This window comes from Procambarus clarkii, chromosome 55, assembly GCF_040958095.1.
Source record: "Procambarus clarkii isolate CNS0578487 chromosome 55, FALCON_Pclarkii_2.0, whole genome shotgun sequence".
Lineage (NCBI taxonomy): Eukaryota > Metazoa > Arthropoda > Malacostraca > Decapoda > Cambaridae > Procambarus > Procambarus clarkii.
This window is the reverse complement of record NC_091204.1, coordinates 14,471,496-14,543,584: the sequence shown is the minus strand read 5'-3', so window position 1 is coordinate 14,543,584 and position 72,089 is coordinate 14,471,496. Positions and strand designations below refer to the sequence as shown.

General features: G+C 44.7%; 2 protein-coding genes across 2 annotated transcripts; both read left to right on the top strand.

Annotated features, from left to right (window-relative positions):
- The first annotated feature begins 20,313 nt into the window (after window positions 1–20,313).
- LOC123755040 (homeobox protein Nkx-3.2-like) lies at window positions 20,314–56,701 on the top strand. The gene is made up of 5 exons (XM_069305495.1): window positions 20,314–21,385; window positions 26,619–27,068; window positions 46,362–46,444; window positions 54,134–54,373; window positions 55,528–56,701. Exons 1-5 carry the CDS (start codon window positions 21,121–21,123, stop codon window positions 55,696–55,698), a joined length of 1,209 nt encoding a protein of 402 aa, XP_069161596.1. The 5' UTR covers window positions 20,314–21,120; the 3' UTR covers window positions 55,699–56,701.
- Window positions 56,702–65,391: 8,690 nt separating this feature from the next.
- On the top strand, window positions 65,392–66,449 carry LOC138352948 (S-antigen protein-like). Its single transcript, XM_069305605.1, has 2 exons — window positions 65,392–65,433; window positions 65,979–66,449. Exons 1-2 carry the CDS (start codon window positions 65,392–65,394, stop codon window positions 66,447–66,449), a joined length of 513 nt encoding a protein of 170 aa, XP_069161706.1.
- The last annotated feature ends 5,640 nt before the right edge of the window (window positions 66,450–72,089 follow it).

The window sequence follows — 72,089 nt, the reverse complement described above, 5'->3', positions numbered from 1 at the left end:
CATAATTTTAAAACCAGGTATGATAGGGAAATAGGACAGGAGTCATTGCTGTAAACAACCGATGCTCGAAAGGCGGGATCCAAGAGTCAATGCTCGATCCTGCAGACACAACTAGGTGAGTACAACTAGGTGAGTACAGCCTGGTAGGGCCTGGTGGATAGCGCGCAGGACTCGTAATTCTGTGGCGCGGGTTCGATTCCCGCACGAGGCAGAAACAAATGGGCAAAGTTTCTTTCACCCTGAATGCCCTTGTTACCTAGCAGTAAATAGGTACCTGGGAGTTAGTCAGCTGTCACGGGCTGCTTCCTGGTGTGTGTGTGTGGTGTGGAAAAAAAAGTAGTTAGTAATCAGTTGATTGACAGTTGGGAGGCGGGCCGAAAGAGCAGAGCTCAACCCCCGCAAACACAACTAGGTGAATACAGCTGAGACTTGCTTAATTGTCTCAAGTGAACAGCTCCTCAAACAAGAAGATTAACATCTGTCAACCCTCAAAATCTTACGTTATCTTGCGGGCGCAAAATGGTGGAATCTTTTAAGAATCTTTTTTTAAGAACAATAACATATCTCCGTGGTGTAGTGGTAAGACACTCGCCTGGCGTTCCGCGAGCGCTATGTCATGGGTTCGTATCCTGGCCGGGGAGGATTTACTGGGCGCAATTCCTTAACTGTAGCCTCTGTTTAATGCAACAGTAAAATGTGTACTTGGATGAAAAAACGATTCTTCGCGGCAGGGGATCGTATTCCAGGGACCATAGGATTAAGGACCTTGCCCGAAACGCTACGCGTACTAGTGGCTGCTACAAGAATGTAACAACTCTTGTATATATCTCAAAAAAAAAAATATAAGTGTAGAATTTGTAACGGACTCACCATAGCTGTCAACTACCTTGTATAGAGACAGTTGTGGGCCACTTCTTGAACCACTTGTGATATAAAAAGATCATTGATGTTTGTGTACATGTATTTGTGTATATGAAAAAGAACATTTTGTAACTTGATTCACAAGACTGTTACTTGCTTAGCTAAATGGACTGTGGGGGTTCAGTTCCTGAACTATTATGTGCCTCTGTAACACTTTCCATCACCCATCACCTTACAATCCTAGTGTCAATTCAGCCCCCTTACAATCCTGGTGTCAATTCAGCCCCCTTACAATCCTGGTGTCAATTCAGCCCCCTTACAATCCTGGTGTCAATTCAGCCCCCTTACAATCCTGGTGTCAATTCAGCCCCCTTACAATCCTGGTGTCAATTCAGCCTCTTTACAATCCTGGTGTCAATTCAGCCCCTTACAATCCTGGTGTCAGTTCAGCCCCTTACAATCCTGCATGGTACCTTACAACAGACTGTCTAGGTACCTAGAGGTGCCTAGAGGTGCCTAGAGGTACCTTGAGGTGATTAGAGGTGCCTAGAGGTACCTAGAGGTACCTAGAGGTACCTAGAGGTACAGCAAAGGGTGTACCCGAGAAGAACAGTTGAATAAACAGTAGAAACGACAGCTGCTGTCTGCCCTGTCCCACTGGCCGGCTGGCGAGAGACGGGTCGATGTTACCGTCAACATTGACATCAATGTCATCAACCCCCTTTACGAAACCTGTACATCTTTTCTCAGTGCAGACGATGAGTCACAACAACATGGCTGAAGATATGATGACCAAACTACTCATCAGAAGATGCTGAGGCGTTTCGGTCCGTCGTGGACCATTAGCAACTCGCGTGTCATGCAGGTCGGCGTTCAATCCCCGACCGTCCAAGTGGCTGGGTGCCATTCCTTCTCTCCGTCCCATCCCAAATCCTTATCCTGACCCCTTCCCAGTGCTATGTAGTCATAATGACTTGGCGCTTTCTCCTGATAGTTCCCTTCCTTCCCCCCCAGGAGGTGGCACGGGCATGAATAACCCGTAAAATGGGTAAAATGGGAGAAGAAGACATGGGCAATAAAGAAGGAGATGAGGAATAGGTAAGAGATGAAGGTAATTCCTAGGCGAAAGGTAAGAATAGGATGAAAGATACGAATGGAAGAATGGTATAGGTAAGAATAAGAGAAGAGGAGGGGGGGGGGCGAAGGATGGGTAGGCTTAAGTCAGGTCACGTTTGTTAAGAAGGTTGGGGCATCTATCTTGAGGTTATCTTGAGATGATTTCGGGGCTTTAGTGTCCCCGCGGCCCGGTCCTCGACCAGGCTTCCACTCCCAGGAAGCAGCCTATGACAGCTGACTAACTCCCAGGTACCTATTTTACTGCTAGGTAACAGGGGCATAGGGTGAAAGAAACTCTGCCCATTGTTTCTCGCCGGCGCCTGGGATCGAACCCGGTTACAGACCCAAGCTAACTACCTTCAAGCATGAGGGGCCCCTAAAACTATGAGGCGTCGTGGGTTACGAAACAGGTACATCTTTTTCCCCCAATCATAGTGGTTTTACATGTATTAAAACTGTTTCACGAGCTTGGGAAATTTCATAACCCAAAGTTATAATTCTTATAAACAACTTTGTAGTGCTTTTGAGCTAAACCTGTTTAATAAATGTAAACGCAGCCGCCATGATGATTGAGAAATGATATACAGGTTTCGTAAGTGCTTGCGTAAAGGCTTCGTGATGATCTGTGCATGAGGCGTCTCCTGCAGCCTTGCTTATGTTAGTTACTCTTAGGGAGAGTTAGGGAGTTAGGTAGGGAGCCGGTCGGCCGAGCGGACAGCACGCTGGTCTTGTGATCCTGTGGTCCTGGGGTCGATCCCAGGCGCCGGCGAGAAACAATGGGCAGAGTTTCTTTCACCCTATGCCCCTGTTACCTAGCAGTAAAATAGGTACCTGGGTGTTAGTCAGCTGTCACGGGCTGCTTCCTGGGGGTGGAGGCCTGGTCGAGGACCGGGCCGCGGGGACACTAAAGCCCCGAAATCATCTCAAGATAACCTCAAGATAACCTCAAGATAACCTCTTGTTGGACTTCGTAGCAGGTCCTGTGCCATGTTGGACTTGCTAGCAGGTCCTGTGCCATGTTGGACTTGCTAGCAGGTCCTGTGACATGTTGGACTTGCTAGCAGGTCCTGTGCCATGTTGGACTTGCTAGCAGGTCCTTTGACATGTGGGACTTGCTAGCAGGTCCTGTGACATGTTGGACTTGCTAGCAGGTCCTGTGCCATGTTGGACTTGCTAGCAGGTCCTGTGCCATGTTGGACTTGCTAGCAGGTCCTGTGCCATGTGGGACTTGCTAGGAGGTCCTGTGCCATGTTGGACTTGCTAGCAGGTACTGTGCCATGTTGGACTTGCTAGCAGGTCCTGTGCCATGTTGGACTTGCTAGCAGGTCCTGTACCATGTTGGACTTTCTAGCAGGTCCTGTGCCATGTTGGACTTGCTAGCAGGTCCTGTGCCATGTTGGACTTGCTAGCAGGTCCTGTAACATGTGTTTCATTGTCACTATCACAATATACACCTGCAGGTATGGTTGTCATATATGGGAAAGCAGCAGGTGTGGACGTCATATATGGAAAAGCAGCAGGTGTGGACGGCATATATGGAAAAGCAGCAGGTGTGGACGTCATATATGGAAAAGCAGCAGGTATGGTTGTCATATATGGGAAAGAAGCAGGTATGGACGTCATATATGGAAAAGCAGCAGGTGTGGACGTCATATATGGAAAAGCAGCAGGTGTGGACGTCATATATGGAAAAGCAGCAAGTATGGTTGTCATATATGGGAAAGAAGCAGGTGTGGACGGCATATATGGAAAAGCAGCAGGTGTGGACGTCATATATGGAAAAGCAGCAGGTGTGGACGTCATATATGGAAAAGCAGCAGGTGTGGACGTCATATATGGAAAAGCAGCAGGTGTGGACGTCATATATGGAAAAGCAGCAGGTATGGAAGAAGTGGAAGAGAATGTAGAGCTGGAGGTAGAGGGGAAATGGGGAATAAGAGAGAATAAGAGAGGAGAGACAGGGAAGAAGAGAGAAATAATGGTAAAGGGAATAGGGAGAAGATGAGTTAGAAGAGGAGAATATAGAAAGGGGAAGAAGGTAGAGGGAAAGGAAGGAGTGGGAGGGAATAGGTGAGGGGAAAGGAGAGGTGAGAGAGAGGACTAAGAGCATTCTCCTAACCTGTATGACTCAGCCTCCGGGACTCTATTCCATCTCCCCCTCCTTAACCACTCCCCCATCCCATCCCCCCCCTCTTGTAACCCACTTCACCCCTCCTCCTCCTCCCCCTATTCTTTTCAGCTCCCCGCCGACCTCAGGAGATGTGGCAAGAGGAGTTCCGGCATCGGCTCCATCTCCACTACCCCCCAACACGATTCCCCACCACTACCCCCAACACCATTCCCCACCACCGTCCCTATCCCCATCAGAGTCACAGTCAAAGAGGAGGCTTCAAGCTGGAGGAATGTAACACGTATAGGGGTCCCACAAGGCTCTATCTTGGCATCCCCTGCTGTTTCTAAATTAAGTAAACCACCTTCCCGAGACAGGGAGGAAGTTATCAAGGGAAACATCAAGCCATTACGACTATATAGCATTTGAAAGCGATCAGGATAATGATTTGGAGTGAGTTCATACATGTCAATGTTTGTAGATGATGCAAAGCTGGCGAGGAATGTAGAAACAGAGGAAGACTGTAGGAAGTTACAGGCTGATCTTGATAAACTGACCTTGCTAATAAGTTGTTTCTGGGTAAGGTAATGAAGATGGGAAGGGAAGAGAGGAGGCCAATAGATAGCTACAACGTCATGGGAAGGCAACTTCAGGAATCTGAGAGATTTGGAAATGGATATAAGTCCAAGACCGGGAGCCGGTCGGCCGAGCGGACAGCACGCTGGACTTGTGATCCTGTGGTCTTGGGTTCGATCCCAGGCGCCGGCGAGAAACAATGGGCAGAGTTTCTTTCACCCTATGCCCCTGTTACCTAGCAGTAAAATAGGTACCTGGGTGTTAGTCAGCTGTCACGGGCTGCTTCCTGGGGGTGGAGGCCTGGTCAAGGACCGGGCCGCGGGGACACTAAAAGCCCCGAAATCAACTCAAGATAACCTCAAGAAGAAGACTCACACCGTAACCACACATAAACTCGGTAACATCAGCAGCATATGAGACGCTGGCAAACATTAGAATATCACAAAGAAACCTAAATCTGCACTTCATCAAGGCACTCTACACGACATTTGTTAAGACAAATGATGGAGTATGCAGCACCGGCTTGGACTCCGTACCCTACTCAAGACACTACCAGTACTATCATCTCCTTCCGTACTGGCATGGCGTACTTTTCATTTACAAAATTAACATTTTTTTGTCTAATAATTCACTCAGTTGTTATTGGGGTAAATATTGTGACACCCTCCACCCCCACACTCTCCCCCACACCCACACCAACCCCCACACTCTCCCACACACTCTCCCCCACACTCTCCCCCACACTCTCCCCCACCACACTCTCCCCCACACTCTCCCCCACACCCACACCAATCCCCCACACTCTCCCACACACTCTCCCCCACACTCTCCCCCACCACACTCTCCCCCACACTCTCCCCCATACTCTCCCCACACACTCTCCCCCACACTCTCCCCCCACACTCTCCCCCACACACTCTCCCCCACACTCTCCCCCACACTCTCCCCCACACACACTCTCCTCCCCCACACTCTCCCCCACACTCTCCCACACACTCTCCCCCACACTCTCCCCCACACTCTCCCCCACACTCTCCCCCACACACTCTCCCCCACACTCTCCCCCACACTCTCCCTCACACACTCCCCCCCCACACTCTCCCCCACACTCTCCCCCACACTCTCCCCACACTCTCCCCCACACTCTCCCCCACACTCTCCCCACACTCTCCCCCACACACCCACCCCAGCAGGAGGGTTGAGAAGGCAAGCCCCGTGCCACGGAAGAGATACAAGAGATAGGTCCCTGACACCCCAGACTGACCTGTCCCCCTGGCATGCCTCACCTCATGCTGCCTGGGGTGTAGGAGCCAGGGGGGAGAGAGAGGGAGGGAGAGAGGGAGGGAGAGAGGGAGAGAGAGGGAGGGAGAGAGTGAGAGAGGGTGTTAGGGGAGGGAGGGAGAGTGAGAGAGGGGGAGAGTGAGGGGTATTAGGGGAGGGAGGGAGAGTGAGTAAGGGGTATTAGGGGAGGGAGGGAGAGTGAGTGAGGGGGTATTAGGGGAGGGAAGAGGTGTTAGGGGGCATCATAGAGGGAGGGAGGAATGTGAGAGAGTAGGAGAGGGAGGGGAAGGAGGCAGAAGGGAACTATGAATCTGGCTTAGAAAGAGGACAGATATAATGGATAACAAGCGCCGAGGAGGTTATCTTAGTGGAGTGGTCGTCTTAGCGACCCCTACCCTATTGTCTGCTCTCTTACCTTAGTGATTTACCTATAACAACACTTACATTCAACACACCTGCCACCAGCTGATACTGCCATCAGCTGACACTCTCTGCCATCCCCTAACACTCTCTGCCATCCCCTGACACTCTCTGCCATCCCCTGACACTCTCTGCCATCCCCTGACACCCTCTGCCATCCCCTGACACTCTCTGCCATCCCCTGACACTCTCTGCCATCCCCTGACACTCTCTGCCATCCCCTGACACTCTCTGCCATCCCCTGACACTCTCTGCCATCCCCTAATACTCTCTGCTATCCCCTGACACTCTCTGCCATCCCCTAATACTCTCTGCTATCCCCTGACACTTTCTGCCATCCCCTGACACTCTCTGCCATCCCCTGACACTCTCTGCCATCCCCTGACACTCTCTGCCATCCCCTGACACTCTCTGCCATCCCCTGACACTCTCTGCCATCCCCTGACACTCTCTGCCATCCCCTAATACTCTCTGCTATCCCCTGACACTCTCTGCCATCCCCTAACACTCTCGCCATCCTCGTAACACTCTTGCCTATCCCTGACACTCTCTGCCATCCCTGAACTCTTGCCATCCCCTAATACTCTCTGCTATCCCCTGACACTCTCTGCTATCCTCTGACATCTCCTGCCATCACCTGACACTCTCTGCTATCCCCTGACACTCTCTGCCTATCCCCTGACACTCTCTGCCATCCCCTGAACACTCTCTGCCTATCCCCTGACACTCTCTGCCATCCCCTAATACTCTCTGCTATCCCCTGACACTCTCTGCCATCCCCTGACACTCTCTGCCATCCCCTAACTACTCTCTGCTATCCCCTGACACTCTCTGCCATCCCCTGACACTCTCTGCCATCCCCTGAACACTCTCTGCTATCCCCTGACACTCTCTGCCATCCCCTGACACTCTCTGCCATCCCCTGACACTCTCTGCTATCCCCTGACACTCTCTGCCATCCCCTGACACTCTCTGCTATCCCCTGACACTCTCTGCCATCCCCTGACACTCTCTGCCATCCCCTGACACTCTCTGCTATCCCCTGACACTCTCTGCTATCCCCTGACACTACTCTGCCATCCCCTGACACTCTCTGCCATCCCCTGACACTCTCTGCTATCCCCTGACACTCTCTGCCATCCCCTGACACTCTCTGCCATCCCCTGACACTCTCTGCCATCCCCTGACACCCTCTGCCATCCCCTGACACACTCTACCATCCCCTGACACTCTCTGCCATCCCCTGACACCCTCTGCCATCCCCTGACACACTCTACCATCCCCTGACACTCTCTGCCATCCCCTGACACTCTCTGCCATCCCCTGACACTCTCTGCTATCCCCTAACACTCTCTGCCATCCCCTGACACTCTCTGCCATCCCCTGACACACTCTGCCATCCCCTGACACTCTCTGCTATCCCCTGACACTCTCTGCCATCCCCTGACACTCTCTGCCATTCCGTGACACTCTCTGCCATCCCCTAACACTCTCTGCTATCCCCTGACACTCTCTGCCATCCCCTTACACTCTCTGCTATCCCCTGACACCCTCTGCCATCCCCTGACACACTCTGCCATCCCCTGACACTCTCTGCTATCCCCTGACACCCTCTGCCATCCCCTGACACACTCTACCATCCCCTGACACTCGCTGCCATCCCCTGACACTCTCTGCCATCCCCTGACACCCTCTGCCATCCCCTGACACACTCTACCATCCCCTGACACTCTCTGCCATCCCCTGACACTCTCTGCCATCCCCTGATATCCTCTGCCATCCTCTGATATCCTCTGCCATCCCCTGACACTCACTGCCATCCCCTGATATCCTCTGCCATCCCCTGACACTCTCTGCCATCCCCTGATATCCTCTGCCATCTCCTGATATCCTCTGCCATCCCCTGATATCCTCTGCCATCCCTTGACACACTCTGCCATCCCCTGACACCCTCTGCCATCCCCTGATATCCTCTGCCATCCCCTGCCACTCTCTGCCATCCCCTGACACTCTCTGCCATCCCCTGACACTCTCTGCCATCCCCTGACACCCTCTGCCATCCCCTGACACTCTCTGCCATCCCCTGACACACTCTGCCATCCACTGACACACTCTGCCATCCCCTGACACCCTCTGCCATCTCCTGACACTCTCTGCCATCCCCTGACACTTTCTGCCATCCCCTGACACCCTCTGCCATCCCCTGACACTCTCTGCCATCCCCTGCCACACTCTGCCATCCCCTGACACTCTCTGCCATCCCCAAACACCCCTCTGCCATCCCCAAACACCCCTCTGCCATCCCCTGACACACTCTGCCATCCCCTGACACTCTCTGCCATCCCCTGACACTTTCTGCCATCCCCAAACACCCCTCTGCCATCCCCTGACACTCTCTGCCATCCCCTGCCACACTCTGCCATCCCCTGACACTCTCTGCCATCCCCAAACACCCCTCTGCCATCCCCAAACACCACTCTGCCATCCCCTGACACACTCTGCCATCCCCTGACACTCTCTGCCATCCCCAAACACCCCTCTGCCATCCCCTGACACTCTCTGCCATCCCCTGACACACTCTGCCATCCCCTGACACTCTCTGCCATCCCCAAACACCCCTCTGCCATCCCCTGACACTCTCTGCCATCCCCTGACACACTCTGCCATCCCCTGACACACTCTGCCATCCCCTGACACACTCTGCCATCCCCTGACACTCTCTGCCATCCCCAAACACCCCTCTGCCATCCCCTGACACTTTCTGCCATCCCCAAACACCCCTCTGCCATCCCCAAACACCCCTCTGCCATCCCCAAACACCCCTCTGCCATCCCCTGACACACTCTGCCATCCCCTGACACACTCTGCCATCCCCTGACACACTCTGCCATCCCCTGCCACACTCTGCCATCCCCTGACACACTCTGCCATCCCCTGCCACACTCTGCCATCCCCTGACACACTCTGCCATCCCCTGCCACACTCTGCCATCCCCTGACACACTCTGCCATCCCCTGACACACTCTGCCATCCCCTGCCACACTCTGCCATCCCCTGACACACTCTGCCATCCCCTGACACACTTACAATTCCAAAAAGGAAATTTCATTTGATGCAAAATAAAAATTTTGATTATTGCGCGTGCTGACGCCAGAGTTAAACAAGCTGTGTTGTTTACCTTATACGTCAATATTGCTAGCTGTTGCACGCCTGTTTCTGCAAAACGAGGCTGTTGGTGAACACGACGCTGTACGACGGTCATAGAACCCCATAGTTATATCTTGAGGTTATCTTGAGGTTATCTTGAGATGATTTCGGGGCTTTAGTGTCCCCGCGGCCCGGTCCTCGACCAGGCCTCCACCCCCAGGAAGCAGCCCGTGACAGCTGACTAACTCCCAGGTACCTATTTACTGCTAGGTAACAGGGGCATTTAGGGTGAAAGAAACTTTGCCCATTTGTTTCTGCCTCGTGCGGGAATCGAACCCGCGCCGCAGAATTACGAGTCCTGCGCGCTATCCACCAGGCTACGAGGCCACATAGTTATATATTAAACTTTTAAAATTTGGCCTCGAGAGGCGAGTTTATTGGGCAGCGGCATTCATCCTGTGAGTGGACACACCGCCATAGTGACAGTATTGGGCAGCGCCACTCATCCTGTGAGTGGACACACCGCCATAGTGACAGTATTGGGCAGCGCCACTCATCCTGTGAGTGGACACACCGCCATAGTGACAGTATTGGGCAGCGCCCACTCATCCTGTGAGTGGACACACCGCCATAGTGACAGTATTGGGCAGCGCCACTCATCCTGTGAGTGGACACACCGCCATAGTGACAGTATTGGGCAGCGCCACTCATCCTGTGAGTGGACACACCGCCATAGTGACAGTATTGGGCAGCGCCACTCATCCTGTGAATGGACACACCGCCATAGTGACAGTATTGGGCAGCGTCACTCATCCTGTGAGTGGACACACCGCCATAGTGACAGTATTGGGCAGCGCCACTCATCCTGTGAGTGGACACACCGCCATAGCAGCATGTAACAACACCCCTCCCCAATAGGAAGAAAACCCGCCTGGGTTGTTCATCCTGTCACTTGTACCCAGACACAGCTGGGACTTGCTTAACTGCCTCAAGTGAACAGCTCCTCAAACAAGAAGATTAACATCTGTCAACCCTTAAAATCTTACTTTATCTAACGGGTGCAAAATTAGGGAAAACCCATAGTTCTTAGCCCGAAGTCGACGGAGAACCCTCTACAGCAGTCAAGCGTTGTATACATGTACACTTGCCCCCACGAAGGATGTAACCTTCAATCTAAGTACATAGGTATGACGTCGACCAAGCTGACGAGGCGTTTGACCTGCCATACCTGTGACTCATACGTCAGGCTGCGAGCAGCCGCGTCCAACAGCCTGGTTGATCAGTCCAGCAACCAGGAGGCCTGGTCGACGACCGGGCCGCGGGGACACTAAGCCCCGGAAGCACCTCAAGGTAACCTCAAGGTAAGGTAGGTCATCTTCAATCCGGTGTCCCCAGGAATCACATGAGACAAGCCCATGACATCACCCTAACAAGAGAAATGTTGAATAAAAACACTTGTATAATAGACAAAAACCCAAGATGCAAGATTATAAATTCTTGAAGCAATCTACATTAAAATAGAACAACCTACCATGAACACCCAAATTACGGAACTATTCACTATTCAAATTACGGAACTATTCACTATTCAAATTACGGAACTATTCACTATTCAAATTACGGAACTATTCACTATTCAAATTACGGAACTATTCACTATTCAAATTACGGAACTATTCACTATTCAAATTACGGAACCAGAGCTCAACCCCCGCAAGTACAAATAGGTGAGTACACACACATTCCAGATGTGTCAGTGTACATTCCTATTGCACTACCCTCTTTACTCCCCTCTCTCTCTGCTTTCTCTCTACATTTCTCCCTTTCTCAATTCAACTCCTCGCTTTCCTCCCCTCTTCCCTATCATCTTTCCCTTCCTATACTTTCTTCCAACCCCCCTTCTTACCCTTCTCTACCTCCCTGCTTCCCATACTCATTCCTCCTTCCCCCTTTCTGCTGTCTTTCCCTCTCTTCAGACCCACTTAGGGCTTCGAACCCTCTCTCAAAAGACTCCTGGCGCGTCTGAGACAATTAACACACCAAGACAGACACATGGCAGATAAGAAAGTGGATTAAGAAACCCAGCAGGTGCTCGAACCCTGCACCAGATCACTACCAAGATTACCCCCAAGATGATGACTTGTACTTGTATAAGATTGATTTAAATTCCACATTAGAAAGGTAATCAAAACGACCCGTTTGAATTCCATGAAATTTTTGTCGATTTTTTGGCCCTTATCAGGGGAAGATTTCCGCTCCGTCTTCAGCTGAATTCTGAGGGGAAACGAGGCACGTGGTGTACAGGATGTGAGGGGAGGAGGAGAGTAGGATGAGGGGAGTAGGATGAGGGGAGATGCATGGGTACTAATGAAGGGGAAACGCGTGCCAGATATCCTTAACGATAGGACACACTTTAGAAATTACTCAACTATTTGGGGATCCATTATTTTCATCCATGAGGGAGGGGGAGGAGTAGATGGGGGATAGGGGGGTAGGGAGGGGGGATTGAACGAGGGGAAGGGGGGAGGGAGATAAGAGTGGGGTAGGGGAAGGAATGAAGCAATGGTTTTTCCTAGTGTGCATTCTTTTGTTTTTTGTATGATTATTTGTTTTGTATTCACCTAGTTGTATTCACCTAGTTGTATTCACCTAGTTGTATTCACCTAGTTGTGCTTGCGGGGGTTGAGCTCTGCTCCTTCGGCCCGCCTCTCAACTGTCAATCAGGTATGCTGAACTGTGTAATTACTATATGAGTACTGGAACACTTGATGATATATTGGACTTGTATCCAAGATTGACCATGTAATGTATCAATTATACAATGTATATATATGATGTAACTATATAACCTGAGCTTGTAAAAGCACCTTCATCACCATCAGGGATTAAGTGCTTAATTGCACACTAGTTTCTTTATCAGCTATCTCACCCTGTCAGAGTAAATGAGGCAAATGTATGTGAATGCATGTGTGTGTATATATGTATGTATATGTGTGTGTGTGTATGTATATGTATGGGTATAAAGTATATATGGAAGCTGATCAGAATTACATTTCACCTTTGTGAATGTACATTAATTACACTATGTAAAAGACACATCGAACACTTTATGTAGGGCATACGTAAATCTGTGTATCTATGTATTTACGTATGTAGGTTAGCTTAGCATTTTAAAAGCACCGAATCACCTTCTGTGGTTGAGTGTTCAATAAACCCTTGAACTATATGTTTAACACTTCTCTAACCCTGTCCATGGAGGACAGAAGAAAATGTATATATACTGGTTAGCATATATATATATATATATATACAAATATATATATATATATATATATATATATATATATATATATATATATATATATATATATATATATATATATATATATATATATATATATATATAAAATGTTGGGACAAGTTGTGACCCCTGGCCAGTCTCCTGTATTGACCCGGTCTGGTGAGCTCAGGTCAAAGGTCACTCAGTAACACCTGTCCTTAATTGACACAGCTGTTTGAGGTCAGGGTGGTACCCCTTCTCTGCCTCCACCGCCCCCCCCCATCATACACCCCCATACACTCCCCTACTTCCCCATACACTCCCCTACCTCCCCATACACTCCCCTACCTCCCCATACACTCTCCTTACCTCCCCATACACTCTCCCTACCTCCCCATACACTCCCCTACCTCCCCCATACACTCCCCTACCTCCCCATACACTCTCCCTACCTTCCCATACACTCCCCTACCTTCCCATACACTCCCCTACCTCCCCATACACTCCTCTACCTCCCCATACACTCCCCTACCTCCCCATACACTCCTCTACCTCCCCATACACTCCCCTACCTCCCCATACACTCCCCTACCTTCCCATACACTCCCCTACCTCCCCATACACTCCCCTACCTCCCCATACACTCCCCTACCTCCCCATACACTCCCCTACCTCCCCATACACTCTCCCTACCTTCCCATACACTCCCCTACCTCCCCCATACACTCCTCTACCTCCCCATACACTCCCCTACCTCCCCCATACACTCCTCTACCTCCCCATACACTCCCCTACCTCCCCATACACTCCCCTAGTGTTCTAGTCTCCCCTACACCCCTTATACTCCCTAGTATCCCTCATACCCACCTTTATTCTCCACCTATTTCTCATTCCCTCCTACTCCTTTCTCCCTTAATCTTCTAGTTCCCTCATTCCCCTACCTACACCTATTTTCCCTATTTGTATTATCGTGTGTATTACTCTTATTTTTGTCTTCAGAAATGTAAATTTGAAAACATAAATATTTGTCTGAGGTAAATATTAGCCCAAACGTCTTCGTCAAGTCGTATTAAAAGAGACCTTATCAGCGGCTAGATTGCTCATTTAATTTGTATTTTGAACGATAGGTTTCAGACTAATGCAATATACTTTCATCCACTCTATTTACATTTAACAATAATACATGAATTGAACAAATCTTTATTAAATCTGGTTTGAATTTTGTTCAAATTTGAATTTTTAAACAGTCTGAATAACAGACACGAGCCGCAAGTCTATTGTTTTGGGGAGCGTGTGCTTCGCCACGGACGGCAGCCAATCACATCACGCCTCGCCTCGTGGCTCCGCCTCTTTGGCCAACCTCCGCCAATCACAGCTTTCGATTTTCGAGTTTTTTGGAGTTATCGGCGCCCCTGATCGCATTCTATCATATCCAGGGCCGCGAGGAAGTCAAGGGATAGCTCCATTATGCGCTGTATCAAGCCTAATGCCTCCAAGAGTTCACACTACACATCAACGAAGCAGGAATAAAGAGTTTATCAGTTGCCTGCATTAACTCTTGTCATCTGGGCCTGGCCGCCGTGTCTCGCTCGGGTGGTCTGTTTTCAAAATCTATTTTTCATTTCCCTTCTATTCCCCTTTCGCATATGATCATTGTAGGTACCGGTGGAGGGGAGTTGGAGGCGAGGTTGAAGGGGTGTTTTGGTCGGGTCGGGACGGAGAGGGTCTGGTGGTAGTCGGGTGTAACAGCAAGTGTCAAACATGTCAGCAGCCAGCCAGCCGCCAGGGCCGTAATATGGTGGCTCTGTTTATATCTTTATTCCCGGCTTGATGGGCGACTTAGATTTGTTGGTGGGTGGTGTGGTGGAGTGGGCGGCGTGTGGTGTGTAGTGTTCTAAGCTAACAGTGTCTACCAGGGAGGTCTAGCTCTCTAGCCCCGCCTGCCTGCCAGTCTTGTAACCGTTGAGTTCACCTTAAAACTATTCTGACGTTCAAATTCTTTGTCGAATCTGGCCTGAAAGTTGTGGGTGGAAGTGGCTTCCACAACTTCTTCCCTCAGTGCATTCCACTTGTTGGCCGCCCGTACAGGGTGCAAGTATTTCCTCACATTCCCTCGACTTTTACTGAGTTTCCAGCTTCGACTTGTGTCCTCTTGTCCTACTTTCTATCAATTTGAAGAGCTATCCTAGTCCATCTTATCTATTCCCCTCAGTATCTTGTATGTTGTGATCATATCCTTCTCTGTTCCTTTTGTCCTCTAGGGTTATGAGATTTAGTTCCACTAGCCTATTCTCATAGTTCTGAGACGAACCTGTTGCATACCTTTGGAATTTGTCAATTTTGGTTCCATGGCGGTGCTGCATATAACCCTACTGGTCTAACACATGTTGTGTAGTTTGCCTTGAAGGTGTCTTGATTTAGGTTCTTAAACGATATTCTTATATCTGCCAGCGTCTCATATGCTGCTGATGTTATTTTGTTTATGTGTGTGTCTGGTGTGAGAGTGTTGGAAAGCCAGGAGTCGGCTAAGCTCTTTGTGTAAATACCTGTAGTCCTCATAGGTGTTGCGGGTGTTGTGTGGTGGGTGTTGTGTGGTGGGTGTTGTGTGGTGGGTGTTGTGTGGTGGGTGTTGTGTGGTGGGTGTTGTGTGGTGGGTGTTGTGTGGTGGGTGTTGTGTGGTGGGTGTTGTGTGGTGGGTGTTGTGTGGTGGGTGTTGTGTGGTGGGTGTTGTGTGGTGGGTGTTGTGTGGTGGGTGTTGTGTGGTGGGTGTTGTGTGGTGGGTGTTGTGTGGTGGGTGTTGTGTGGTGGGTGTTGTGTGGTGGGTGTTGTGGGTGTTGCGTGGTGGGTGTTGTGTGGTGGGTGTTGTGTGGTGGGTGTTGTGTGGTGGGTGTTGTGTGGTGGGTGTTGTGTGGTGGGTGTTGTGTGGTGGGTGTTGTGGGTGTTGCGTGGTGGGTGTTGTGTGGTGGGTGTTGTGTGGTGGGTGTTGTGACCTTTGAAATGGATTTCTGATATCATTCACAGCCCAACAGGACAAGAAGCGGAATTACATGGCTGGGGTTAGAATGCCTTTTATATATCAGCGGAATGACACGGTGACATAGGCAGACGAGGAGTTACAATAACGTGGCTGAAATATGTTCACCAGACCACACACTAGAAGGTGAAGGGACGATGACGTTTCGGTCCGTCCTGGACCATTCTCAAGTCGATTGTGAGAATGGTCCAGGACGGACCGAAACGTCGTCGTCCCTTCACCTTCTAGAGTATGGTTTGTTCGACACGATGACATTATCATAATATATATATATATATATATATATATATATATATATATATATATATATATATATATATATATATATAATATATATATATATATATATATATATATATATATATATATATATATATATATATATATATATATATATGATTTGCTATTAGTTCTGACAACTGATATCGACATGTCTAAGAACTGTTGGATCCGGCATGTCTGTCTATCAACTGTTGAATGTCTGTCTGTCTATCTGTCTGTCTGTCGAAGGTTGCAGCCCAGACGCTTAAGACTAGTCTCTTCCACACTTTGCAGGGGGAATAGTCTAGGGTACAGGATGAACATAGGTTGTCAGGGGTCGGCAGAATTTAAGAGAGAACAGTGTGCCACGGTCATTTCTGAAAGTGTGCCAACCATGTTTGCCTAAATATTTAAAAAAATATAAATTTCAAACCCATTTTTTTCCCTATATTGACAGAAATTTTCTCACTGATCTTGGGAAATTTATCAGAAATTTTCCAATCAACATACTTTGCCCACAGTAATATATAACACATGAACCCCTCCTCAGATTCAGAAGCTTCCTCAAACCGTGTTCCTGTTCCAAAGAATTTCAGTAAATATTACATATTTTTAATGTTTTATACCACTAGGCTCCTGCCAGCATTTGGCCACCCACATGCCAATGGGAGTCTATCATATTATTTTTATAAAAAAGAGAGGGAGGGAGAGAGACAGATAGTGAAAAGACAGATAGGGTAAAGATAAAGACAGAATGAGAAAGAGACAGATATAGACAATTAAACATGCATGCAGAAAGATCGGATCGCCCGGGGCAAAGAGAGAGAGAGAGAGAGAGAGAGAGAGAGAGAGAGAGAGAGAGAGAGAGAGAGAGAGAGAGAGAGAGACAGACAGACAGACAGACAGACAGACAGACAGACAGAGAGACTGGAAGGAAAACAGAGACAGAAACAGACAGAATTAGAGACAGAAGGACAAGGGGAGATGGAAAGAGAACAGGGAGGGGGGAAGAAGATAGAGGAAAAGATATAAGAGAGGGTGGAGATTGGGAGAATTGTGAATAGGGAGAGAGAGACCCGAGCACAGCCGGGTACCCCCCCCCCCCTGAGAACGAGGACCAGAAAAGCATGGAACAAGTTCAGAGAACTAGGACTAGAGACCAACGAACCAGGAAGTTGAAAGCCAATTTGAAAAGGAAAATATCGCAAAAGATAAGGACCAAACGCGAGCTTTCAATTTCAAATTCAAATTCAAAGAAAGCTGTTTTATAGAAGAAAGAAAAGAACAACAACTGGAAGAGACCATGTCAACAGCCTCATGAAACAAGGAGGAATTCATTACACACAGAAATCACAATTGTGTGACGCATCAAATGAACAAATCCACAAGGGCCGTGACGAGGATTCGAACCTGCGTCCGAGAGCATCCCAGACACTGCCTTAATCGACTGAGCTACGACATTAGAACTTCAGTAGAACTTCGGTTTCAACTCCTTTTGACCATGTCGTAGCTCAGTCGATTAGGGCAGTGTCTGGGATGCTCCCGGACGCAGGTTCGAATCCTCGTCACGGCCCTTGTAAAATATACTCAATAAACTTATTTCAATTTCAATTTCAACTGCAGAAGTGGTCCAACATATGGTTGCTAGAATTCAATCTCAACAAGTGTAATAAAATGAAGACGGGAAAGGGAGAAAGGAGACCAGAAGGTATCAACACCATTAGAGAAGGCAATTACAGGAGTCGGAAAAAGAAAAGGATATAACTCCAACCCTATCTCCAGAGGCACACACACACACAGGATAACATCAGCACCATATGTGACGCTACCAAACATCAGACCTTCGTTTTAGAAGCTTAAACCAGGAGCTTTTTCATGGAACTCTACAATGGTTAGACCAATACAGGAATATGCAGCGCCGACCTGGAGTCTGTATCTTGTGAAGCAGAAAATCAACATTTAAAAATATAAAGGTTTACAACAATATTACTTACAGAACTAGGAGGTCTAAGCTACAAGGATAGGTTAAGGGAACTAGACCACACACTCCTAGAGGGAAGAAGAGAGTGGACATGATCGCAACATTCAAGATACTGATGAGAATTAAAAAGCATAGCCTTAAAGTGAGAGAAAATAGGACGAAAGAACACAAGAAGAAGCTGGAAACATAAATAAGGTAAAGAAATAATTAATAAATAATGAGCCAAACAACTGTAAGAAAATAATCGTAAACAAGTCAGGCTGTGAGCAGCTGCGTCCAACAGCCTGGTTGACCAGTCCAGTAACGAGGAGGCCTGGTCGAGGACCGGGCCGCGGGGACGTTGAGACCCGAAACCACCTCAAAGTAACCCTGTACGCGTGGTCAATAAATAGAATGCACTGAAAGAAATAATGACCAAACGACGACGTTTCGGTCCTCCCTGGACCATTATCAAGTCGATGGTCTAATGGTCCAAGACGGACCGAAACGTCGTCGTCTCATCATCTAGTGTGTGATTTATTCATCAAATCTTCAGCCTCGTTACTGTGACTCATCGTCTGCACTGAGAGAAGTCGTGGAAGCCTCCTCCCTCCACCACTTTAAGGCCAGATTCGATAAGCAATTCGAATGTCAGGATAGTTCAATTAGAACCCGACAGGAAGCAACAGGTTCAACAAGCTGGCAAGTAGTTCATTAAGAGCTAGAGCTCATTATCCTGTAGTCACTAATAGGTTAGTACCACAACTACAACAACCTCCTACTCCTCCTCCACCACGACCTCCATCACCATCACCACCACCACCATCATCACCATCACCACTACCTCCATCACCATCACCACCACCACCATCACCATCACCACTATCTCCATCACCATCACCACTACCACCATCACCATCACCATCACCACTATCTCCATCACCATCACCACCACCACCATCACCATCACCACTATCTCCATCACCATCACCACCACCATCATCACCATCACCATCACCACTATCTCCATCACCATCACCACCACCACCATCACCATCACCACTACCTCCATCACCATCACCACTACCTCCATCACCATCACCACCATCACCAACACCACCATCACCACCACCTCCACCACCATCACCACTACCTCCATCACCACCACCACCACCACCATCATCACCACTACCTCCATCACCATCACCACTACCTCCATCACCATCACCACCACCATCACCACCATCACCACCACCATCACCACTACCTCCATCACCATCACCACCATCACCATCACCACCACCACCATCACCACCATCACCATCACCACCTCCACCACCACTACCTCCATCACCATCACCACTACCTCCATCACCATCACCACCTCCACCACCATCACCACCACCACCACCACCATCACCACCACCACCACCACCACTACCTCCACCACCACCACCACCACCACCACCACCATCACCACCACCACCACCACCACCATCACCACCACCACCACCACCACCACCACTACCACCTCCACCACCACCACCACCACCACCACCACCACCATCACCACCATCACCACCACCACCATCACCACCACCACCCCCACCCCCACCACCACCACCACCACCATCACCACCACCATCACCACCACCACCACCACCATCACCACCACCTCCACCACCACCAACACCACCATCACCACCACCTCCACCACCACCACCACCATCACCACTAACCTATTCCACTTATCCAATGCTCCCATACCTAAAAGGTACTCCTTCCTTCCTTACAATACGTATATTCCCAGTATCCACCTACATATAATCCACCTACATATAATCCACCTACATATAATCCACCTACATATAATCCACCTACATATATCCACCTTTATCCACCTATGTAATGAAGGATCGAGGTTACCTTAATATATCCAAGACCATTCCCCCATGCCTGCCACAGGCCTAATTACCTGTCCTCCTCAGATGGTGGTTCGTAACACCATGAAACAATCCCCAGGGGACCGATAAGGACAATCAGTACAGGAAATTCTTAACTATAAACAAACTCCCGTAACGTCCTCCAGGGTAAAAAAAAAAAAATATGTATCTGTGTGGCTGCTGTGAGACTCCGCCCCCCCAACAAAAGTCACAGGACCCCCCCCCCCCCCCCTCAAACCCCGCCCACTCGGGCGTAGACTCCGCCTACAGCTGGCTCAGTGGCTCCGCCCTCGCCGCCGCAGCGTAAGGCCCCATCGACTCTCCCCTCAGCGACATTACCCCTTGGGACGCAACCGCTCGCCCAGCTCCCCTCGGACGCATCCTGTGAAGTGTTTTGTATTAATTTGGTCGAAAAGCTTGTCCCCCGCGCGTGCGTGTGTGTCTGCGTTGACAGTAGCGTATTGCGTGAGACTTCTGGAGACTAAGCTTGATCGGGGGTGGCTCTCGAGGGCTCAAGCTGAAGTAGGACTTGAAGCGTTTGAAGAGCGAGCCTCTCGAGTGGTTTGAGTCGCGTGTCCACCCTCCAGACTCGAGAGAGTGGTAACTAAACAGCAGTGATACACGACTGCTACTTGTACAGTGGGTCACCTAGTGCCCTCTTGATTCCTCACTTGAGGCACTGAGGAGGAGGGAGAGAGGTGAGGGGGGGTGAGGAGACACTCAGAGGGGGGGGGGAGGGAGGAGGAGGGAAGCACTCACACTCTACAAGGACACTCTGAGACCCTCAGCCTTCATGCACTCACACTTTTCTCCCGTGTGGCTTCTCGACTCAAGTGACTATAGCGCCGCGAATATAGTGACTTGCGCCTCGACTTCGCGTCCGCCCGCCTGTCACTTATAAAATATTGACTAATGAGACCTCGTGTGCTTCGTTTTAAACGACTCCAGACGTTGTAAATACCCGTTTGTGTCGTGTTTGGTGTCGCTACTCTGGCACAGCTGTGGGCGTACGCCTTCAGACGGCGCCCAGACGACGCCCACCCACAAGCCGCCCACGCCGCCCACCCACAAGCCGCCCACCGCCCCGACTACAGCTCCCAGCACGGTCGCCCGCCCCAACACCCACACACTATGATGATGTCCGGAGGAATCCCACCCACGGCGGGCGGTATGAGTGTCATGGGAGTGATGGGAGGGTACCTGGGAGCCGGGAGAGAGTACCTGGAGAGTGGCACCGTGGGAGTAGACCCTTCGGTATGGGTGCCGCCATTCTGGGACGACCCCCATCTCCACGACCCTGGCATGGCTGAAGCCTCCCACATGGGGGAACCGTCCACCATGGGTGACGTGGGACCTGCTGATATCATGGATGCCTTCCCACCTCACCAACAACACGGTAATGACCCCCATGTACACCTCTGTCTGTGAAGCTGTATGTCTGTGAAGCTGTCTGCATGTCAAGCTCCCTGTCTGTGAAGCTGTCTGCATGTCAAGCTCTCTGTCCGTGAAGCTGTCTGCATGTCAAGCTCTCTGTCTGTGAAGCTGTCTGCATGTCAAGCTCTCTGTCTGTGAAGCTGTCTGCATGTCAAGCTCTCTGTCTGTGTAGCTGTCTGCATGTCAAGCTCCCTGTCTGTGAACCTGTCTGCATGTCAAGCTCTCTGTCTGTGAAGCTGTCTGCATGTCAAGCTCTCTGTCTGTGAAGCTGTCTGCATGTCAAGCTCTCTGTCTGTGAAGCTGTCTGCATGTCAAGCTCCTCTGTCTGTGAAGCCTGTCTGCATGTCAAGCTCTCTGTCTGTGTAGCTGCCTGTCTGATGTCCGTAAAATATATATTACTGTACATCAGGTCCTGTTTACATCCTACTAGCCCACAGGAGGCAGGTCCTGTTTACATCCTACTAGCCCAGGTCCTGTTTACATCCTACTAGCCCACACGAGGCAGGTCCTGTTTACATCCTACTAGCCCACACGAGGCAGGTCCTGTTTACATCCTACTAGCCCACACGAGGCAGATCCTGTTTACATCCTACTAGCCCACACGAGGCAGGTCCTATTTACAACCTACTAGCCCACACGAGGCAGGTCCTATTTACATCCTACTAGCCCACACGAGGCAGGTCCTGTTTACAACCTATTATCACCCCATTGCCTGTATAAATAACAATTTTGAATGCTATTTTTGTGTCATTTGTTATTGAATTTACTGAACTACTAATATTATTTTACTGATACAACCAATAATAAAATGGTTGATAATGGTCCAGGACGGACCAATAATGGTCTAGGATGGACCGAAACGTGTGATTTATTATCATTATTATTATTATAAGTTTTATTGAAGGTGAAGACAAGGCCTCCATACCTGGGTAAGTGTATTATTGAACTCAATTTTCGATTGACACCTGTAGCCTTGAGGACAGCGGTGTCATACCACGTTATGACACCCTGTGTATGTTCTGGCAGCGTGTATAATACAGTAGGCAGGCAGGTGTCATCCGCAAATTGGGTTTAATAATTTACTTATACATGTATTGGGTCTTTCCTTCACTTTCATTCAAGCACTATGACATTGTGGTGAGTTTATCCATTATTATTTCTATTTTACTCGTAATTTGCATTACTTTCTTTGTTTCAAGCAAAAACTGCACATTTTTTTCCCCCCCCGAGAGATGCCTCGTTTGCCCTTACGAAACCGCTACATCTTTCTTTAGTCTTAGTCTGTATTTATTAACTTGTTTACGAGGTCGGAAATTTTGCGAGGTCGTACGTTCACGCCCCGAGGCTGTTATTGTTGTAGAAATCATCGTAGCGCTTAGGACGTCGTAAGTTGTTTAATATGAATAGAGCCGCCGTGACCGAGGGAAGATGTAGAGGTTTCGTAACTGGATACGTAAATAGTGAATACGGGTGAAGAGCTACGGAGAAACTCGGACTATCCGCAATACCCTAAAAGCTATGCGGGATTCGAACTGGCAACATGATGCTGACCAAAACAGTTAAAATGAACAAATCCACAAGGGCCGTGACGAGGATTCGAACCTGCGTCCGAGAGCATCCAAGACGCTGCCATAATCCCAGTTACTTCAATAATGTAAACAGTTTGTACACGTAGTTTCACTAGGACCTGGGAACTAGTGGGGAACCTGCCTAGGACATGGTAACCTAGACTCACTAGCCTCTAGTTACTAGTGCCAAGCCTCACTAGGACCTAGCAAATTGGAATAGCAATTGATGAAATGTGTTACACACAGAAATCACAATCACGTGATGCATCAAATGAACAAATCCACAAGGGCCGTGACGAGGGTTCGAACCTGCGTTCGGGAGCACCCCAGACGAAATGTCTCCTTCACAAGACATGTGAAAAACATTGCTAACATATACGCTCGGGAACTAGCTTGTCTACGAAGAGCAGCGCGTCTCCTAACTACTAGATAATGTATAATTCTTGACAACTCCCAAGCCACATCTATAATAGACTGTTCTCCACTAATTATAGTGATTCCTGTCAACAGTTTGTTAGACAGAAACATTTTGTTGGAGACGATGAGTCACAATAACGTGGCTAAAGTATGTTGACGAGACCACACACTAGAAGGTGAAGGGACGACGACGTTTCGGTCCGTCCTGGACCATTCTCCGACTTGAGAATGGTCCAGGACGGACCGAAACGTCGTCGTCCCTTCACCTTCTAGTGTCTGGTCTGGTCAACATCTTGTTGGACAAAATTCAAGATAGGGCTGCTCACCAGTGTGAAGCAAAATCAGTACATATTTCCTATGCACAAACAGAGCAATTTCGACGTTGTGAAATACGCGAAATGCGCAAAATTATGAAACTCATTTTGGCAATAAGCCGACGATCAAATATAAAGGCACCAATAAACCTTTTTATTGAGTAATAATACAAAATAGAATAAAAATATAGAATACCTCCTTATCAATATTATTAATGAAAGATAAGGAAATACTTAGTATATATGTAATTCTATTATTAAACCAAATTTTCAGACGAAACCGAATTGTAGGTTTCGTCTGAAAACTGGTTTAATAATATTATTACACTTGTATTGGGTTTTTCTCCACCTTCGTTTAAAGTGTAATATATTTATTAATATTATTTTTATAATTATTAGTAATGGTGTTGACCAGACCACACACTAGTAAGTGAAGGGACGACGACGTTTCGGTCCGTCCTGGACCATTCTCAGTCTACTGTCAATCTACAATTATGTCTTCTCACAGACATATTAACATACGATAAAAATTCACACTTGTGTATTTGTGAAATTTATGTAAAGGAATTTACACCAAGTCTATCACAATCTTCTGAGTGCTTTGTCAAAGTCTGAGTGTATGATTAGGATGAGACTAATCTCATCAGACGTTGAGATGTAAGTCAGGTCCTAACCACACACTCAGACTTTGACAAAGCACTCAGAAGATTGTGATAGACTTGGTGTAAATTCCTTTACATAAATTTCACAAATGCACATGAGTGAATTTTTATCCTATATTATAATTATTATTAGTTATATTAATGATTTTTTGTTTTTTACACACCATTGGATTTATTTTGAAATTTGAAATCTAGAATTATACTTTTCCGTACAATACTGAAAATCTGTATTTTATGGCATTTTTAATTCTTAAAATTTTTGTTTATAACTATTTTTATTGAGAAAATCAATAAAGGCCGTGATGAGGATTCGAACCTGCACGCTGGGTACTCCCAAACAAGTGCCTTATATGACCAGGCCACAACATGGTAAAAGGAATGGAACCTTGGATTCTACTGAATCCAAGAGGGTTCCCGAGTCTTCCATTAAAACCAAACCAGGGCTTTACACAATCCCCCCCCCCCACACCCAACCCCCACTCTCGCTCTGTCGTCAAGGAATTCAATTCCTAGACAATTCCTAGACAATTCCTAGACAATTCCTAGACAATTCCTAGACAATTCCTAGACAATTCCTAGACAATTCCTCTTCAATCCACAGAGACATATAATTAACTCAGAGAAATCACATTTCTCAGTATAAATGAGAAAATCAGAAAACTTATTTATTTATTGCTATATCACGTCAAGTCTGATTTCTATCTGCATGATTTATCTTATTATTATCATTATTACTAAAACATATTAGCGTGTTAATTGTAAACTGTAGCAACCTTAGTAAACTATAACAACCGTTGTAAACTCAATAGCCTTTGCACCTTAACAACCCTGATTCTTAATTTTTTTCACTAATAGAAATTAAGAAATTCAGTAAATTTGTTGTATTTCAATATTACCTGAACCTTTAATATATATTTAGATATATATTATATATATATATATATATATATATATATATATATATATATATATATATATATATATATATATATATATATATATATATATATATATATATATATATATATATATATATATATATATATATATATATATATAAAATCACTGAGTAAATCTACTTTTCTTCACCGTGTAGTGTGTAAATTCAACTAACTTTTACCGAATTAATCCGCATTCTTTCACTGTAAATCCAAATCTCTTTACTGTGTAAATTCGCCTTTTATCACTGTGTGTAAATTAATTTTTTTATCACTGTGTAAATTAAGTTCATCTTATTTCAATGTTTAAATCCACCTTCAGTTACTGTGTAATTCGTCCTTATTTCGCTCTAAATTAATTTTCCTTCACTGATTAAAATTAACTACATTCACTCAGTAAATCTATTTTATCCCCCTTGTAAATCCATCTTCCTTCACTATGTAAATCTACCTTTATTCAATGTGTAATTCCTCCTGTTATCACTGTGTAAATCCACCTTTTAGAATAGTAAATCCACCTTTTAGAATAGTAAATCAACCTTTTAGAATAGTAAATCCACCGTTTAGAATAGTAAATCAACCTTTTAGAATAGTAAATCCGCCTTTTAGAATAGTAAATCCGCCTTTTAGAATAGTAAATCCACCTTTCAGAATAGTAAATCCGCCTTTTAGAATAGTAAATCCACCTTTTAGAATAGTAAATCCGCCTTTTAGAATAGTAAATCCGCCTTTTAGAATAGTAAATCCACCTTTTAGAATAGTAAATCCACCTTTTAGAATAGTAAATCCGCCTTTTAGAATAGTAAATCCGCCTTTTAGAATAGTAAATCCACCTTTTAGAATAGTAAATCCGCCTTTTAGAATAGTAAATCCACCTTTTAGAATAGTAAATCCGCCTTTTAGAATAGTAAATCCACCTTTTAGAATAGTAAATCCGCCTTTTAGAAAAGTAAATCCACGTTTTAGAAAAGTAAATCCACCTTTTAGAATAGTAAATCCACCTTCCTTTAACGTGTAAATCCGTAAACCTTCAAGATCGACTCCATGCTCATGTGAAATCCTTGAGCTGTCTCTTTAAATGAGTGGATTACTTAGTATCTTGAGGATATCTTGAGATAATTTCGGAGCTTTTAGTGTTCCCGCGGCCCGGTCCTCGACCAGGCCTCCACCCCCAGGAAGCAGCCCGAGACAGCTGACTAACACCCAGGTACCTATTGTACTGCTAGGTAACAGTAAGTGGCTGTAGCTACATAATGTGGATTAGCTAATCTGTAACATTATTTCTTCCTGTTTCAGACTACATGATGGGGGAGCCGGTGGTGGTGAAGGAGGAGGAAGGTCTCAAGGACGACTATGACAAGTACAAGGAGGACTACTTCAAGTACAAGGAAAGCTACGCCAAATATGTCAAGGATGATGACTACCTGAAGGAAGAGACGTCTTATATCGAGAGTGGAGGAGGAGGTGGAGAAGGAGGTGGAGGTGGAGGTGGCGGGAGAGGTGGAGGGGTAGATAGTACAGTTCAAGTCGGAAGTGGAGGAGGTTTGGTTGGTGTGGGAGGCTCTCCTTCAACCTCAGTCTCGTCCTCCAACACGTCGTCCTCCAACAGTTCCTTGACGGGTGGTGGTGGGTCGTTACACCCCCCTCTGACGTCCCCCCATGTGCAACAGCTGAGTTCCCTCTGTCCCCCCTTCCCCGAGGCCCACCTCACCTCCCTCTCTGGCTCCAAGGATGACTCTGAGAAAAGTAAGTGACTTAGTGAGTTCAAGTTATTACTTTGTTCTATGTTCGTGTTTGATTCCACACCTCTCTCTCTCTCTCTCTCTCTCTCTCTCTCTCTCTCTCTCTCTCTCTCTCTCTCTCTCTCTCTCTCTCTCTCTCTCTCTCTCTCTCTCTCTCTCTCTCTCTCCCTGTTTTTGTCTCTCTTTCTCGGTTTCTCTCCCTCTCTCTCACTCCTTGTTTCTCTCTCGCTCTCTCTCTCTCTCTACATCCTGCTCCTCCTCCTTGAAGGCTGAAGGACGACTTACAGAAATTATAACTCCTTCCTCCTTCCTGCTCCTGTCTACACGTCAGCAGTGATAGCAATAATAATTGTAATATTACAATTACAACTAATAATAATGATTTGTTAATAAATCGATATACATATATTTCCTTTTGTGTTAAAACCATAACAGTGAAGGAAGCGACAGAAGGCCTATATTGGCCTATACGAGGCAGCATCTGTTTACACTCAAAATCATATTTCCGTCTAACCTACGCTTGAAACACTCCAGTCATTCCATGAGTCATAAATCAACAATCCTGTTTCCCAAACCAGTATTTACCCAGGACTTTTACCAGTATATAAACTTGATTCAATTTTTATCCATTGTGTCGTTTTCTTTTAGTGTTGATATGTTTAACACACAAATATCCCCCTTTGTTAAGGCCTTGTTTACTTACTTTACATGTTTACTTATATAATAGTCACCCCTTACACCTTCCCCTTTCTAGAAAATGTAAACATTCTCGTATCACTTTTCTTAAGAAAAGTTTCTAATTTAAAAGGATTAACTCTTGCGTTTGTTCAAGGGATTTTATATTAATTAAAAATTACGGTGACCAATACTAAAAGGTATTATATAAATGGGGTTAAACGTGGATAAAATAAAGTTGAATAATAACATTAGGTGTTGGACTTAATGACCCTCCAGAGGTAGATAGGCCTTAAGTCCAACACAATAGCTTATTGACCAACTAGCGAGTACCCGACAAGTCCTGAATAAAGTCCGACAGGTAATAAAGCAAAAACTTAACGTCCTCAATCTCTCAAAACTTACTTAATTCAAGCGATTACTTAAGCGATTACTTACTACGGATTACTTAATTCAAGCTGGCACTACTAATCCTTTCTCCCACTCAATCTTTCAATGTTATGTTAAATCTGATTTCCATGTTATTATTGTTCATTAACTCTATTTAACGTTATTCATTAACAGCTTTATAATATGTTTAAGAAAGTAATCGTAAACTAATTGTGAGGAATGTTCTTCCTCAGCACTGAAGATTTTATTAGTAGAGTTAAACAAATATATTTTCACCTATAATGCAGCATTAGAGCTAAATGTCCTAGATATTTCTAACCCAGATATATATATGTCGTACCTAATAGCCAGAACGCACTTCTCAGCCTACTATTCAAGGCCCGATTTGCCTAATAAGCCAAGTTTTCCTGAATTATTAGATTTTCTCTATTTTTGTTCTTATGAACTGATAAAGCTACCCATTTCATTACGTATAAGGTCATTTTTTTTTATTTGAGTTAAAATTAACGTAGATATATGACCGAACCTAACCAACCCTACCTAACCTAACCTAACCTATCTTTATAGGTTAGGTTAGGTTACGTAGCCGAAAAAGTTAAGTTAGGTTAGGTTAGGTAGGTTAGGTAGTCGAAAAACAATTAATTCATGAAAACTAGGCTTATTAGGCAAATCGGGCCTTGCATAGTAGGCTGAGAAGTGCGTTCTGGCTACTAGGTACGACATATATATATATATATATATATATATATATATATATATATATATATATATATATATATATATATCAGGTTTTATTCCCTATTTGACAGTATATTTGAAATGCTTTGATCTATATTACTTCTTCTCCTCCTTCTTTTGTAATCTTCTCATTATTAAACAAATTAATAAGTACAAATTATTTTACATTATGCAAATAGTTTCCCTGTTTAATACATTCATCCATGTTTCTGTTATGGGAATATTTTTTTATTTATTTATTTTTTTTGCACACACGTGAATATATTTTTTATTATTATTTTAGTTATAATAATCCTGCTATTTGTGTAATACACCTTTAGGTTGTTGTTGTTTCAGCTTTAGTTAGAACGAAGTGTCTATGTAGCACGGGCTATGGTGAGCCCGTAAAACCACCTTTAGGGTGTATATTTACTCTCATGGCCATGTATATTTGCAGTATTATCTCGTGATTATATTGAAAAATCCATAAAGTAATATTCGTTAAATTCTGATTTTTTTTTTTTGGGGGGGGGGGGAAGGGGGAAGCAATTAGGCAATGATGAGTTTGGGGTGGGGAGGAGGGGGGGGCGAGTGGAGGGGGGTAATGTGCTTTGTGGGGAGTGGTCAGTGGTTTGGTGGTAAAGATGGTGGTGGTTAGTGGGGGGGTAGGGGGGTAGGGGTGAGTGGTTAGTGGGGGGTGTGAGCGGTCAGTGGGGGGGGGGGGGAGGGGGTGGTTGGTTTATTTAGTGGGACACTGTCTAAACAAACCATTGACGGAGGCAAACTGACCACCTCTCCCTTTTCCCCTTCTCTCACCTCTCCCAAATCCTAAATTATATATATATATATATATATATATATATATATATATATATATATATATATATATATATATATATATATATATATATATATATATATATATATATATATATATATATATGTCGTACCTAATAGCCAGAACTCACTTCTTGGCCTACTATGCAAGGCCCGATTTGCCTAATAAGCCAAGTTTTCATGAATTAATGTTTTTTCGACTACCTAACCTACCTAACCTAACCTAACCTAACTTTTTCTGCTACCTAACCTAACCTAACCTATAAAGATAGGTTAGGTTAGGTAGGGTTGGTTAGGTTCGGTCATATATCTACGTTAATTTTAACTCTAATAAAAAAAAATTGACCTCATACATAATGAAAAGGGTAGCTTTATCATTTCATAAGAAAAAAATTAGAGAAAATATATTAATTCAGAAAAACTTGGCTTATTAGGCAAATCGGGCCTTGCATAGTAGGCTGAGAAGTGAGTTCTGGCTACTAGGTACGACATATATATATATATATATATATATATATATATATATATATATATATATATATATATATATATATATATATATATATATATATATATATATATAAAGAGAAAGAGAGAGGGCGCCTATGTGCTCATAGGGACCCTCATTCTCGAAGAAGAGGATATGCAGCACCCGGGGGAGCCTTGTGGGGCACCCACATGTACTCACACATATTGTCTCCACCTACCCACTCTTATATATTTCGATTGCTTTATTTAATTATTACAGAAAGTGAATTACACTCTTGATTACATACTATGAATTAATCAGGATCATAGTGATTACAAATACCTGTTACTCACCTCACACCCTAACTCAAGGCCGTGTTGAATAGACCTAAGCAGCCAGGCCTAAATCCTAGAAAAGGAGAATTCCGCAAATAAAATTTTAATTATAAAGATATTAACTAATAACTAGTTAACCAAGACTTCGAAATAAGCTAAGAATATCTAAAAAAAAAAATAATCTAAATGAACACCTCGAAATAATGGACTCAATAGTTCTTGAAATCTGTACTCATGCCCCATTAAGAAAAAAAGATATATAGGATCCAGGGATATAGGTATAGGATATAGGTTTCAAGTTGCAAATTGCCACTTAAGGCTGTACAGAGACGTAGAAACGATTGAACTTAAGCTACGAGAATCCTAAAGTCCAGGAGAGGCAAAGGGAGGTGGGGAGAGGATGGTGGTAGTGAGGAATGGTGGTAGTGAGGGATGGTGGTTGTGAGGGATGGTGGTTGTGAGGGATGGTGGTTGTGAGGGATGGTGGTTGTGAGGGATGGTGGTTGTGAGGGATGGTGGTAGTGAGGGATGGTGGTTGTGAGGGATGGTGGTTGTGAGGGATGGTGGTTGTGAGGGATGGTGGTAGTGAGGGATGGTGGTTGTGAGGGATGGTGGTTGTGAGGGATGGTGGTTGTGAGGGATGGTGGTTGTGAGGGATGGTGGTTGTGAGGGATGGTGGTAGTGAGGGATGGTGGTTGTGAGGGATGGTGGTTGTGAAGGATGGTGGTAGTGAGGGATGGTGGTAGTGAGGGATGGTGGTTGTGAAGGATGGTGGTTGTGAAGGATGGTGGTTGTGAGGGATGGTGGTTGTGAAGGATGGTGGTAGTGAGGGATGGTGGTAGTGAAGGATGGTGGTTGTGAAGGATGGTGGTTGTGAGGGATGGTGGTTGTGAAGGATGGTGGTTGTGAAGGATGGTGGTTGTGAGGGATGGTGGTTGTGAGGGATGGTGGTTGTGAGGGATGGTGGTAGTGAGGGATGGTGGTAGTGAGGGATGGTGGTTGTGAGGGATGGTGGTTGTGAAGGATGGAGGTAGTGAGGGATGGTGGTAGTGAGGGATGGTGGTTGTGAAGGATGGTGGTAGTGAGGGATGGTGGTAGTGAGGGATGGTGGTTGTGAAGGATGGTGGTTGTGAAGGATGGTGGTAGTGAAGGATGGTGGTTGTGAAGGATGGTGGTTGTGAGGGATGGTGGTTGTGAAGGATGGTGGTTGTGAAGGATGGTGGTTGTGAGGGATGGTGGTTGTGAGGGATGGTGGTTGTGAGGGATGGTGGTAGTGAGGGATGGTGGTAGTGAGGGATGGTGGTTGTGAGGGATGGTGGTTGTGAAGGATGGTGGTAGTGAGGGATGGTGGTAGTGAGGGATGGTGGTTGTGAAGGATGGTGGTAGTGAGGGATGGTGGTAGTGAGGGATGGTGGTTGTGAAGGATGGTGGTTGTGAAGGATGGTGGTTGTGAGGGATGGTGGTTGTTAAGGATGGTGGTAGTGAGGGATGGTGGTAGTGAAGGATGGTGGTTGTGAAGGATGGTGGTTGTGAGGGATGGTGGTTGTGAAGGATGGTGGTTGTGAAGGATGGTGGTTGTGAGGGATGGTGGTTGTGAGGGATGGTGGTTGTGAGGGATGGTGGTAGTGAGGGATGGTGGTAGTGAGGGATGGTGGTTGTGAGGGATGGTGGTTGTGAAGGATGGTGGTAGTGAGGGATGGTGGTAGTGAGGGATGGTGGTTGTGAAGGATGGTGGTAGTGAGGGATGGTGGTAGTGAGGGATGGTGGTTGTGAAGGATGGTGGTTGTGAAGGATGGTGGTTGTGAGGGATGGTGGTTGTGAAGGATGGTGGTAGTGAGGGATGGTGGTAGTGAAGGATGGTGGTTGTGAAGGATGGTGGTTGTGAGGGATGGTGGTTGTGAGGGATGGTGGTTGTGAGGGATGGTGGTTGTGAGGGATGGTGGTTGTGAGGGATGGTGGTTGTGAGGGATGGTGGTAGTGAGGGATGGTGGTTGTGAGGGATGGTGGTTGTGAGGGATGGTGGTTGTGAGGGATGGTGGTTGTGAGGGATGGTGGTTGTGAGGGATGGTGGTTGTGAGGGATGGTGGTTGTGAGGGATGGTGGTTGTGAGGGATGGTGGTAGTGAGGGATGGTGGTTGTGAGGGATGGTGGTTGTGAAGGATGGTGGTTGTGAAGGATGGTGGTTGTGAGGGATGGTGGTTGTGAAGGATGGTGGTAGTGAGGGATGGTGGTAGTGAAGGATGGTGGTTGTGAAGGATGGTGGTTGTGAGGGATGGTGGTTGTGAGGGATGGTGGTTGTGAGGGATGGTGGTTGTGAGGGATGGTGGTTGTGAGGGATGGTGGTAGTGAGGGATGGTGGTTGTGAGGGATGGTGGTTGTGAGGGATGGTGGTAGTGAGGGATGGTGGTTGTGAGGGATGGTGGTTGTGAGGGATGGTGGTTGTGAGGGATGGTGGTAGTGAGGGATGGTGGTAGTGAGGGATGGTGGTTGTGAGGGATGGTGGTTGTGAGGGATGGTGGTAGTGACTATCAACTCCACGATAGTAGGAAGATATATATTTAAGGACTAGCAGGCATCAAGAAGTGACGTAATATATAATTCCATTGTGAGAGACAATTATGGGTCTGAAGAGTTGTTTCAAAGTAGAAATGTGAGGTGATTAGCTTCCCAACCATCGTTTGTGTGTGGTGGCTGAGATTACCGCTCAGAGCCACATTTATGCATGTATAAATATATACATATTTATAATACATTATATTCTAATGTATTTATATACATATTTATAATATATACATATTTACATATATAAACATCATGACCTGTCTATAGACCAAGGAGTTGGGTTGTAGGTGTATTGGGTGTAGGGGTTGGGGTGGAGGAGACTGGTGGTTGGATTAGGTTGTAATGATTGGGTGTAGTAAGTTTGGGGAAGGGGTGTGTAGTGGGGGTTGGGGAGGGGGGGGGGGTAACACCCCCCCCTCCCCCATACAGACTACAATCATCATGGTTGAAGTGGTGATGCAACAAGCCAATGCGAACCAGGAGGTATATCACACCTACACAAATACCGCAGGAGCCAGAACAGAGCCCTGAGGGACTCCACCAGTGACGAAATAGTACGATCATTCTTGAGTGTAAGACAAAGTACACACACTCCAGGATTCCGCCCCACCGACTGTCTTGCCTCTGTCTTAGTGAGGGTATAATGTAAGTATTGGCTTGTGTAAGACTGTCTTCCCTCTCTCGTAAACTACCTCACACAACACCCCAACGTTGTCTCCTGCGGTTGGCTGAGAATATATGTTGTCCTTGCCTGCAAGTTGCATTTTCATCTTCTAGTTTTGTGTGTTGGGATAGAGGAGAGAGAGGTGTCGACAGGGATGGGGGTGAGGTATGAGGTGAAGTATGATACATACTGTATACATACTTATACATACTGTATAAGTACAGTATAGCATCGGTAATATCAATAGAAGATGCAGAAGCTCTTGTCAAGTCCATAGAAGGCTAGCATCTCTCTCTCTCTCTCTCTCTCTCTCTCTCTCTCTCTCTCTCTCTCTCTCTCTCTCTCTCTCTCTCTCTCTCTCTCTCTCTCTCTCTCTCTCTCTCTCTCTCTCTCTCTCTCTCTCTCTCTCTCTCTCTCTCTCTCTCACTCTCTCTCTCTTTCTCTCTCTCTCTCTCACTCTCTCTCTTTCTCTCTCTCTCTCTCACTCTCTCTCTCTCTCTCAATCTCTCTCTCTCTCGCTCACTCTCTCTCTCTCAATCTCTCTCTCTCTCTCGCTCACTCTCTCTCTCTCTCTCTCTCTCTCTCTCTCTCTCTCTCTCTCTCTCTCTCTCTCTCTCTCTCTACCTCGTTTATAAACACATTACGACATTAATAGACAACAAACAAAAAGACAATGAACAACACTCTACGAACACAAGTTAAGAAGGAGAGCGGTTCAGGAAGCTGCCGATCAGATTAACATTAGCAGACGATGGATCAGATCCGGATCCACGAACGCAGACGGATAGGCGACACAACACAGCCGTGAGCGACGGAGGCAGCCAAACATGGACAGAAGACTTACTAGATGCGGGGGAGGCAGCCAAACATGAACCAAAGACTTACTAGAACCCTGGTAAAAAAAAAACTCTACTCGCACATATGTAAATACATACGAATGTATTCACATACATATGTGGATTTATTTCAACATAGACGAAAACGAAGATTAAACAAGAAACGAAATGTTCAGTTTGGTTTCCCATTATTGTCGTGCCTCTCTGAGCAATACTGACTTTCACCAAGATGCTTCCCACAACAGTTGCCTTACTCCAAGGTAACTATTTACTGCAAGGTGCACAGAGACACACTTGCACACAGAGTGCAAGAGGAATGGTGCTGGAGGGGCCAAGAATGGTCCAGGAGGGCCAAGAATGGTCCAGGAGGGCCAAGAATGGTCCAGGAGGGCCAAGAATGGTCCAGGAGGCCCAAGAATGGTCCAGGAGGGCCAAGAATGGTCCAGGAGGCCCAAGAATGGTCCAGGGGGGCCAAGAAAGGCCAGAAGAGAGCAAAACCTCTCAACACAGGAAAAAAAAAAAGAGTCCATACAGTTGGGACATGATTACGACATGCAAGATACTCATTAACAAATACTGGAAATTTCAAACTATTTCAAGGAGCAAGACCTGTTTAAGGGGTCACAAAGAGTTACTCATTATTGCCTCTACAGATTCAACAGTAAATAAACAAATATCAGTCAAGAGATGGTTGAGAGGCGGAGAACAGGAGCTTGAACTCATTCCCTATATATACACAGGCTAGCACACACACACACATATGTGGGGGTCTGGTAGCTGAGTGGACAGCGCGCGGGACTCGTAAGCCTGTCGTCCGGGGTTCGGTTCCCTGTGCCGGCGAGAAACAATGGGCAGAGTTTCTTTCACCCTGATGCCCCTGTTAACTAGAAGTAAATAGGTACCTGGGAGTTAGACAGCTGTTACGGGCTGCTTCCTGGGTGTCTGTGTGTGAAAAATAAAAAATTAGTTAGCAGTAACAGTTGACTGATTGACAGTTGAGAGGCGGGACTAGAGAGCCAGAGCTCAACCCCCGCAAGCACAACTAGGTGAGTACACAGACACAGGGGGTCGCAGCCGGTTGGGCACTAAAGAGCCACATGGCTCACCAAACTGTGGGAGCTGATAGTGGACCGCTGGGCACCGATTACAACCTGTGACGGAAGGACCATCTTGACGTTATCTTGAGGTTATCTTGAGATGATTTCGGGGCTTAGCGTCCCCGCGGCCCGGTCCTCGACCAGGCCTCGTTTTTGTTAACCCCAGGAAGCAGCCCGTAGTCAAACTCCCAAATACCTATTTACTGCTAGGTGATCAGGAACATCAGGGTGAAAGAAACTCTGCCCATTTGTTTCCACCTCCGCCGGGGTCCTCAGGACTATGAATCCCGAGCGCTGTCCACTCAGCTGTCAGGTCCCACAGCCCCACAGATCCAAGCCAGAGTTAAACAGTGATGCTAAGCACTGCCAAGCGAGAAGACAGAAATACATAAAAAATTTAAACAAGACTTGGAATATTAACTACCTGGGATAGGTACACGTAACTTGTCTTACGTGTACCTATTGAAAGACTCAATTGGCAGAGCTGAGTGCAAGATACGAGATGATTGAACAAATCCACAAGGGGCCGTGACGAGGATTCGAACCTGCGTCCAAGAGCATCCCAGACGCTGCCTTAATCGACTGAGCTACGACATTTGATGCATCACGTTATTGTGATTTCTGTGTACGAGAGGATTTTTTTAAGCTGGGAGAAGAAATATCGTAACCTCCAGTAAAAGAGGCAGCTATTAAAGCCAAACAATGCCACGAAAGGTTAAAAACAGCAAAGACAATTTAGAGCCATTAAACTCTGAAAATGGGAGCATTTGGGGGCACAAGTAGTTGAGGAATGCAATGGTTGATGTTGCACTGGAAACAACAAACTCGCAAAACATGCAGGAGTACACAAATCGGTTAATTCAAAAATAGATAACACTATTAAAAGTCTCTCTAGAGACAGCAGCGGAAACCAAGACTTGCGAAAAAGACTGGAAATCGCCGACACACTATTATTAGTATTATTAACATCTTTATTGACAACATTTTATTACAATTTTACCTAATCTGAGGAATTCAATTAGGTCTTATTAGAATGAGGATAATTCTGGTATTCACTGCACACACTAGACCTAGATGAGGCTGAGCCAGACTTAGCACAAGTTCACAAACTGGGTTCATACAACAGCCCAGTGACTGAAGAATCAGACCACTAAAAGTGGTATTTGTGAATAAATTAGCACCAAGAAACCTAATGACGCGCAAAGGTAATCTGTGTAATATAGAATGCTGCAGAAAGGTTTACTTTGAATCTAAGACGAGTAATGATGAAAAGAAGGAAGGTAATATAGCACAGGGAATGAGCAAGAAGGAGGGAGGGTGAGAGTAGATGGAGGTGTGAAGGAGAAAGAGAGGGAACAGGAGAAAGGAACCACTTGCCAGAAGCCACAGGAGCAAGGAGGTTATCTTGAGATGATTTCGGGGCTTTTTAGTGTCCCCGCGGCCCTGTCTTCGACCAGGCCTCCACCCCCAGGAAGCAGCCCGTGACAGCTGACTAACACCCAGGTACCTATTTTACTGCTAGGTAACAGGGGCATAGGGTGAAAGAAACTCTGCCCAATGTTTCTCGCCGGCGCCCGGGATCGAACCCAGAGCCCAAAGTAACAAGAGGAGGAGGATACAACCGACTGATAGACTACTGTATTGTAACAACCAGGAGCCACTGTTGACAACGACTACTGGCTCCTTACCTATATCCTTCCCGCAGCCAAACGTAACAACCTTACAACAAACGTAACAACCTCACAACAACCATCTACTATTCCATCCATCCCTTCTTCCCACAATCATCCATAACTACCCCCTTTCCACCTGTTCCACAGTCTATCCCATAGCCTACTCCCAAGCAATAAGCCCCGTTCCCTCTCATTTCCCAACTACCCTGTTAAATACCATCCCTTCCACTTCCAGGCTTTCTGTTCCATCCACCCCCCCCCCCACCCTATCCACACCCCGAACCCTATCCACACCCCCACCCTATCCACACCTGTCACACCTGAAACAACCCACTACCCCACTCTTAGGCTGGCAACTGCCCATATAGAACGAGTAAAAAAATGTAGTACACACATGCAAGATCGGACTCCAGCTCTTAGAGCTCGAGCTCGATCCTGCAGGCACAGATAGATGAGTACACAAGTACTCAATTGAGTATTGTATTGTGTATAATATGTGTATTGTGTATTGTATGTATGTATTGTATGTATGTATGTATGTATTGTATGTATGTATGTATGTATGTATGTATGTATGTATGTATGTATGTATGTATGTATGTATGTATGTATGTATGTATGTATGTATGTATGTATGTATGTATGTATTGTGTATTGTATGTATGTATTGTGTATAATACACAAGTGTGTATTGTACACAAGTACAATATACAAACATATTCACATAATAAAGATTTTTTTATCGCATATTTTGCTACTATCTTGTTTTCAGTTCGGGGTTGTGTTTTTTTGATATAGAAATGAACTGAAAGAAGTGGCCGCGTATTTACGAGTTAGTTTAGATAATTTGTACAAAAAGCATTCCAAACGATTGTTAATTTAACATAATATGTACATCTGGAGCCAAATTTTAGAGTTCTATATATTTTTCAACCCAACCGGGGAGCCGGTCGGCCGAGCGGACAGCACCCTGGACTTGTGATCCTGTGGTCCTGGGTTCAATCCCAGGCGCCGGCAAGAAACAATGGGCAGAATTTCTTTCACCCTATGCCCCTGTTACCTAGCAGTAAAATAGGTACCTGGGTGTTAGTCAGCTGTCACGGGCTGCTTCCTGGGGGTGGAGGCCTGGTCGAGGACCGGGCAGCGGGGACACTAAAAAAAAAAAGCCCCGAAATCATCTCAAGATAACCTCAAGATAACCTCCTGTTTTTATGTACTTTTTTGCGACTATGTAGTTGATCATACCAATATGTAGTAATGGAGCTCCAGTAAGCCATTTTATGTAAAGTTATGTATTTCCAGATATTTTCCCTACTCATGTCATCATGCATTTACCCGGGTTGAAGTCTAGAAACCATCTTTCTGACCAAAACGACAGTACATAAAGGGAAAAAGAAACAGCTGAACATAAAGCAAGTTCAAACAAATGAAAAAAAACAGGATAAAGTGAATTAAGTATAAATCTTAGAGGAAGCAAACAAAAAAAAAGCAAAAACACACGAAAACACAAATAATAACCAAATACCACGAGGGAAAAACACATACAAACACAGAGAAATAAAACAGAACAAACACACCGGTAGATAAAGTGACAACACACCTGGTAGATAAAGTGACAACACACCTGGTAGATAAAGTGCAAACAAACACACCTGGTAGATAAAGTGACAACAAACACACCTGGTAGATAAAGTGACAACACACCTGGTAGATAAAGTGCAAACAAACACACCCGGTAGATAAAGTGACAACAAACACACCGGTAGATAAAGTGACAACACACCTGGTAGATAAAGTGACAACACACCTGGTAGATAAAGTGCAAACAAACACACCTGGTAGATAAAGTGACAACAAACACACCTGGTAGATAAAGTGACAACACACCTGGTAGATAAAGTGCAAACAAACACACCCGGTAGATAAAGTGACAACAAACACACCGGTAGATAAAGTGACAACAAACACACACCTGGTAGATAAAGTGCAAACAAACACACCTGGTAGATAAAGTGACAACAAACACACACCTGGTAGATAAAGTGCAAACAAACACACCTGGTAGATAAAGTGACAACAAACACACCTGGTAGATAAAGTGACAACACACCTGGTAGATAAAGTGCAAACAAACACACCCGGTAGATAAAGTGACAACAAACACACCGGTAGATAAAGTGACAACAAACACACCGGTAGATAAAGTGCAAACAAACACACCTGGTAGATAAAGTGACAACACACCTGGTAGATAAAGTGCAAACAAACACACCCGGTAGATAAAGTGACAACAAACACACCTGGTAGATAAAGTGCAAACAAACACACCTGGTAGATAAAGTGACAACAAACACACCTGGTAGATAAAGTGACAACACACCTGGTAGATAAAGTGCAAACAAACACACCCGGTAGATAAAGTGACAACAAACACACCGGTAGATAAAGTGACAACAAACACACCGGTAGATAAAGTGCAAACAAACACACCTGGTAGATAAAGTGACAACACACCTGGTAGATAAAGTGCAAACAAACACACCCGGTAGATAAAGTGACAACAAACACACCTGGTAGATAAAGTGCAAACAAACACACCGGTAGATAAAGTGACAACAAACACACCGGTAGATAAAGTGACAACAAATACACACCTGGTAGATAAAGTGACAACAAACACACACCTGGTAGATAAAGTGACAACAAACACACCGGTAGATAAAGTGACAACAAACACACACCTGGTAGATAAAGTGACAACAAACACACCGGTAGATAAAGAGAAAACAAACACATAAGCGAACATTGAAAAAAGCAGAGAGAGGTGCGTGGGGTCGCGAGGAAGTCAATGGTCGCTCTGTCTATCTCACGTTTGTCTTTGATGGAACGATTGGGGAGGGGAGACGGATAGACAGAGGTAGAGACGGAAATAGGGAAGGGGGAGGGAGGGTGTGCGACGATAGAGAAGGGGGGGGGGGGGTACAAGTCCACTACGGGCTCGCCATAGACCGTGCTGCTTGGAACTTTTTGTTCCAGGTAGCGAATCATAAACAACAACAAGGAGAATAGTGAAGGAGAGCTGGTAAATAGGGAAGGGGGGGGGGGGAAAGGATGACATTATGGATACCTTTTCATCCATATCATAAACTCATGGAACCGCCTACCCGTCGAAATTAATATATAACTGATAATTCATTATTTCAAAATTCAGCTGCCCCCCCAAAAAAAATCCTCAAGAACAATCGGGGATTTCTGACAAGCCTCCGGCTTTATGTCCCCGACGAGGGCCCCTAGAAACGTCCCTCAGGTAATTCCGGAACAACGTGACCATAAGATGAGCCAAGAGTAGTTTGCCTCAAGAAGAATCTTCTTATTTGATTTGAAATAATATGAATGTACGTTGCAAATGCAATTTATATTAATATAATCTGCTGATAAAACTCTATTCACATATTGATAAGGTAGCCATGGGGTCTATTCTAGGCCTATATTAGGCAAGCATTTATCTTTTGTTAAGTAAATTAGGTAAATTAAAATATATGCACAGTAGTTACCCACTAAATGTAGACGATTACTTTCAAATTTGTTATGGAAGTTTGCATAGACATGCCCGAAACGCTTTGCGTAATAGTGGCTTTAGGCATTGTATGTACTAGCTCTACCTATAAGTTAAACAATCCTTGTAAATATTTATTGTATGTATGTACCTTACCTAAATAAAATTGTATTGTATTGTATTACATATGTGGAAAATTTTCGTTCCGTAAATTCTCAACATTTAAACTTAATATTTACTTATAAAATTGAGGCTAGTTCCAAAATTAGTATTTCTCGACTCAGTATTTACTAATATTGTTGCTCAGTTGACTCATAAAATACTAATATTGTTGCTCAGTTGACTCATTAATTACCAATATTGTTGCTCAATTGACTCATTAATTACTAGTATTGTTGCTCAGTTGACTCATTAGTAATATTGTTACTCAGTTGACTAATGTATACCGTAATCCAACATTCGCGGGTCTAGGGGTCGGACTATTTATGATTTTGTCTGAAACTATTTAAATTGAACACTTATCAAAATGTTTACAAATTAGAGCTTTCAACTATTGCTCTAAATCATTCGATACGTTGCGGCCTGTATTTTAAAGTGTTCGGAAGTTATGATTGCTGCCGCCGTGTTCGGATTGTTGTGTTCGATGTGTAGGAAATACCTTACAATACGAGTAGGGGTCGAACACCTTAGAAATGTATGTAAGCACCCTCCTTCCCCCTTCATGTCATCTCTACGTTTAAATAAACGTAACCTAATCTATCCTGTCAACCTGACTGACCTAACCTAACCTCTCCTAACCTATCTTATCCTGACATGACCTAACCTAACCTAACCTAACTTATCCTAACCTAACTTATCTTGACATGACCTAACTGACCAAACCTAACCTAATCTAACCTATCGTAACCTATCCTAACTAGAAAAAAAATAACAATTTTGAGTTTGGTATATGGTGTGTGATATCACTATAACGTCATAATACTCATTACGATATCACATTATATATCAGGTAATACAGGGTTTAGGATCTACTGCCCAATACCTTAAGCACAGGATGTGTAAACAACAGGGGTATCTTACCATAGAGGTGTGTCTCCCTGATGTAAGTTGCACCGTATGCAACACTGAACGACTGTGAAGGCTTGAGTCGCCCTTTCACTGCCACCAATTTCACAATACTAACTACCACTGGGAGAGCCGGTCGGCCGAGCGGACAGCACACTGGACTTGTGATCCTGTGGTCCCGGGTTCCATCCCGGGCGCCGGCGAGAAACAATGGGCAGAGTTTCTTTCACCCTATGTCCCTGTTATCTAGCAGTAAAATAGGTACCTGGGTGTTAGTCAGCTGTCACGGGCTGCTTCCTGGGGGTGGAGGCCTGGTCGAGGACACTAAAGCCCCGATATCATCTCAAGATAACCTCAAGATAACCACGTCTTGTAGACTATACCCTAACAGCTTATGGGCTCGATTTGATAAATTTAGACTTTTCGACTAAATTTTAGACTTTTCGACTAAATTTTAATTTGACTAAAATTAGACCTCTGAGTTGAACAACTTCTCCGACGGAGTTGTTTAGAAGCTCGTCTTCTGCAAGTGGTTGTTACGGTCTGTTATATCTTCTGATCAAGTTTCTGATCTGTTTCTGATTAATCTGATCTGATTAATTGATTTGTATAAATCTTTGAACTTTTTTTGGGTATTTTTAAGCTAATTTTTTAGCTAATTTTTTTTTTAAGCACTGATGATAGATTATTCTTTCTGAAAAATTTGTATTTAGGAAAAATAATTGAAGATGCATGTACCTTGTTTTGCAGGTTCCATTCAAGTTGTTTTGTTTAACAATCAACTTTGAAAGGTTTCAACTCTTTTAACCCTGTCGTAGCTCAGTCAATTAAGGAAGTGTCTGGGATGCTCCCGGACGCAGGTTCGAATCCTCGTCACGGCCCTTGTGGATTTGTTCATTTGATGCATCACCTTAGTGTGATCTCTGTGTGTAACTTTAAGTCACTTTTATCTTGCTTTATTTGACATTTTGAAAAGTTTCAAGTTTGTGAATACATTCAAGGGTTATATGTTGTGAATCTCTTGAAGCTCCTGAGCTTCCGAACAGAAGCCGAGGACAGCAGGCATTTCCCATTTGGGTTACCCAGAGGCGCTAAAACACAAATTGGCAGCTTTTGGGTCTCTGGTTGTGTCACTGTGCCTACAACCCAATTGTCTGGGAAAGCACTGATGGCACGGGAGCAAATATATACACCGATGTTCCTGTTGCTTGTATTTGCTTGTATTGACTGTTTACCTATAGTTGCCTGTACCACTTGCCTGACCAACGCTGAATGAGATATAGGCTCAGTCCTATACCATTATGTTCTTCCAGGGTATACTGTGATACCATGTGGGCAAAGCGCAAGAGGTTATCTTGAGGTTATCTTGAGATGATTTCGGGGCTTTAGTGTCCCCGCGGCCGGGTCCTCGACCAGGCCTCCACCCCCAGGAAGCAGCCCGTGACAGCTGACTAACACCCACGTACCTATTTACTGCTAGGTAACAGGGGCATAGAGTCAAAGAAACTCTGCCCATTGTTTCTCGCCGGCGCCTGGGATCGAACCCAGGACCACAGGATCACAAGTCCAGCGTGCTGTCCGCTCGGCCGACCGACTGTAGTGTCACGGTTTTGGGCCAGGACAAAAATAATCGAGGTTCTCTCTCTGCTGGACACCTGGCTGTGATGATGTCATTAGCTTGACTGTGTCTAGCATGCCAGGACTTTCCACAGAACAAGCCACCCATGCCATATTGGTTGGCTTCCACCGTCTCGTAAATACACTTGTATTCAATGCTACATGGGGCACTACCAAGATGGGGGAACGACGCTCTCTGTATCTAGAGGCATGGCTGTTGCATACTCCGCCCAAGTAAAACAGAAACAAGCAACACTTAGTGGGCCAGCCAGAGGCTTAGGGCCCGCGCAGGAATATCCCTGCAAAAAAAAAAAAAAAAAAAAATGGCTGTTGCAGATTTAGTTACGGCTGAATGAAAGTACTCTGCAAGGGGGGGGGAAGAGAGGGGACACCCACGACTCTAAAGCGAGTTTTTTCCCCTTGTGAAGTTGCAGCTAGGAGCAAAGCCTCAAGTTTTTTTTATATTATTATTTTCTACCACAGACGTAGCCAGACATTTACAATGCTAACCAACATATATACAGTATGTTGACCAGACCACACACTAGAAGGTGAAGGGACGACGACGTTTCGCTCCGTCCTGGACCATTCTCAAATCGACAGTCGACTTGAGAATGGTCCAGGTCGGACCGAAACGTCGTCGACCCTTCACCTTCTAGTGTGTGGTCTGGTCAACTTACTTTAGCCACGTTATTGTGACTCATCGCCTGCACAGCATATATACATTTTCTTCTGGCTGAGAGAATGTATGAACCGGATACATATTGGTGGATCAGGTAGTGTGGGAGAGATGAGAGGTCAAAGGTCAGCAGCCAGGGAGGTATATTGCACAGTGCACGGTGACGGAAGCATCCTGGGTGGGAAGGGATAGGAGGGAGGGAGAGAGGAGGTGGGATGGAAGATGAGTGAGAGGGAGGGAACCTGATACTCTCCCCGCATCATTTTAACTTTGTTTTCTTAATTTTTTATTTTTTATCTGAAGTGCATATCATGCCATAAGATTATCGGAGTCTGGAATATTGGTGGAAGGGAGAGGAGGTGGAAGGGGTTAAGATAGGGAAGAGAGAGAGAGAGAGAGAGAGAGAGAGAGAGAGAGAGAGAGAGAGAGAGAGAGAGAGAGAGAGAGAGAGAGAGAGAGAGAGAGAGAGAGAGAGAGAGAGAGAGAGAGAGAGAGAGAGAGAGAGAGAGAGAGAGAGAGAGAGAGAGAGAGAGAGAGAGAGAGAGAGAGAGAGAGAGAGAGAGAGAGAGAGAGAGAGAGAGAGAGAGAGAGAGAGAGAGAGAGAGAGAGAGAGGGACCTAGCAACACCCACCACCACAAACACACTGCCCCCCACACAATGTTTTCCCAGTAAATCAAGGAAGTTGCTCCAAAAATATACACATTTAGCATCAATTTAGCTATCCATCTTTTTTTTTTTTTTTAATAGACGACTCATTAGCAGGCTAATTTTTCCTTTCTCGTAATTCATCTTAAGGTTTTAACCTGCTAGATTTGCCTGGAGCACAACTAGCTAATTGGCTTACAACCTGGTCCACAGTTACTGCTGGGTAAATTAGGGTGAATAGTTAGGGATCGGTGCCCAGTCAATCCTCCCTGTTCATGGCTGAAACAACGGTCTAAATTTCTGCGTAACAGAAATGGCTCGCTCCCCTTACACACACACACACACACACACACACACACACACACACACACACACACACACACACACACACACACACACTCTCTCTCTCTCTCTCTCTCTCTCTCTCTCTCTCTCTCTCTCTCTCTCTCTCTCTCTCTCTCTCTCTCTCTCTCTCTCTCTCTCTCTCTCTCTCTCTCTCTCTCTCTCTCTCTCTCTCTCTCTCTCTCTCTCTCTCTCTCTCTCTCTCCAGTAGACACATTCGTATGGGTGTGAAGAACTGGCACTCAAGAGACAGGAGTTGGTGAGTGTGGGGGGGAGAGAAGGGAGGGAGAGGGAGAGAAGAGGGGGAGGGGGAAGAGGGAGAAGGGGGGAGAGGGAGAAGGGAGGAGAGAGAGAAGGGAAGGGGAGAGAGGAGAGAGGGATGACAGAAGTATGACATCACGAATAGATATTACAGGAAAGTCTGTTAGAATTTGTTGTTTTGCGAACATCAGTACATAATGACTATACATTCACTAGGAGAATTCCTTTTCCTAGTGGATACTTACGCATAACCGAATCACGTGTTATTTTGTGACTTTTCTTGCATCAGTGTGTCGTGTTTGATATTATGGTAAGAGCAAGATAAAGACAAAATCATTCAAAGTTCAGTTAATAAGATGGCAATCGTTGCATTTATACCAACACTGACTCTACCATGTTGGGCGCGTACCCATCAGCAATTACGGTTAAAAATTGGGTGAGGCTTTCAAGCATCTGGCCTCCAGCCTCATACACATGTATATATGTTCTTAATATTTCTTCTTCGCTTAGGAACTTACAAAATTAAAAAGTTTATTATTATTATTGGGCTGTGTATTATTACTAAAGAAATAGATCCATCATTATCATCATTACAGAGTAACTACATTAACGTGACTGCATCGATGGGATAATCCGTAGGAGCCGTGATGAGGATTCGAACCTATGAGGTGCGTGTTGTGTGTTCAGTAAAACTCCGGGTTGCAATCCTTATACCATGTCATGGTCTAGTGGCTAGATGTGCGTGGATACACCAACCGCATAAGTTCGAACCCTCATCACTGCTCCTACTCATTTTATTATCATTGTCATCATCCTTATTCATCACCATCATCACCATCTGATGGCAAGTGATGTAAACAATGTCTGTTGTAACAGAGGGGAGCCACGGAGAGAAGACCAAGCCCGGGGACGGTCCCAAGCCCAAGACCAAGAGAAAACCCAGGGTCCTGTTTTCCCAGGTGAGTGTTTACACCTGTTTACCTTGTAGTGACACACGGGCTTGACCACACCACACACTAGAAGGTGAAGAGACGACGTACAACGTTCCGCTCCGTCTTGGACCATTCTCAAGTCGACTTGAGAATGGTCCAGGACGGTCCGAAACGTCGTCGGTCGTCCCTTCACCTTCTAGTGTGTGGTCTGGTCAACATACGTCAGCCACGTTATTGTGCCTCATCGCCGACGCACGGGGTTTAGCTCCTGGGCCCCCGTCTAGTATAGCCTTGTTCCTGATATTCCTCATATGATTTTTTTATTGTTTTTCAAACTTTCACTGATTTTCGAGTGTGTACTCACTTATTTGTGTCTGCAGGACCGAGGTTTTAGTTCTTGGACCCCGCCTTTCTATTCGCTGGATTACTCTTGACCTGTTTCCCTATACTATTTCTATTTTTTTTAAATTATGAATGGAGCTCGCTTCTATAATCTGTTCTTGTAGTTCATTCATTTTTCCCCATTATTCTTATGCTAAAAGAAAAGTTTCTAACATCTGTTAGACAACTGCTACGGGCTGCTTCCTGGGGTGTGTGTACCAAAAAGGAGGCCTGGCCGAGGACCGGGCCGTGGGGACGCTAAGCCCCGAAATCACCTCAAGATAACCTCAAGAAGATTCTATCCATGCCCCATTCTTCTATTGGTAATCACTGTGAAAAGTTCCTGTTTTTTCTATTCTGACAATCCTCCTAAGTATTTTATATATCTCTATCGTAGCTCCTCTCTCCCCTCTTTTCTAGTGATGGTATATACAGCTCTTTTAGTGTTTCTTCATAACCAATCTAACGTAATTCTAGGACAAGTTTTGTTGCACACTTCTGTTCCTTTATGAGTTTTTATATGATGGCTTCACAATGGGTGGCATACTGTAGGATTGGTCTCACGTAGGTTATGTACGGTGATCTGCATGTCTTTATATTTGGGTTCCAGGGCTGATATTTGCCAATGTAAGTATGCTAGGTAAAGTTATGTTATTTATATGAATATTCCTTGGTCTTTTTCTAGTTATTACGGAGAGGTAATTTCCCCTTTATGGTGTACTGTTCTGGTCTTGGCATTTGTTCTCATTTCCATCACATTACACTTGATGGTGTTGAAATCCAGCAGCCATTTCTCGGACCCATACTTCAGCTTGTCGACGTCATCTTTTCTAATTAATTTTGCATCGTCTCTGAACACACACAAGTAGGGCTTAACCCCCTGCAGTCATGGCATTAATATAAATGATAAATAGTATGGGTTCCAGCACCAATCCTTGAGGTACTCCGCTTGTTACCTTAAGCCAGTCCTACCTCTTGCCCCTCAATGTGACTCTTACCCATGTGGTACCCATGTAAGTACCATGGTACTACGTGATACCCACTTACCCATGTAAGTGCTCTTTCAAATATCGCCGTCTGTCGGTCAAGTTAGTGTAGTAGTCTGTTGTGTCAAGTAAAGTGTTATGTGAGTGTAAGTTATTCCCGTATGTTATGTGGAATTATGTCAAAAGTTTTTCGCTAATCCATAAATACACAATCTGGCTCATCCTCCTAATTCTGTTTTATGTATAATACTTTATCATGGAAATCGAGTAGGTTTATTATGCATGTTCCATATGCTTTCTTACATATCTAATCCTCTCTTGGTATTTAACTAGGCATATCTATGTTGTTGTTGTTATAGATTCAGCTACTCGGAACAAGTTCCTAGTAGCACGGGCTATGGTGAGCCCGTAACTTACCTGGCACAGGAGTGGGGCAAGTAGCACGGGCTATGGTGAGCCCGTGGTGGACTTACCTGGCACAGGAGTGGGGCAAGTAGCACGGGCTATGGTGAGCCCGTAGTGGACTTACCTGGCACAGGAGCGGTGTCATATCTATATTATTCCATCAAGATATAGTTGTCAGTGATACTGGTCTGTAGTTAGGTGCCCCCTTCCTATCTTATATATTGGTACCACACTTGCGTTCTTCCAACAGCTGGCCCAACCACTTGGGCTGGACGGTAGAGCGACGGTCTCGCTTCATGCAGGTCAGCGTTCAATCCCCGACCGTCCAAGTGGTTGGGCACCATTCCTTTTTCCCCCGTCCCATCCCAAATCCTTATCCAGACCCCTTCCCAGTGCTATATAGTCGTAATGGCTTGGCCCTTTCCCCCTGATAATTCCCTCCTTCCCTCTTCCAACAACTGGACAAATCTCTATTCACAATTGAATCACTAACGAGCCAGAGGTATACTGAGGGTCTGTGCTGCTTCTTTTAGCATCCATGGTTACACATCGTCTGGTCCGGAAGCTTTAATCTAATGATGGATGATAAGTGAATGATTGGTGAAGATTAAGCCACCCAGAAGGTGACACGGGCATGAATAGCCAGTAAGTGGTGGCCCTTTGAAGCCATTACCAGTATCAAGAGCTGGAGATCTGTGGAGGTGTGACTGCACCCTACGGAGAGGTCGCGACCTTGATAGGTGATAATTGATTGATAAAGATTAAGCCACCCAAAAGGTGGCACGGGCATGAATAGCCCGTAACGGGTGATAAATGCACTTGGTGCATTTATACCTGTCCAGGTCCTGTTCATCTGTGTTGGTATCGGCTGTGGCTGGTGCATGGTTACCTTGAGGTTACCTTGAGGTTACCTTGAGGTGCTTCCGGGGCTTAGCGTCCCCGCGGCCCGGTCGTCGACCAGGCCTCCCGGTTGCTGGACTGATCAACCAGGCTGTTGGACGCGGCTGCTCGCAGCCTGACGTATTGAGTCACAGCCTGGTAGATCAGGTATCCTTTGGAGGTGCTTATCCAGTTCTCTCTTGAACACTGTGAGGGGTCTGCACAGGAGGTGGCTTCCTGCACCTCGGCTTAGAACGTTGGGAGAGGAGGCAGGGAACAATGAGATCAATATGATGAGAACGCAAGAGAACGTCGAAGAGAACGTCGAAGAGAACGTCGAAGAGAACGTCGAAGAGAAGGAGAAAAGGAAAAAGGAAGATGACTGAAAGAGAAACTCAAGATAACTCAAGATAACTCAAGAAGAAGGGAGGTGAAGATGAAGCAGAAGGTAGAAAGAGAATGAGGTAGAATGCGTCGAGAAAGGTAGGTAGAAGGAGGAAATGAGAAAATGGTGAGGAAAGAAAGGTGAGAAGGGTGAGAGGGTGAGAGAAAATGAGGGATGGTGGTAGAGATCTTGTGTGTACCGGAGAGAGATTAACGTTATCATGCCTGTCACAACACTGCCCCCACCAGCCCCCCCCCCCTGCACCATTAACCCCCCCTCTCCACCACCACCCCCCTCACCACTCCCTAATAATACCTCCATAATCCCTCCCCTCTCCCCACCAAATCCAGCCCCCCTACCTCTACCTCTCAGTCCCGTTGAGAGGCGGGACCAAAGAGCCAAAGCTCAACCCCCGCAAGCACAACTAGATGAGTACTATCCTCCCCCCTACTCCATGCCCCTCCCAATCACCCCCTTCACCCCCATTAGCCCCTTAGACACGTGGGAAAGTATTGTTTTAACACAGTAGTACGACAACTTCAGAGAGGGTTGTAGAAGTAGAATACATCTACAATTTATAAAGTAGAAATGTAGATTATGAGGCATTAGAGTAGACGACATCCGGGAAAAGCTGGGGCTCGATAGCTGACGCTCGTTCCTGCCGACACAAACAGGTGTGTACAATAGGCAGGACACTCCCACTCCGGGGGGAGCCGGTCGGCCGAGCGGACAGCACGCTGGGCTTGTGATCCTGTGGTCCCGGGTTCGATCCAGGGCGCCGGCGAGAAACAATGGGCAGAAGTTTATTTCAACCTATGTCCCCTGTTACCTAGCAGTAAAATAGGTACCTGGGTAGTTAGTCAGCTGTGACGGGCTGCTTCCTGGGGGTGGAGGCCTGGTCGAGGACCGGGCCGCGGGGACACTAAAGCCCCGAAATCATCTCAAGATAACCTCAAGATAACCTACCCACAAAGACAACCCTGGTGAGGAATATGGAGAACAAAGTGACTAGAAGCAGAAGCGAGAAACTTTCTAAGCCATGTCATAAGAATTAGGGGATAGAGATGAACGAGGAGGATTTCCCGTTCCTCTTAACCCTTTTTAACCCTCTATTCCATCCTTTCCATCCTCCTATTCTCTTCCAAACACCAACTTCTATTCCTTTCTCTTGCAATACTTTCTCCTTGGTGCTATATCCCCTATCCCCCTCTCTTCATCTGCCTCCCTCCGCCTCCCCCGTCAATTCCTCTTTTCCGCGCCTCCCCTTCCCCTTCCACTACCACCACACACCCCTCCCATCCCCACACCACCCGTCCCATCCCCTCCATGCCTGGGAAAGCCGGCTGGACCACCGGGCTATCCCACAATGTTTATGCTAATAAAATAAATTTTCGCACACCCCTGACATGCGTACATGGCCAGCTACGCACATGTCCATACGCACACACACACATGCCTACACGCATGCCAACATACGCACACACACACACATGCCTACACGCATGCCAACATACGCACACACACACACATGCCTACACGCATGCCAACTTACGCACACACACACACATGCCTACACGCATGCCAACTTACGCACACACACACACATGCCTACGCGCATGTCCATACGCATACACACACATGCCTACACGCATGCCAACATACGCACACACACACACATGCCTACACGCATGCCAACATACGTGCATACATACATGCCTACACGCATGCCAACATACGCACACACACACATGCCTACACGCATGCCAACATACGCACACACACACATGCCTACACGCATGCCAACATACGCACACACACACATGCCTACACGCATGCCAACATACGCACACACACACACATGCCTACACGCATGCCAACATACGCACACACACACATGCCTACACGCATGTCCATACGCACACACACACACATGCCTACACGCATGCCAACATACGTGCATACATACATGCCTACACGCATGCCAACATACGCACACACACACACATGCCTACACGCATGCCAACATACGCACACACACACATGCCTACACGCATGCCAACATACGCACACACACACACATGCCTACACGCATGCCAACATACGCACACACACACACATGCCTACACGCATGCCAACATACGCACACACACACACATGCCTACACGCATGCCAACATACGCACACACACACACATGCCTACACGCATGCCAACTTACGCACACACACACACATGCCTACACGCATGCCAACATACGCACACACACACACATGCCTACACGCATGCCAACATACGCACACACACACACATGCCTACACGCATGCCAACATACGCACACACACACACATGCCTACACGCATGCCAACATACGCACACACACACACATGCCTACACGCATGCCAACATACGTGCATACATACATGCGTACACATATGCATAAATTTACACAAGACAGTAATCAGTACTCATAATGCAGAATTTCGGGTATATTCGAAAGCTCTGCTATAGTCCCTATACCATAGCAATATGCCATATACCATAGCCTCTATATACCATAGAGCTAGTCACAATATAATCTAATAGATGTTAACTACCCACAACATAGACAGCCTAATAGACACAGTCAAATAGACATTATCTACCAACAATAATGGCTGAGATGGATAGACATAGCATAGACTGATTTACTAGCCGTAACAGAATAGCCTGATAGACATCAACTAGCCATAAAAGTCTGATAGACATTCATGACACTAATGTCATTCCATACGTGTGGTGGGGTCCTAGAAATGCTGCATCCGAACTTCCTTCCATTTGGGTCTTGGATTCATCCGAACTTCCTTCAATTTGATTCTTGGATTCATCCGAACTTCTTTCCATTTGGTTCTTGGATTCATCCGAACTTCCTTCCATTTGGTTCTTGGATTCATCCGAACTTCCTTCCATTTGGTTCTTGGATTCATCCGAACTTCCTTCCATTTGGTTCTTGGATTCATCCGAACTTCCTTCCATTTGATTCTTGGATTCATCTAAACTTCCTTTCATCTGGTTCTTGGCTCATGTAAACAGTTTTCCACTCATAAACAAGGGGCTTGGTGGTTGAATTCACGAGCGATTGGCTTACCTGGCAGGGCTAAATTTGCATTAGGGCTGGACGGTAGAGCGACGGTCTCGCTTCATGCAGGTCGGCGTTCAATCCCCGCCCATCCAATTAGTTGGGCACCATTCCTTTCCCCCCGTCCCATCCCAAATCCTTATCCTGACCCTTTCCCAGTGCAATATAGTCGTAATGGCTTGGCGCTTTTCCCTTGATAATTCCCCCTATCACAGTATATAATTATTTCAGGTTAAGAAAATACTGGCTTTATTACATATTAAAAATGTATGTGAGTTCATTGCCTGGTGAATGAATCAATATTTGCTTTCAGTGTCGGCGATAGTCGTTATTTGTACTATATGAGGTGGAGATTGCGTCATTCCACCCCCCTCCCCCCTTTTCTTTCTATCAGACTCTCGGTGCCGTTATTCTTGGCACTACACTCACTCACCCTACCTGGCACCACACTGAGCTGAGTGGACAGCGCTCTGGACTCGTAATCCTTGGGATCCGGGTTCAATCCCCTGGTGATGGTAGAAACAAAATAGGCAGTTTCTGTCGCCCTGATGCCACTGTTACCTAGCAGTAAATAGGTACCGGGGAGTTAGACAGCTGTTACGGGCTGCTGCCTGTGTGTGTATGTGTGTGTGTGTGTGTGTGTGTGTGTGTGTGTGTGTGTGTGTGTGTGTGTGTGTGTGTGTGTGTGTGTGTGTGTGTGTGTGTGTGTGTGTGTGTGTGTGTGTGTGTGTGTGTGTGTGTGTGTGTGTGTGTGTGTGTGTGTGTGGAAAAAATTAGTTAGTAGTTAGTAACAGTTGATTGATTGACAGTTGAGAGGCGGGTCGAAAGAGCAGAGCTCAACCCCCGCAAGCACAACTAGGTGAATACACTGTCTACCTGGCACCACACTCACCAGGAGTGGAGTATTTCTGGAGGGAGAGAGAGAGAGAGAGAGAGAGAGAGAGAGAGAGAGAGAGAGAGAGAGAGAGAGAGAGAGAGAGAGAGAGAGAGAGAGAGAGAGAGAGAGAGAGAGAGAGAGAGAGAGAGAGAGAGAGAGAGAGAGAGAGAGAGAGAGAGAGAGAGAGAGAGGGAGAGAGAGAGAGAGAGAGAGAGAGAGAGAGAGAGAGAGAGAGAGAGAGAGAGAGAGAGAGAGAGAGAGAGAGAGAGAGAGAGAGAGAGAGAGAGAGAGAGAGAGAGCAGGATAAGCAACGCTCCTCCCCTGTGTGAAGGATTACGCCACAGTGTTTATTGTTCCCTGGACCTACCTGAGTATATTATGCTGTACAGTGCCTCAAGGACCTCCCTGGCACCCTTCAAGAGGCACCCCTCTGGCCCACTCACCCCCCCACCATGTATATATTAGCATACATGTATATGTGCATATGTATATTCGTGTGTATTGATGCATTTGCAGAAAATTGCTATGCTATGCGGGCGAGTTTATAATTAAATTGGTAATATTAGTTTAGGTTCTAACATCTCACGTATGTCAGACGATTAAGGCAGCGTCTGGGAATCCTCTCGGACGTAATTTCGAACCCTTGCCACGGCTCTTATGGATTTGTTCACATATGGTTCGTGTTTTCAGGCGCAGGTGTACGAGCTGGAGCGACGGTTCAAGCAGCAGCGATACCTGTCAGCGCCGGAGCGGGAACACCTTGCGGGTCTCCTCAAACTCACCTCCACTCAGGTCAAGATCTGGTTCCAGAACCGCCGGTACAAGTGCAAGAGACAGCGCCAAGATAAGAACTTGGAGATGACGACGGCGGCCGCCGCTGCGGCCGCGTCCATGGCCTCCGTCACGTCTCCTCGCAGAGTAGCAGTTCCGGTGAGTCCTATTGAGAATATTCTTTATAACTATATCTTCAACAGTCACGGGCGACTATGAAGTAGCATTTGTTTACGATGTAAGGCAACGTTGGAGGCGACAGTTTTGGACTTGAGAATGGTCCAAAAATCAGGTGGAGAGCGCCAAGCCATCACGACTATATAGCATTGGGAAGGGGATCATGATAAGGATTTGGGATGGGACGGGGGGGGGGGGGAAGGAATGGTGTCCCAACCACTTGTGGACGGTCGGGGGATTGAACGCCGAGCTGCATGAAGCGAGACAGTCGCTCTACCGTCCAGCCCAAGTGGTTGGACGAGAATGGTCCAGGACGGACCGAAACGTCGCAGTCGTCGTCCCTTCACCTTCTAGTGTGTGGTCTGGTCAACGGGTAGATGTTGTTAATGTTGGTAGATCGATTTGGCTTCGTTGTTGAAATGTTTTCTTTATCAAATTATCTCTTTAGATGCTACTTTCTTGTTCCCTTTGTTCATATATACCTTTCTCCTCCTTCTCCTTCCTTCTTTTCTTGTGTCTATGTCTGTCTGTCTAGGGTTTTTTTCTCTGTGCCTGTCTGTCTTTGTGTGCTGTTGTCTGTTTCTGATTTTCTGTTTGTCTTCCTGTCTTTCTATGCCCTGGTAGACCCGATCGCTCTGCAGACCTGTCTTTCTGTCACTTTTCGTCTGTCTGTTTCTGTCGATTTCTGTATCTTTCTCTATGTCTGTCTCTGTATATCTTTCTGTCTCTTTTTCCTATTATGTCTGTATGTATTTCTATCTCTATCTCTTTCCTATTTTCTGTCCGTTTTAGTTTGTCTGTCTTTTCGCTAACTCTCTCTCTCACTCTCACATAAAAATAACATAACAGTCTACCATTGGTATGTGAGAGGTCGCTGGTGGAAGGAGCCTAGTGGTGTGAAATATTAAAATAATAATTACCCAATTACCTTTGAGAACGGGGTCTTTAAAGCTGTGAAGGGATCGCATCTGTTTTATGCTACTACGACCAAAATATGAATAGCAGAAAATTGATGTCAAACAGGTTGCAATACATGTTCGTCAGTTGCATATTCTTGCAAATAGCACGCTGATATCTCTACAAGAATGATTTAGTTTGACACGTAAATATAGTTTTGATATCTTCTTGTTTCGCAGGTTCTGGTACGTGACGGAAAGCCTTGTCCTGCAGGCTACCCACAGGCCTATCCTCCAGCCTACACCCCGCCCCAGTACTCCCCCCCGGCCTACCAGTGCCCTTACACGGGGCAGACGACGGCCTACCCGCAGACACAGGCATTCAACCAGCAGACACTTCGCACCTGGTGATGGACGGAGGGGGCGTGGGGCCTGCAGTGCTGGACCCGGGGCGCTAACACGACACACCACACATCCAGGAATACTTTCTAACTCGGCCATTCACCTGGCTACCCTCTAATGTGCCTATACCTCTCGTTCCTAGCCCCAGGGGATACGTTCTGAGACATCCAGGAAGACTTTGCGTCAGAGAACACTATCAAGTACAGTTCCTGGAGAGTCACCGAGACAATAGAGTGCTCTGAGACAGGAGAGTTTAGATACAAAGGGGTGAGATTCAAGGAGGAAATGCCCTCTCTGTTTTCTTCCTAGTTCGCGGGATTGAGGAAGAAAACCAGATGTATATAATTTTCTTCGCGACAATGGAACCAAATACGAACCTCGATGCTTTCTTGAGTACCTCCATAAACAGGTTTTTATGGCTAAACAGGAGAAGGCTTTTTTTAAATGTAAACTAGAGTATATTTTAGAATACAGCTTCCTTTTTTATACTGTAGCTTGTGCCTCAAAGGTTGCACACAGCCCTTGGAGTCATCTTCAAAATCAAAGTCAAAAGGTCCTCAAAATCAAAGGCTAGGAAAAGGTCAGGTAATTCTCAAAAGAGAGTTCTAAGTCAGTTTGATCACAAGGTGCTATATAATATCTTAGAAGAAGTAAAGGAATGTTGTCCAATTGGACCATTGGGGATTGAACGCCGGTTCTGCAAGATGCGAGGATATTCATTGTGCCAACCAATTCTACTGGAAGAACAGGAAGAGGAGAAGAAGAAGGTGAATTAGAACAGTCGCTGGAGCAGGTACTTGGTGAGGGGAAATGTAGTCTCTCTCTCCCATCACCCGGAGAGGCGAGCGAGGCTCCTACACTATTCAAAGGGGGAACGCTGCCACCACTCCAGCACTTTGCGTGCATGTGTGTGTGTGAGTGTGTGTGTGTGTGTGTGTGTGTGTGTGTGTGTGTGTGTGTGTGTGTGTGTGTGTGTGTGTGTGTGTGTGTGTGTGTGTGTGTGTGTGTGTGTGTGTGTATTTGTGTCATTAAGGACCACCAAACACATTTCTCGCAAGCGGTGATACGGTCCACAAACCAAGAACATTTATATTTTATACAAATAAACCAGAGAACATAAGATAAAAACAAATAGTGCAAGTGCATATATGCACTCTCCAAGATGTACTCTCAAACCCTGAGAGTGAACACTGAGGAATACGAGTGTTTTGTATTTAGTCAAAAAAATATTACTTAGCATAGTGACTTTCGTAGAAAAAAGTATATATATATGCTAAAAAAAAAAGAGACAGAAACCTACGGCTTTTTTTATGTGAAAAGGATGGAAAAATCTGAGGAAAATTCCCTAGGAAATTAGTAGTCATTTTTCTCCTTTTCTTAAACATATTTTTGTAATTGATATTGAACTGAGTTGTTACGTTGTGTGTGTCTGTGTCATGTGTCACAGAGCTGGCAGATGTCTGTGTCAGGCTTGTGTCATGTGTCACAGACCTGGGAGATGTCTGTGTCAGGTTTCATGTGTCACAGACCTGGGAGGCGTCTATGTCAAGCTTGTGTCATGTGTCACAGACCTGGGAGATTCTGTGTCAGGCTTGTGTCATGTGTCACAGACCTGGGAGATGTCTGTGTCAGGTCTCATGTGACACAGACCTGGAAGATGTCTGTGACAGGCTTGTGTCATGTGCTACAGACCTGGGAGATGTCTGTGTCAGGTCTCATGTGACACAGACCTGGGAGATGTCTGTGTCAGGTCTCATGTGACACAGACCTGGGAGATGTCTGTGTCAGGTCTCATGTGACACAGACCTGGGAGGCGTCTGTGTCAGGTCTCATGTGACACAGACCTGGGAGGCGTCTGTGTCAAGCGTGTGTCATATGCTAAACATACCGCCGACCTCAGACATGGGCCGCAAGAAGGCCCAAGATCGAGGCTAGCATGAAACACAGACAAACGTCCCAAGAACACAACAACAGTCTTCCAGCAAAACAAAAAACAAGACGATAAAATACTGCGCCAATTAATAATGTAATATTATAATTATATAATTAATTAAATAAAAATAATAAATAGCCCAATTTTTTTATTCTTATATAAAACGGATTTTCACAATCATCCTACCACTAAACTGAATAAGAAATAATGTTCCTAATTAATGAGTATATATATATATATATATATATATATATATATATATATATATATATATATATATATATATATATATATATATATATATATATATATATATATATATATATATATAAACTTTGTTACAAAAAAGGAGTTACATATAGGTTACAAAGATGGTTGTCATAGGTTGTCGAGTTCCTCCAGCTCCTCAGATGGCGGGCAGGAACCCTGGATGCAGTGCGCATTTCCCCTCTGTATCGCCACACTGAGGCGCTGGAAAAGAAAGCTTGCAGCTCTCGGGTCCCTTGTTGTTTCAATGAGCCTAGAACCCAGTTCCTTCAAAAAACTGGTAGCACTTTTACCCCAGGCGCCGAGCGTCTCAGAAGCAATGGGGACAAAATTGTAGTGGTGATCCAGTTCTCTATACTTACGGGATTTGGCTGCTTCCCTGTGGGTGGCAGCGCCACCTGGTTGTGCAACACTGAGGTTAATGTAGGTGTTAGCCAGGGTTGATACGCACGTGTAGTCCCATACCAACTGCTTGCCATTCTTCCAGGCCATTCTTCTTGCCATTCTTCCCATACCAACTGCTTGCCATTCTTCCATTCTTCATATATATATATATATATATATATATATATATATATATATATATATATATATATATATATATATATGTCGTACCTAGTAGCCAGAACGCACTTCTCAGCCTACTATGCAAGGCCCGATTTGCCTAATAAGCCAAGTTTTCCTGAATTAATATATTTTCTCTAATTTTTTTCTTATGAAATGATAAAGCTACCCATTTCATTACGTATGAGGTCAATTTTTTTTATTGGAGTTAAAATTAACGTAGATATATGACCGAACCTAACCAACCCTACCTAACCTAACCTAACCTATCTTTATAGGTTAGGTTATGTTAGGTAGCCGTAAAAGTTAGGTTAGGTTAGGTTAGGTAGGTTAGGTAGTCGAAAAACAATTAATTCATGAAAACTTGGCTTATTAGGCAAATCGGGCCTTGCATTGTAGGCTGACAAGTGCGTTCTGGCTACTAGGTACGACATACATATATATATATATATATATATATATATATATATATATATATATATATATATATATATATATATATATATATATATATATATATATATATATATATATATATATATATATATATATATATATATATATATATGTCGTACCTAGTAGCCAGAACTCACTTTTCAGCCTACTATGCAAGGCCCGATTTGCCTAATAAGCCTAGTTTTCATGAATTAATTGTTTTTCGACTACCTAACCTACCTAACCTAACTTTTTCGGCTACCTAACCTAACCTAACCTATAAAGATAGGTTAGGTTAGGTTAGGTAGGGTTGGTTAGGTTCGGTCATATATCTACGTTAATTTTAACTCAAATAAAAAAAAATGACCTCATACATAATGAAATGGGTAGCTTTATCATTTCATAAGAAAAAAATTAGAGAAAATCTATTAATTCAGGAAAACTTGGCTTATTAGGCAAATCGGGCCTTGCATAGTAGGCTGAGAAGTGAGTTCTGGCTACTAGGTACGACATATATATATATGTCGTACCTAGTAGCCAGAACGCACTTTTTGGCCTACTATGCAAGGCCCGATTTGCCTAATAAGCCAAGCTTTCTTGAATTAATATATTTTCTCTAATTTTTTTCTTATGAAATGATAAAGCTACCCATTTCATTATGTATGAGGTCAATTTTTTTTTATTGGAGTTAAAATTAACGTAGATATATGACCGAACCTAACCAACCCTACCTAACCTAACCTAACTTATCTTAATAGGTTAGGTTAGGTTTGGTAGCAGAAAAAGTTAGGTTAGGTTAGGTTAGGTAGGTTAGGTAGACGAAAAACAATTAATTCATGAAAACTTGGCTTATTAGGCAAATCAGGCCTTGCATAGTAGGCTGAGAAGTGCGTTCTGGCTACTAGGTACGACATATATATATATATATATATATATATATATATATATATATATATATATATATATATATATATATATATATATATATGTCGTACCTAGTAGCCAGAACTCACTTCTGAGCCTACTATGCAAGGCCTGATTTGCCTAATAAGCCTAGTTTTCACGAATTAATGTTTTTTCGACAACCTAACCTACCTAACCTAACCTAACCTAACGTTTTCGGCTACCTAACCTAACCTAACCTATAAAGATAGGTTAGGTTAGGTTAGGTAGGGTTGGTTAGGTACGGTCATATATCTACGTTAATTTTAACTCTAATAAAAATAAATTGACCTCATACATAATGAAATGGGTAGCTTTATCATTTCATAAGAAAAAAATTAGAGAAAATATATTAATTCAGTAAAACTTGGCTTATTAGGCAAATCGGGCCTCGCATAGTAGGCTGAGAAGTGAGTTCTGGCTACTAGGTACGACATATATATATATATATATATATATATATATATATATATATATATATATATATATATATATATATATATATATATATATATATATATATACCTCTGGCTGGAAGGAGATTCATAGCCTCGGAGAATAGCATATATCACACTAGAGGGGATTTTTAAGTCCCCTCTAATACAACCTCTCTCCTCCCACTCTCTCTCCCCTTCATTCCCCTCTCTCATACCTCTTTCCACCACTTCTACTCTCTTTCCTCTCTTCTCCCCCCCTCCCGCTCTTTCTGTCTCTCCAGCTGTCTCCCCTCTCTCTCCTCTTCCCTCTCTTCAAACATCCTCTCTGCTTTCTCTTTTTGCCTCGTTCCCGTTTCCGTTCCCTCTCTCCCTCTGTTTCATAAAAATTGTGTTACAGAGAAATATATGTAGTAGACATAATTGAGGAGAAATAATTTGGTTAGAAAGGCGGAGTCCAAGAGCTAAGAGGTCGATTCTGCAGATACAAATAGTAAATACACACACACACACACACACACACACACACACACACACACACACACACACACACACACACACACACACACACACACACACACACATACATGTGTGTGTGGAATTTGACGGTTGAGAGGCGGGACCAAAGAGCCAGAGTTCAACCCCCGCAAGCACAATTAGGTGAGTACAATTAGGTGACTACACACACACTAGGGGTCTGATAGCTGAGCGTTAAGTTAATATGCTAAGACATACGTGAGACGCAAACTGGAATATGCAGCGGTTATGCGGCGTCCATACCTCAATAAGCTAGCAAATCAAAGAGGCCTTAAGAGCGAATCTTCCTAACATATCCTGGAGCGTGCGGCCCAATCGTTGAACTGTTAATGAACCATAAAATAATATTTAGTTAAGACCTTGAGGTATTCAACGAGACATTGTGCTTAGCCTAATTGTGCTTTCCTGTCAGTCACTGAAGGGGGGAGTGAGATGTCTTGAGTCTTGAGTCTTGAGTCTTGAGTCTTGAGTCTTCTCAAGATGTGAGTCTTGTTGTATTTTTTTTTTTTTAAAGTTACAGACATTCGAGTTCTTTATAGTATAAGTCCATGATGGTGTGGGAAGAGGTGGCTTCCACTACCTCCTCTTTCTGTGCATTCCACTCGCTGACCACACAAAGTAATACACATATACACACACACGTACACTAATACACACACGTGCACTAATACACACACGTGCACTAATACACACACGTGCACTAATACACACACGTGCACTAATACACACACGTGCACTAATACACACACGCGCGTGCACGCATACACATTCGTAGTGCCTGGAACAGCCCTCTTAAGTCACTACTACCATTGCTACTGATCCGGTCAGCAACAGGAGAAATTTGTATGTTCCTTAGCAAATACTTTTCATAAGTCAGATCCTCTCATTTTTCTTCCAAGAAACTATTTAAGACGAAATCAATGTAGATCGTGAGATTTATCATTCTGTAAATGTGTTTTTTCTTTTTTTTACATCCGTGTTTAGGGCAGTAGTTACAAATAAATCGTAAATCCCGGTTAAAGATATCGTGTATCTGTAAATTGATATTTACGCTCGGAGAGCGGCTGTTAGACGAACCTTTGTTTTGCTGAGCTAATGATGGCATTGTAAACACGACGAACTGTGGGCAGGGGTTGTGGTTGTGTGTGTGTGTGTGTGTGTGTGTGTACTCATCTAGTTGTGCTTGCGGGGGTTGAGCTCTGGCTCTTTGGTCCCGCTCTATCTACATTTGAAACTGTGTATGGAGTCAGCCTCCACCACATCACTGCCTACTGCATTCCATTTGTTAACTACTCTGACACTGAAAAAGTTGTGTGTGTGTGTGTGTGTGTGTGTGTGTGTGTGTGTGTGTGTGTGTGTGTGTGTGTGTGTGTGTGTGTGTGTGTGTGTGTGTGTGTGTGTGTGTGTGTGTGTGTGTGTGTGTGTGTGTGTGTTGTGTGTGTGTACTCAACTATTTGTACTCACCTATTTGTGCTTGCAGGATCGAGCATTGACTCTTCGATCCCGGCTTTCTAGCCATCAGTTGTTTACAGCAATGACTCCTCTCCCATTTCTCTATCATATCTAGTTTTAAAATTATGAATAGAGTTTACTTCCACAACCTGTTCCTTAAGTGCATTCCATTTTTCGACGACCCGCACGCTAAAAGAATACTTCCTAACATCTCTGTGACTCATCTGATGTGACACACACACACACACATACACACACACACACACACACACACACACACACACACACATCCTTTATTTAGGGGCCTCGTAGCCTGGTGGATAGCGCGCAGGACTCGTAATTCTGTGGCGCGGGTTCGATTCCCGCACGAGGCAGAAACAAATGGGCAAAGTTTCTTTCACCTTAAGTGCCCCTGTTACCTAGCAGTAAATAGGTACCTGGGAGTTAGTCAGCTGTCACGGGCTGCTTCCTGGGGTGTGTGTGTGTCTGTGTGGTGTGAAAAAAAGAAAAAAAAAGAAAAAAAAAAGTAGTTAGTAAACAGTTGATTGACAGTTGAGAGGCGGGCCGAAAGAGCAAAGCTCAACCCCCGCAAAAACACAACTAGTAAACACAACTAGTAAACACAACTAGTAAACACACACACACACACACACACACACACACACACACACACACACACACACACACACACACACAACACAACACAACACAACTTCCTGACACAACATGTGAAGGAAGACACAAGGGAAAGAGGAGGAGATGCACCGAGCCTATTAGACCTGATTTTCACCCAGAACGTAGAAGATATCGAGAATTTAGAGCATGAAATACCTCTAGGGGCCAGTGACCATTGTGTCCTAGTCTTTGACTACATGATGGAATTCAAAATTATGACCATGGGACAAGAGATCTGGGAAAGGAGAGCTGACTACAGGAAAGGGGACTATATGAGGATAAGGGACTATCTGGGTGAAGTGCAGTGGGAGGAAGAAATTAGAGGAAAAACAGTCCAAGATATGATGGACCTAGTCATACAGAAATGCCAGGAGGCCGAAGAGAGATTTATACCAACGGTAAAGGGAAAAAATAAGAAGGAATATAATAACCCATGGTTTAATAGACAGTGTCAGGAAGCAAAAATGGCCAGCAGGCGGGAGTGGAGGAAGTACAGAAGACAAAGAACAGAGGACAACAGAAGCAGATACAACAGAGCTAGGAACGATTACATTAACATAAGACGAACATCGGAAAGGGACTATGAGAACGATATTGCAATCAAAGCGAAAAAACAACCTAAGTTACTACACAGTCATATAAGAAGAAAAATGTCGGTGAACGACCAAGGACAAGACTAAGGAAGACAGAGGGGGCATATACTGAAAGTGACAAGGAAATCTGCGAGGCACTGAATGCCAGTTTCCATGGAGTGTTCACTACCGAGCCTGAGCAGCTCCCATTGTTGGAAGGGGTTACCCTAGATGAAAGACTATCAGATATAGAGGTGACAGCAGAGGAGGTAATGAAACAGTTGACAACTCTAGATGCAACTAAAGCAGTTGGACCAGACAAAGTATCACCGTGGATACTAAAAGAAGCAGCACAGGCCCTCAGCGTGCCTCTGGCAATGATCTTTAATGAGTCACTTATGTCAGGAGAATTGCCCAGTTGCTGGAAGAAGGCAAATGTCGTGCCGATCTTCAAGAAAGGAGATAGGGAGGAGGCACTTAACTACAGACCTGTATCACTGACAAGCATCCCCTGTAAAATACTGGAAAGAATAATTAGGCTACGACTGGTTGCACACCTGGAGAACATTAGGTTTGTGAACAAACATCAACATGGGTTCTGGACAGGGAAATCGTGCCTAACAAACCTTCTGGAATTCTATGATAAAATAACGAGGATAAGACAGGACAGAGATGGTTGGGCAGACTGCATATTTCTGGACTGCCAAAAAGCCTTTGATACAGTACCGCACATGAGACTGCTGTTCAAGCTCGAGAGGCAGGCGGGGGTGGGGGGAAAGGTCCTAGAATGGATAAGGAACTACCTAACAGGAAGGAGCCAAAGAGTTACGGTAAGGGGCGAGAAGTCGGACTGGCGAACAGTAACAAGTGGAGTACCACAAGGATCGGTGCTGGGACCAATTCTATTTCTTGTGTATGTTAACGACATGTTTACAGGCGTAGAGTCCTACATGTCGATGTTTGCGGATGATGCAAAGTTGATGAGAAGAGTTGTGACAGATGAGGATTGCAGGATCCTCCAAGAGGACCTGAACAGATTGCAGAGATGGTCAGAGAAATGGCTACTAGAATTCAACACGAGCAAATGTAAAGTTATGGAAATGGGACTAGGAGATAGGAGACCAAAGGGACAGTACACAATGAAGGGGAACAGCCTACCTGTAACGACGCGTGAAAGAGACCTGGGGGTGGACGTAACACCTAATCTATCTCCTGAGGCACATATTAATAGGATAACGACAGCAGCGTACTCTACACTGGCAAAAGTTAGAACATCATTCAGAAACCTAAGTAAGGAGGCATTTAGGGCGCTTTACACTGCCTACGTAAGGCCAGTCTTAGAGTATGCCGCCTCATCATGGAGTCCCCATCTGAAGAAGCATATAATGAAACTGGAAAAGGTTCAGAGGTTTGCAACGAGACTCGTCCCAGAGCTACGAGGGATGGGGTATGAAGAGCGCCTGAGGGAACTGTGCCTTACGACACTAGAAAGAAGAAGGGAGAGGGGGGACATGATAGGAACGTATAAGATACTCAGAGGAATTGACAGAGTGGACATAGACGAAATGTTCACACGGAATAGTAACAGAACGAGAGGACATGGATGGAAGCTTGAAACTCAGATGAGTCACAGAGATGTAAGGAAGTTTTCTTTTAGCGTGAGAGTAGTGGGGAAATGGAATGCACTTCAGGAACAGGTTGTGGAAGCAAATACTATTCATAATTTTAAAACCAGGTATGATAGGGAAATGGGACAGGAGTCATTGCTGTAAACAACCGATGCTCGAAAGGCGGGATCCAAGAGTCAATGCTCGATCCTGCAAGCACATATAGGTGAGTACATATAGGTGAGTACACACACACACACACACACACACACACACACAAGATCATGGCCAACGGCCACCACAGGAGAGAAAATGAGGAAGATTTGGTAAATATACCGAGACTGTCACCCTTCCCATCACCCTCCCTTCCCACCCTCCCCTTCCTTCCCAACACCCATTCCACCCTCTCATCTCCCATTTACTCTCCTTCTATCTCCCCTTTCCACCCCCTCGTCTTCCAGCTATTCCCTCACCATTTTTATCTTTCCTGTTTCTCTTCCTCCTCTCTCTCCCCCTCTTCTCTCTCTCTCTCTCTCTCTCTCTCTCTCTCTCTCTCTCTCTCTCTCTCTCTCTCTCTCTCTCTCTCTCTCTCTCTCTCTCTCTCTCTCCCTCTCCCTCTCCTCTCTCTCTCTCTCTCTCTCTCTCTCTCTCTCTCTCTCTCTCTCTCTCTCTCTCTCTCTCCCTCTCCCTCTCCCTCTCTCTCTCTCTCTCTCTCTCTCTCTCTCTCTCTCTCTCTCTCTCTCTCTCTCCCTCCCTCCCTCTGGTAAACAGTAACCCAACCTCACCCCTGCCTCGGGACATTAAATGGTCAGATATGTCCATTTAATGTCCCAATAGACATAATATCAGTGATGACCTCTGTTGATGACAGGTAAGGTCTGGTGTCTTCAGGCAGGAGAAGCACTCTTTTAAGACTGTTGAAGCACTCTTTTTTAAGACTATTGAAGCACTCTCTTTTAAGACTGTTGAAGCACTCTTTTTTAAGACTGTTGAAGCACTCTTTTTTAAGACTGTTGAAGCACTCTTTTTTAAGACTATTGAAGCACTCTTTTTTAAGACTATTGAAGCACTCTCTTTTAAGACTGTTGAAGCACTCTTTTTTAAGACTATTGAAGCACTCTCTTTTAAGACTGTTGAAGCACTCTTTTTTAAGACTATTGAAGCACTCTCTTTTAAGACTATTGAAGCACTCTCTTTTAAGACTATTGAAGCACTCTCTTTTAAGACTATTGAAGCACTCTCTTTTAAGACTATTGAAGCACTCTCTTTTAAGACTATTGAAGCACTCTCTTTTAAGACTATTGAAGCACTCTCTTTTAAGACTATTGAAATCCTCTTTTAAGACAAATGAAGCACTCTCTTTTAAGACAATTGAAATCCTCTTTTAAGGCTGTTGAAGCACTCTCTTTTAAGACAATTGAAATCCTCTTTTAAGACAATTGAGAAACATTTTACAACAAATCACTCTCTAAGTCAATTAGAGATTATTTATGAAATAATTAAAGTAATTCTTTAGAACAAATTAATATATTTTTTTAATAATTGTAACAATCTTTTTCCAGGTAATTAAGGCCTTGTTTCTTGAATAATTGAAGTTTAGTTTTTTTAAGACTATCGCCTCTATGATAAGGGAATTGTCTGGGTTTTACGATAATTATGTTTAGCTTTTTCAATCGTAATTGTTTGGTTTGATTGATACTTTTTTATCGTTATATTTTAATAGGTTTATTTTATCGTTTATTTCTCGGTGATGGCATTTGTTTTGTTATACTTGTCAATATAAACACCTTAAAGCTTGCGTGTGTGTGTGTGTGTGTGTGTGTGTGTGTGTGTGTGTGTGTGTGTGTGTGTGTGTGTGTGTGTGTGTGTGTGTGTGTGTGTGTGTGTGTGTGTGTGTGTGTGTGTGTGTGTGTGTGTGTGTGGTTGTGTGTGTGTGTGTACTCACCTAGTTGTACTCATCTAGTTGTGCTTGCAGGGGTTGAGCTCTGGCTCTTTGGTCCCGCCTCTCAACCGTCAATCAACAGGTGTACAGATTCCTGAGCCTATTGGGCTCTATCATATCTACACTTGAAACTGTGTATGGAGTCAGCCTCCACCACATCACCCCCTAATGCATTCCATTTGTCAACCACTCTGACACTAAAAAAGTTCTTTCTAATATCTCTGTGGCTCATTTGGGCACTCATTTTCCACCTGTGTCCCCTTGTGCGTGTTCCCCTTGTGTTAAATAGTCTGTCTTTATCTACCCTCTATATTTATTTATGTGTGTGTGTGTGTGTGTGTGAACTCAGCTAATACAATGCCTTCTGATATATACTATAATACATGCTTTGGATATTATAATCAAGAATGAAATCCGCTTCTTCAACATACTCACTTAGTTCATTCAGTCTTCCTACTGTTCTTTAAGTATAAATCAAACTTTCTAATATCTCTATCGTTGATTTGTTCCTCAAACTTTCATCCATGCCCTCTTGTTCTATTAGCATAAATCAATGTGAACATCTTGTGAACTATTGTGAACCACCCACTGGTGGCTGGTTGATCAGTCCAGCAACCAGGAGGCCTGGTCGACGACCGGGCCGCGGAGACGCTAAGCCCCGGAAGCACCTCAAGGTAACCCGATTGTGATCATCTCTTTCTCCACTCTGTCAAACCCCCTAAATATTGTTTATGTGTTGATTATGTCTCGTTTTTTCACCTCTTTTTATTTTTTCAAGCGACGTTTAGTCTAGTTCCTTCTGTCTTTCTTCGTACACCATCTTTTCTAATTCTAAGACGAACCTCGTTGAAACCGTTGCATTTTTTCAAGTTTCGTTATGCTTTATGGGGGTGATCCACGATGATGCTGCATACTCTAGGACTGGTCTCATGTAAGTGGTGCAGGGTGATCTAAATGCTTCCTTACATTGGTTCCTGACTGATGTTTTGACTTTTCTCAATGTAAAGTATTCTGCTAGTATTATCCTACTGATATGTGCCTCCGGAGGTGTAGGGAGGAAGTTTTCTTTTATTTTGTACCGTCCTTCTGGTATTCTGTCAATCGTTTCCATCTCTATCACCTTACATTTGCTGGTGTTGAAATCTAGAAGCCATTCTCGGATAGCTCTACCGTGTGCCTGTGTCATTTGTGTGTGTGCAAACTCACCTAATTGTGTTTGTAAGTCTGTTGCGGTCCTCACTCTCAACCTAGTAGTGCGTGCGTGCATGCGCGCGTGCTTTACATAAAGTAATTTTTTGCTGGAAAATATGTTAACATATAAAGTAATTCGCCCGTTTTACATGACCCCAAAAATTGCCCACCCCCAAAACCCTTCCCAACCCCACAAATATTCTCAACCAGCTTCCCTTATAGCTCTTCCCCATTTACCCAAATATCTCCCCCAAGTTCATCTCTCCCCTCCCCCCCACCCCGCCAGCACCCCGCCCCTGCCTCCGTCAACCACCCACATATTCCTACCCGACTTCTTAAAATTCTCCAACCCTCCTCACCCCAACCCTTTCCCTAAAAGAACCTCCGTCACCCCCCTTACCTACCCCCCTTCCCCCTACCTACTCCCCCCCCCCACCCCCTGTCAGCCCGGATAAGAGAAGAATTGACCGTGATTTTTGTTTTCAAAATTTTTTTGCAAATATGGCATGTTTATTGCTATTATAAAATCAATAAATGAACTTATAGAAAAATGAAAGCCCCCCAATGTAGAGACATGCCCCCCAATGTAGAGACATGCCCCCCAATGTAGAGACATGCCCCCCAATGTAGAGACATGCCCCCCAATGTAGAGACATGCCCCCCAATGTAGAGACATGCCCCACAATGTAGAGACATGCCCCACAATGTAGAGACATGCCCCACAATGTAGAGACATGCCCCACAATGTAGAGACATGCCCCACAATGTAGAGACATGCCCCACAATGTAGAGACATGCCCCACAATGTAGAGACATGCCCCACAATGTAGAGACATGCCCCACAATGTAGAGACATGCCCCACAATGTAGAGACATGCCCTCCACATATACTGTGTAAGTTTCATGTAAATTGAATAAAAAACGAATCAGTTTTGTAAACGTTTGTGTCAATTGAAAAAAAAAAACAGAAATGAATAAAGTCTAAGGTTCTAAAATCTGTGGCTGAGGTTGACATCAACCAATTTTCTCCAAAATTGGCATCCTTACAGATAGGCTTACGTACAGTCAGGTGTGTAAGTTTGATGCAAATCTCCCCCAAAAAAAAAAAAAAAAAAATATTAAAAAAAAAAAAAAAAAAAAAAAAAAATTCTTAATTTTTTTTTCAATTAAACTAATTATAATAATTGTTTAATATATGCTATTGTGATAGCAAAGAGTCGTAGTTATGATTTCAGTTGACACTTTTGATTGATAATCGATTTTGACCATTTTGGCATAATTTTCACAACTACTTCAATATTTTTTTTCTCCCTTCCTATTTATGCTACGATACTGAAACTTGGACCAGATGAAACACTTTTCATATAGAACTTGTCAAAAAAGTTTGATTGAAATCGAACGAGTTTTCATTTTTGCATTTTTGGACCCTGATGCCAACCAGACGCCCCCTTAAGGGTTATCTTGAGGTTATCTTGAGATGATTTCGGGGCTTTAGTGTCCCCGCGGCCCGGTCTTCGACCAGGCCTCCACCCCCAGGAAGCAGCCCGTGACAGCTGACTAACACCCAGGTACCTATTTTACTGCTAGGTAACAGGGGCATAGGGTGAAAGAAACTCTGCCCATTGTTTCTTGCCGGCGCCCGGGATCGAACCCGGGACCACAGGATCACAAGTCCAGCGTGCTGTCCGCTCGGCCGACCGGCTCCCTTCGTAATCATAATCCTCCGATGATTACTTAACAACCCCCCCCCCACGAGGTGTTTACGGATGTCTTAACGTCATAATGACGTTGTTTACCTGTAAATAAGTGACGTCACTTGTCAACCTTAAGACGCGCGACTGGCTCATATTCAAAGTCTTAAGCTCAGACTTGACGTTGGACTTAAGGCCTATTAACCGTGAGGGGGTATTGTTAAGGCTAACACAACTTCTAACTGGCCAACCAGCAAGTATACTTCAGCCCTGAACAATGTTCAAAATAAAACACTCAGTGTATATGCACAGAGAAGCAGGATACACTCACTGTATATACACACAGAAGCAGGATACACTCAGTGTATATACACACAGAAGCAGGATACACTCACTGTATATACACACAGAAGCAGGATACACTCAGTGTATATACACACAGAAGCAGGATACACACAGTGTATATACACAGAAGTAGTCTAACCTCTCAGTGTATATACACAGAAGTAGTCTAACCTCTCAGTGTATATACACAGAAGTAGTCTGACCTCACAGTGTATATACACAGAAGTAGTCTGACCTCACAGTGTATATACACAGAAGTAGTCTAACCTCACAGTGTATATACACAGAAGTAGTCTGACCTCACAGTGTATATACACAGAAGTAGTCTGACCTCACAGTGTATATACACAGAAGTAGTCTAACCTCACAGTGTATATACACAGAAGTAGTCTGACCTCACAGTGTATATACACAGAAGTAGTCTGACCTCTCAGTGTATATACACAGAAGTAGTCTGACCTCACAGTGTATATACACAGAAGTAGTCTGACCTCACAGTGTATATACACAGAAGTAGTCTGACCTCACAGTGTATATACACAGAAGTAGTCTAACCTCTCAATGTATATACACACAGAAGCAGTCTAACCTCTCAGTATATATGCACCGAGGAGCCAATTATAGGTCACAATGTTACCAGCACCTTTACAAAACTCCTCAAGTCCTATGTACTAACAACCTTGAAAACCACAGTAGACATCGTGAAGGAAAAAACGACAATCAATAAAAACAAAATACTTTATTTCCAGAATAACTATTAACTAAAGGAACTATTAACTAAAGGAACTAATAACTATTAACTAAAGGAACTAATAACTAAAGGAACTAATAACTATTAACTAAAGGAACTATTAACTAAAGGAACTAATAACTATTAACTAAAGGAACTAATAACTAAAGGAACTAATAACTATTAACTAAAGGAACTAATAACTAAAGGAACTAATAACTATTAACTAAAGGAACTAATAACTAAAGGAACTAATAACTAAAGGAACTATTAACTAAAGGAACTATTAACTAAAGGAACTAATAACTAAAGGAACTAATAACTATTAACTAAAGGAACTATTAACTAAAGGAACTAATAACTATTAACTAAAGGAACTATTAACTAAAGGAACTAATAACTATTAACTAAAGGAACGGTCTCAGCTTCCCCGTTATGGAATCGACGCTTGGAAACAGATTACAAGTCACGGTCTAAGTATCAAAGCATTTCATCCTTAACTAAGACTTAACAGCCAAACAGAAATATTGGAGCATCGTGAAAATGCTTCAGTTCTATCAGAATAATACCAGACAGACTTAAAACAGAGCGTGATATGCAATCCTTGGAAATGTTATCGTTCTGTTCTGTAACAAATTAAAGTTATCTTAATTTAGTTATCTCAACACTTAAATCCTAAGCATCTACTCTGCTTTCTTTAAGTGTTTTTAATCTCTTATACAAGGCACGTTCCTGGCCTTACATACAAGTTATAATTAATTTATTGTGTCGGGGACAGGCAGCCAGAGTGTATTCACACACTTTAGGCTTATATCTAGGTCCCTCCTCCCCCTTAAGGTCGAACTACTGACCCTCGTCCAGGATGTGACACCCACAACAAGCTGACTAACCCCTAGGTACGTGCTTGCTGCTAGGTGAACAGATGCATTAGGTGATAGGAAATACGCCCACTTATTTATTGATGACAAACAAGGTCTACCTGCCAGGGCCTCTGTCAGAATCGTTAGAGGTACCTGGGGCGATCTTTGGCAAGCCGCCGTCTTCCTGTCCTCATCGAGGTCACTAGAGTGACCCTCAGGTAAA

Coding starts and splice junctions, on each gene's coding strand:
- LOC138352948 (XM_069305605.1), top strand. CDS start 65,392: ATGGCCAACGGCCACCACAGGAGAGAAAATGAGGAAGATTTG. Junction 65,434..65,978: donor GAGAAAATGAGGAAGATTTG/GTAAATATACCG, acceptor TGTTGATGACAG/GTAAGGTCTGGTGTCTTCAG.
- LOC123755040 (XM_069305495.1), top strand. CDS start 21,121: ATGATGATGTCCGGAGGAATCCCACCCACGGCGGGCGGTATGAGTGTC. Junction 27,069..46,361: donor CAAGGATGACTCTGAGAAAA/GTAAGTGACTTA, acceptor CTGTTGTAACAG/AGGGGAGCCACGGAGAGAAG. Junction 46,445..54,133: donor CCAGGGTCCTGTTTTCCCAG/GTGAGTGTTTAC, acceptor TCGTGTTTTCAG/GCGCAGGTGTACGAGCTGGA.